This window comes from Juglans regia, chromosome 3 (assembly GCF_001411555.2).
Source record: "Juglans regia cultivar Chandler chromosome 3, Walnut 2.0, whole genome shotgun sequence".
NCBI classification, from domain to species: Eukaryota; Viridiplantae; Streptophyta; class Magnoliopsida; order Fagales; family Juglandaceae; genus Juglans; species Juglans regia.
Window position 1 is genome coordinate 26,909,935 of NC_049903.1, and position 72,089 is coordinate 26,982,023.

The 72,089-nt window shown below is 34.4% G+C and overlaps 5 protein-coding genes across 12 annotated transcripts in view; all 5 read left to right on the top strand.

Annotated features, from left to right (window-relative positions):
• The first annotated feature begins 8,285 nt into the window (after positions 1-8,285).
• Positions 8,286-14,748, top strand: LOC108999311 (synaptotagmin-3-like). Of its 4 annotated transcripts, none has more exons than XM_018976198.2 (12): positions 8,286-8,597; positions 9,806-9,904; positions 10,028-10,078; positions 10,191-10,314; positions 10,654-10,772; positions 11,153-11,254; positions 11,363-11,437; positions 12,406-12,482; positions 12,726-12,975; positions 13,437-13,808; positions 14,030-14,158; positions 14,245-14,748. In XM_018976198.2, exons 1-12 carry the CDS (start codon positions 8,487-8,489, stop codon positions 14,371-14,373), a joined length of 1,638 nt encoding a protein of 545 aa, XP_018831743.1. In that variant the 5' UTR covers positions 8,286-8,486; the 3' UTR covers positions 14,374-14,748. The 4 variants fall into 4 exon arrangements, with proteins under 4 accessions (XP_018831743.1, XP_035544335.1, XP_035544336.1 ...); XM_035688442.1 differs by lacking the exon at positions 8,286-8,597 and adding an exon at positions 8,932-8,971; XM_035688443.1 differs by lacking the exons at positions 8,286-8,597; positions 9,806-9,904; positions 10,028-10,078; positions 10,654-10,772 and having other exon boundaries at positions 10,237-10,314.
• A 17,722-nt stretch (positions 14,749-32,470) lies between these two features.
• LOC109003890 (pentatricopeptide repeat-containing protein At2g37230) lies at positions 32,471-35,615 on the top strand. 5 transcript variants are annotated; one of them, XM_018982225.2, is made up of 2 exons: positions 32,471-34,975; positions 35,187-35,615. In XM_018982225.2, the coding sequence occupies exon 1, from the start codon at positions 32,642-32,644 to the stop codon at positions 34,940-34,942; it is 2,301 nt and encodes a 766-aa protein (XP_018837770.2). In that variant the 5' UTR covers positions 32,471-32,641; the 3' UTR covers positions 34,943-34,975; positions 35,187-35,615. The 5 variants fall into 5 exon arrangements, with proteins under 5 accessions (XP_018837770.2, XP_018837769.2, XP_018837771.2 ...); XM_018982224.2 differs by having other exon boundaries at positions 32,489-34,975; positions 35,131-35,615; XM_018982226.2 differs by having other exon boundaries at positions 32,489-34,975; positions 35,191-35,615.
• A 16,508-nt stretch (positions 35,616-52,123) lies between these two features.
• Positions 52,124-53,295, top strand: LOC109003892. The gene is made up of 2 exons (XM_018982231.2): positions 52,124-52,569; positions 52,660-53,295. Exons 1-2 carry the CDS (start codon positions 52,124-52,126, stop codon positions 52,733-52,735), a joined length of 522 nt encoding a protein of 173 aa, XP_018837776.2. The 3' UTR covers positions 52,736-53,295.
• A 10,021-nt stretch (positions 53,296-63,316) lies between these two features.
• Positions 63,317-66,258, top strand: LOC109008641 (RNA-binding protein CP29B, chloroplastic-like). The gene is made up of 5 exons (XM_018988818.2): positions 63,317-63,780; positions 64,041-64,142; positions 64,356-64,682; positions 65,538-65,642; positions 65,981-66,258. The coding sequence occupies exons 1-4, from the start codon at positions 63,421-63,423 to the stop codon at positions 65,598-65,600; spliced, it is 852 nt and encodes a 283-aa protein (XP_018844363.1). The 5' UTR covers positions 63,317-63,420; the 3' UTR covers positions 65,601-65,642; positions 65,981-66,258.
• Positions 66,259-71,007: 4,749 nt separating this feature from the next.
• LOC109008642 (protein CNGC15a-like) overlaps positions 71,008-72,089 on the top strand; it is a 5,270-nt gene continuing 4,188 nt past the window's right edge. Inside the window, exons 1-3 of the mRNA XM_018988819.2 lie at positions 71,008-71,156; positions 71,768-71,860; positions 71,995-72,089. The exon at positions 71,995-72,089 is cut by the window's right edge and continues 453 nt beyond it. Of these exons, the coding sequence (XP_018844364.1) occupies positions 72,054-72,089 (36 nt within the window). The 5' untranslated portion in view covers positions 71,008-71,156; positions 71,768-71,860; positions 71,995-72,053. The remainder of the gene's footprint in view (positions 71,157-71,767; positions 71,861-71,994) is intronic.

Genomic DNA, 72,089 nt, shown 5'->3' on the forward strand with positions numbered 1-72,089 from the left:
ATTAATGCATCTCAACTATATATATAATATATATATTATATATATTACATATATATAATATATATGAGCATATATATGTATGTATATATATATGTGAGTTATATTTTATGTGTGTGTAAAAAATATACCGTGTAACTGTGTTTGTGTATAAAAAATTAAACTATCGATTCTCAATACATACAAGTCTAAACATCAGAAAATATCTCTTAATTTTGGGTGAGTGGCAGAGTGCTTAGATAAACCAATTGAAATGAAGATTTTGTCAGATTCATTCCAAGAAAGCCTAAAATCCAAGAGTGCCAAAACAAAGCTAGGTTTTGACAAATGAAGCTTCACGAAATAAAACAAATGAGACCTGAATGATTTCTTCAATTCCTCCCAAGCCATTACTTTTTCAGACAAAGAGACCACTACTTCCGTTGTGCTTCGACAAACAAAAAAAAATAATAATGTAGGTGACCCGTAAGTTTTCTGCAGGGATGTTGTTGGTCTTCCATTGTGCTTCTAATACTACTTCCATTGTGCTTCTAAATTTCTAATACTACTTCTGTAAATTACTTATATAAAAAAAATACTACTTCTGTAAATTTATTTTTTACCACACAAGTTCACAACAAGAGTCAAGACTCAAGATTATGCAATGTCACTGAATTACACTAGGCCACATCCCAATTCCAAAATACATCAGAAACCAGTAAGTAACTAAGTTAGTAACCACAAACTAAGTCACTGACAAATTGACAATCGGCGATAAAAACCAAAATCAACACTCAACGAATCAACACCATCAAAATTGAAAAGATTAAATACTAGAAAGAGAGAGAGTACCAAAATATGCAACAGAGGGACGCATCCGAGGGGCTGGAGGATGGGGGGATGCAACGAAGAGGGGCTAGGGTTTTCTGTTTTGCAAAATCACTTTTCGAGGGAGGGGCGGCGAATTGGGGAAGTGAGGAGGGGTTGGGGGGAACTAATGTTGAAACGACGCCGTTTGGATTGAAATTGGACCCAAACGGCGCCGTTTCAATAGACGGTTTATTAAAACAAAAACTGAGTTGTGTGAAACGATGTCGTAGTAGTAGGATTCTTTAAATCATGCCCTTGAATTATTTTAATAACCCACATAAAAATAAAAGCACACACATCTTAAAACAAAATAATAAGATAATAAAATAATAAAAATCTTTATCTCAAAATATTTAACTTAAAGAATTAATAAATAATGTAAAGACCTATGTAGTAGGATTCAGGTATTACACAAATGATAATAGAAATAAACCATCTTAATCACATTTAATAATATTATATAGAGTAGTTGTTATTAAATTACTTTCATGTGATTTGGTTTGTAATTTTATTTTTCTATTACATCAATAATGACCCATTATATTGTATTTATTATTAATTTATGTATTATATTTTTTATTGTGGTATATCTCATTATTGATGTGTCATTAAACGTTGATATAAAATAAACTACTATGGGTTTCCATCTAGATTTGTTGGCGTTTCAAAAATGCCAAAAACTTAAATATTTTCATATTTATTTAATGTTCAACATATGCTCGCAAACGTCAATGACTATTATTTGGTGACGTTTATGAAACGCCAAGAAAATATAGCTAGTGACATTTATATAATGTGTTGACAAATACTAGTGGTGGCATTTAGATAAACGTTGTTAATTTATACCAAAACGTTGTCAATGGATTTTTCATGTCTCAACATTTGTACAAACGCCAACAACGTATTATTAGTAATGTTTAGATAAACATTGTTAATTTATAAAATGTGGTGGCAACATACTAATAGTGGTGTTTATATAAACACCGTAAATTTGTAAAAAAATACCGGAAATTGGTTTTTAATGTTTCGGCATTTGTACAAATACCAACAATGTACTATTAGTGATCTTTAGATAAATGCTGTTAATTTATACAAAAAAGCCGGTAATGCGTTTTCAAGTCCTAGCATTTGGGGAGAGAAGGCAAGGCTTCTGTCGCAAGGGGGACGTTTCGTTTTGCTAAAACATATACTTTCTAGTATGGCTTCCCACTGTTTGGCTGTGATGAACGTCCCTCAAGTTGTGCTTAAAAAAATTAATTCAATTCTAGCCACCTTTTTTTGGGGAGAGAAGAATGGGAAAGCAAAAATGAAGTGGTGTGCGTGGTCTCGGATCAGTAAGCCAACAAAAGAGGGTGGGTTGGGTTTGAGGAATTTTCTGGAAATTCAAAAAGCGATGCATATGAAATTGGCTTGGCGTATTTTGTCGGTGGACTCATTGTGGACTCGGTTCATGGCATCGAAGTACGGAAGAGGACAGCATGCTTCATTGATGGTAGCTCGCAACAACAGTTCGAGAATTTGGAGCTCTATAGTCTCAGTTATGCATGATGTTTGTGAGGCTTCCAAAGTTAGAGTGAGAGAGGGGAATTCGTCTTTCTGGTTTGATAGGTGGTTTTCGAATGGCCCTTTATGCAATTTGGTAGGGGTAGTTGGTACACCTTCATTAAAAATTAAAGATGTGTGGGTTGGGAATTCATGGGACGGTGACATGCTCCAACAGCTAATTGGTGAGGAGTTGGCAGAGGAGGTGATGAGGGAAATTGGTACAGGGCGCACTGGTCAAGATATTTTGATCTGGAAACCTACTTTGGGGGGAGATTTTACAATAGCCAGCGCATGGGAGTTAATCCGAGTGAAAGGAGTTTATCATGGTTGGATGGATTGGATATGGAGTAAATATTTGGCGAAGAAAATATCAGTTTGCATGTGGAGGGCACGTTTTAATTTATTAGCGACGGACACTAAGGTGCAGTCCCGTGGAGTTGTTATGGCTTCAAAGTGTAACTGATGTCATCTATCACAGACTGAAACATTAGACCATGTGCTTGCTACTGGGAGATTGTAGAGCAGGTTTGGCATTGTGCTTTACTGGCGCTGGGCATTGGTGTACAAACCAGGACCTGGGGGCATTGGGTGGAGGCTTGGATGGCGTGTGCAAAAAGAGGAACGCAGAAGGGCATTTTAGTGGGCCTGTTACCAAGCGTTATTACTTGGAAATTATGGCGTCGACGTTGTCAAGCCAGGATGGAGGGAGTTCATACTAGTGCTATGGAAATTTGGAGAGCTGTTCAAATATGGCTGGGTATTCTGGTAAATGGTTTGCATGCCAAGAAGGTCTCCAAAGTTGATGCACAGGTCTTGAAGGCTTTGGATATGAATATTCCGGAACAGGTAGCACGTAATCCACTGCAAGTTGTATGGTTAAAACCACCTATGGGATGGTGGAAATTAAATGTGGATGGAAGTTGTCGTGGCAATCCAGGGAATTGTGGTGGGGGTGGTGTGTTGCGGGACCATAGGGGGCGGATGAATGCAGGATTTTCTGCTCACTATGGGTTTGGAACAAACAATGAGGCTGAGTTAAGAGCCTTACTTCAAGGGGTCCGGCTATGTAAAGAGATGGATTGTCTAAATGTTATTTTGGAGTGTGATTCTAAGGTAGTGGTTGATTAGGTGAAGAAGCAAGGTTGTAATTTATGGTATCTTGGGGATTATTGGGACTCTCTCCTTCAAGAATTAGATGGATTTCAATTATTAGTGGTGCATCAATTTAGAGAAGGTAACAAAGCATCGGATTTTTTGGCAAGGAAAGGTGAGGAGGGCCTCAATAGGATTTTTTTACCTGGTGAGTGCATACCGAGGCTATTAAGGGGCATTATTAGGTTAGATGCTTTGGGATGTCCTTCCATAAGGAAGTAATGGTTTCAAAGTTATCTTTAGTTTTTCATGATTGTTGGGGGTTGGGTTTGTTGATTTTTTGGTTTTGGATATATTTTTGTTTGTTCTACGGTATTTCTTCTCCATAAGTGAGGTTTTCTTCAATAAAATTGGGATGGGGCTGCGTGTTGAGAGGCTTCCGGCTCTTTAAAAAAAAAAAAAGTCCTAGCATTTGGGCAAACGTCGTTTGGAACGCGTAATAGCGACCACCCACTACTGCGTTTGGTCGCATCGGTAAATAAATGCAGTTAATCGATTACCAATGTTTATTTTAAAGTTGCCGACGTGTTACAAACGCTGACAAATCACAATTTTTTTGTAGCGATATACTAAATTAAAGATACAAATCTCAGTCACAAAATTGAAATATTCTTTTGCAACTTGAAATGTTTTAGGATTGCCTTGTTTAAACCTTGCAAAATAAAATCCAAAGGGAAGAACTCTAGCAAAGGAAAAATTGTACAATCTATATGATCATTTTCCCCCTCACAAAAGTATATAAAGCTTCAATAGTTTATGATAAAAGGTCCTCGAGTTGACATATTATAATATTGTATACCAATTTCTTAAATGTTCCAGTTGGTAATGCTTTAGTGAAGAGATATGCCAAATTATTACATGATTGTATGTGCTTGACTTCAATATCACCGCCCTTCTGGAGCTCATATGTATAAAAGAACTTTAGAAAAATATGTTTAGTTCTATCATTTTTCATAGGACCTTTCGTGATCTATGGGATATAGGCAACATTATTCTAATTACGTTTACTTATAAATATCCATTTATATCTTAAAAATGTCACACTTTTAGGTGTTTGGACTATAGGTTCAAATACTTCACACTTCGTTAGTGACATCATTTATGTTTGAATTGCTTCTTTCTATTTTAGTCGATTAGTTCTATGTCGCTTCCATGACTTTTGGTTCATTTTCATAATCACTTCTAGTGATATCTAGAGCAACTTTAAATGATGATATATTGTCGATAACAATTTTATTTTTATTGAAAAAATCTCTCGTACCTACATAATGTATCGATATCTCATTATATTTAGGTATATTTTCCTCTTTAGGGAATAACTCTTCAAGATATTTTGCTTCAGATGATTCTATTATGGGAGAATTTTGTACAAAAACTTTGGATTGATCAATTAATAAAATTTTCTGTTTGTGGATATGGCCTCTGTAAGAGCTCTAATTTCTTTTATTTTTACTTTTCTCTTTCGGCGAGTTTTATCTTTTACACCAATAGGTTTTCCATGCTTCATTTGTGTCTTAAACTCATTAGTTGATGTATTACTCGATCTGATCTTTGATGGAATATTAGTAACTAGAATGCGAGACTTTACTATTTTTTTTGTCAATAAAGACATCTGATAATCGATTTGTAATGCCTTGCAAATAAATGATCATTCTGAGGATCAAGAAGAAATAGCGTCAAAGTATTCAGTTTTATTTATTTTTGTTCTTCTGACAACTTTTTTTCCCTAATTATGGGAAGACTTTCAACAAAATGATAATTTTCCAATTAAAGACTTGAGGTATTTAATGATGGAGGGAGAATCAAAACCAATATAAATTATACATCTACATTGAGAACCATCTAAGTGCATTGAGGGGGTGCAATCAAAACATACACAACACAACCAAAAGTGTAAGGTGAAAAAGAATTGGTGGTTGACCAAATGCAAGCTCAATAAGAAATATTTATTATATGCAGTTGATCTTATTCGAACCAATTATGCAACGTGTAGAATTGCATGTCTCTAAGTAGAGACAGGTAGTTTTATTTTTAAAAGTGATGGTTGAGCAAGTACTTGCAGAGATTTAATAAATGATTAAACTGAACCATTTTGAGTATGTGTATGTATAGGCAACATGATGTTCAACATTACTCTCGATTAACATACAATAATTATCGAAAGTTTAGTATGTGAATTCTTCTACATTGTCGAATTGAATAGACTAAATTACATAATCAGGAAATTGAACTCGTAATCTAATTACTTGTGCAAGAAGTCTAGAGAATGAAACATTTTGAGGAGAGAGTATATAAACATGTGACCATCTAGTTGATGCATTTATCAAAACTATAAAATATCTAAATGACACAAATAGTGGATGTATAGGACAAATATTTCCATAGATTTTTTGTAGAAATGAAAGAAATTCAATTAATACTTTAGAATGAGTGGTCTGATAATTAGCTTTCTTCTAGAATATACTACACATGGATAATCACTTGGTAAAAGAATATTCTGATTCTTTAAAGAATGCTCATATGAATTCTCTATCGTTCGATGCATCATGATTGATCCCAGATGACCAATATGATCACGCCAAAACATAAAGAGTTTTGGATCAGAACACTTTTAGTACACTACAACATGTGATTTAATTGTTTTCATTGTTGTATAATATAACGTAGAAAAGAAAGCTATCAGTTTTTGTAATATGAGATTCTGATCCAAATTTATTATTGTAATATAAAAATATTTATCACTACCTTCACTGGTAGTTTCAATATGATTATAATTAGGACGAATATCCTTAAAACTGAATAATTTTTTTTTCAAGATTTTGAATAATACAAAGTATCATCAATACAAAATTTTGGTCATTTTGGTAACATGATCTTAGCTCTTCAGGACCCTCCAATCAGGTTCGATGAATTGAATGTTGTATTGATATTGACACTATTTAATGTTAAATATTGAAAAATTTTGTTATCCTTAAGAATTTCCTTGCTTCACTAATCATCTTAGAATTGGTTAATGCATTAATATAACTCATATCTCCTATAAACAAAAATATGTGTAAAATTTTATTAATGCATAAGAAAGTTTAATAAGATGCATTTAAAGATAACAACTTAAACATAATGTGATTACATAATAAAAAAAGAAAATTAATTCTTGTGGTAATATGCATCACTAATCAAAAGATCATTGTCCTCATTAGGATCCACAAAGAAATCAGAAACATTGAGATGAGTTTGGTACATCCACTTGGATTATCAAATTAAGTTAGATGATTTTATGGATCCTTGTGGTTGGCAAAATTCATTTCGACCCCCCCCCCTCCCCCCCTTTTTTTTTCCTTCATATATAGATGCTTAATATAGGTCTACAAAATATTTAGAGGTACGATAGGTACGTGACTAATGTCTTTCATATCACACATATGACATTTATTTTCATATTTTTTTATAGGCTTATTTAACAAGCCTTTATTTTCATTTTGCTTTGTTAGGTTGTGGTTCAACTTCTGGTGATACGTAGCATTTCTCTTTGAAGAATTTTAAGTATATTCACTTTGATGTCGATAGTTTTTGTTTCTACCATGTCCATGACCACTTTCTTTTGTTATAAAGAAATAAGATTTTATTTGCTTTAAGGAATAGAGTAGAAGCAGTTAGACGAGATTAGTGATTTTTCATTAACAACTCGTTTTGTTCAGCTATTAGTAAACAAAATATTATATCAAAATATGTAGCAAACTTTCGCTCTCGATATTGATGTTGCAGGAGCACATTTGAGGCATGAAATTTAGTATATGTTTTTTTCAATATATATTTCCTTTAAACTATTTCATAAAATCAATCTATCTTTTATTGTGTGGTAGAATCAAAATATTCATTAACGAAGGTAAGAAAAATCCACAGGTTTAGATATGAAACACTAATCTAGGAGAAAAGGACAATTTTGAACAGCTGACAGGACATATGCCACTCACTCAACCCCTCTTTTTTCCATTGTGTATTAATGTGATAATTAGTCACTCTTAGAGAAAATCTTATCTTTTTCTAAACACTCGAGAGTTGATTGAGAACACCACGTAAGCATAATAGGATAAAAATAAAATGAGAATGTATTATACAGTAATATTTGATTTTCTTAAGACTTTACACATGTCCATAACTCACAAGTCCAATACACGAGTCTTGAGATTTTTTTATTTTTTTTTTAAATATTTAAAAGTGTTTAAAAATACTTATATAAAAAAAAATATTCATATAACTAACGATAGCTCTCAGCAGTAGCGGTGACTGTGGCATGATCCAAAATATAAACACCTAATTTACATGTTATCATAAAAGAAAACATACAAGTCTTAAATATACAAATCTTACCTAACTTTTTTATAAAAAAAATAAATTTTATCACGAAAATGTGTAAAAATTTTATTTTTTTTATGAAATTTATATTTTTATAAAAGATTTATACAAGACTGGAGTTTATACCTAATATTATTATTTTATATATCCGATACATGGCTGTGCGTTAACACAAAAAAATTGAAGACTCATGTAATAAATTGCTTGTTAATATACCGCTTAACAAAACTCTGTCGTTTGACACGTACTGGATTGAGAAAAATGAAAAATTTACGAGACATGATGGCAGTCTGGCAGATATGGCTAATATTAGAAGAAACAGATCTGAATTTAAAAATCTTATCATGGCCTTATTTTAAACTATTAATTCCAGGAAGTTAAACCGTACGCACGTAGGACGTATGACGCGTGGGTTTTCTAAGGAGAAGACCATCATGGCAGTTTCTGACGAGGCTCCTCCCGTTACGTTTCCGATGTCAATTTCTTGCTTTCGTTTTCTGTTACCTGTTCTTTTATTTTTTCACTTTGGTTCATAAATCTCTTCCTGCAAACTTAATTTTTTCACTAATGTTTTGGGTTCGGAGAGAATGGGATTCGTGGGGACTTTACTGGGTATCATTGGTTTTGCCATCGGAATCCCAGCAGGTCTTTTACTGGGTTTTTTCCTATTTATATACGCCGAGCCTGCTGATGTGAAGGTAATACCTGTGTACCTCCTCCTTGTTTCCTGATTATTTTCCTTTTTTTTTTTCTCAATTATAAATTACTTTTCCATGATGAAGTTGATGCATGGATGCTTTATTCTTACCCAATATCCGGTAAATATGGTGCGTTAATTTATCATTCTATGATCAATGACCGGCATGAAGAAGGTGCCACTATTGTTAAATGCATTGTAACATCTGAACCGCAAGTCGATGATTGTGTCACTGTTATTTTCTTATTATTTTTGGCTTCACGTACAGTTATAAGCTGGCTGGAGGAAATGATTGGGTCCTTGCCATCATGCCCTATATAAGGGGGCCTCGAAGCTGAACCTTCAATGCATTGGAGGAACTATATACGCTAATTTGTAAATTTTTTCAGCTACAAGCTTGTTTATTGATATTAAAGAAATTCATAGGCTTAACTCATCTCATAAAACTGGTTGGATTGTTCATTCCTTAAAAACATGTCCAAGACATTGTTTACAGGCAATGTGAGATTTTTCCTCAACACCCTTCTTCATGTGCAAGCCAGTATTTTTCCTGGTCCTTGTCACGGGATAAGCAGTGTGGGCCCCCATTCGTCTTGTGGCAGGCTCTGATACCATGAAGAAATTTATAAGCCTAACTCATATCATAAAACCGGTTCTATACGAGATGATTGCTCATTTATTATAAACATGCTTAAAACCTTGTCCACAGGCAATGTGAGATTATTCATCAACAGATATAATAACAAACATACTTCTGATACGGAATTTCAGATTCCACGTCAGCTAACATAAAAAAGTTATTGGCATTTTAATTTTTTATAATTGTAGTAAGTCCCACCATAAATGGTGTGTATAGGCACTGGCTTGAAATAACATAGCTCTTTCAATTATAATTTAAGAGTCTTTTGTGATGGAAAAGGAGCAACAAAAGGAAGAGAAATGTTTTCTAATTATGGATGAGATTGGATGAACGATATCTTAGAATTTAACTTTAGTATCTCTAACTACATTACTAGGATATTTATAGTTGTAATTCTACTGATAAAAAAAAAACTTACAGTTGTAATATGAAATTGTGTGATTTGCTCCTCTTTTGGGAAAATCTCTTCCAAACTTCAATGGTGTGAATGAATAGCCATTTTTTGTCCGTTGAAAATCCTAATGCTGTCATTTGTCAGAGAAGTAAGTCTTCTGAACCTCAATTTGCAGGATCCGATTGTTAGACCACTTGATGAGTTTGACACAAGCTCTTTGCTTGATATTTTGCCTGAGATTCCCCTATGGGTAAAGCATCCTGATTATGATCGAGTGGGTTTTAAGCTCTTTTTCCTTTTCCTTTTTAAATTTAATAGGTTACAGTTATGTTATATTCTTCACCCTTTTGATCTAACCTTCTTCATTTCTAATTTCTAAATTTGTATAATCGTGCAGACTGACTGGTTGAACAGGATGATATCTTATATGTGGCCTTACCTCAATAAGGTGATAAAAGTTTTTAGGATTACCATCAATTTTGCAAAGTGCAAGCATATTGATCCAAATAATGAGAATTTAACTAATCATTTTTTAGCAAATCCGTTCGTTGTGTCTGCAGGCAATATCTGGGATTATAAGAAGTACAACAGAGCCAATGTTTGCAAAGTACACTGATACATTTCAGATAAAGTCAGTAGAGTTCAAGAGTCTAAGTCTTGGAACACTTCCCCCTACATTTCATGGTAGGTATCTCCAATGAATTGATCATTTAACTAACAGAATTCACAATGTTTTAGTCTTTGATTTCCTCATGCCATTTAACTTTATATTTCGAAATTCCAATGCCAAGTAATCTTGAAGAAGGTAACTTCTATGGAAATCTGACCTGAATATGGGCACAATATATAAATTAAGTAGCACTAGGAAGTGAAATAAAGTACTTGTCTGCTAGGCTACAACTGCAAGAAAGCGTGCCTATTGCATTACAACAGATAAGCAAGTATCTCTGATTGCAAGACGTACCAGCATCATCTAGCTTACAAATTTATTTTATTTTGGAATCTTATTCATCAAACTGGCAGGTATCAAAGTGCACGAAACTAATGAAAATGAACTGGTATTTGAACCTGCGGTTAGATGGGCTGGAAATCCAAATGTAACTCTGGTATTTCAATTATTGTCACTTGAAATTACGTTACAGGTGAGAAGATTTTTCAGACCATATCCTAACAATGATAGTTCGGCGGGTGTTTGGGAACTGATGAAAATACGACGTACTTCCCCTTGATTTTCAAACAGAATTTGACACGTCTCCTTTCTGTTCATGAACTTGCATAATTCAACTTTCTATTTGAAAATTAAAAAACGATGAGGTCTGTACAATATGTTTCTCACTGACCTTTGATTATTTTATTTCATCATTCTCTTGATGACACTAGTTTATTGTTTATTTCAAAAAGCATTTAAATGGGATTGAAAATGGTACTAAATAATACCACTCTGTTGTGGGTTAAGATTGACTAAGTATTGTTTATGATTATTAAAGAAAACTTTCAAAATTTGTTGATGGTTTTTCCTCAGCTGGTGGACATACAAATATTTGCAGCACCTCGCGTTGTTTTGAAACCTCTAGTGCCAACATTCCCATGTTTTGGGAGCATAGTAGTGTCTTTGATGGAGAAGGTTAAGTGCTTAGCAAATTTAACAGAGTCGAGTCTATATGATGTCATGAACGGAAGATCTATTAATTTTGAGTCTCATGTCCTTACGATGAAAATCTTATATTTACAGCCGCATGTAGACTTTGGACTAAATTTTCTGGGAGGGGATATTATGGCAATACCTAGTTTATATCAATATATTCAGGTTGGCTCTCTTTTTGGTTTGCAATAATCTGTTTAAAGTTCTTATGTATAAACAACATGATCATTAAGTGAGCTCATTTTCAACTGCACAATCGGTTTGGACATGATGCTGTAGCAATTATAAGATTGGCTTCATTTTTTCAATCCCTTTATATAAACTATTCCAAGTCATATTTATTAAAATTATCATTTATTATGCTCAATTTTTTAGGGAAAACAGCTAACATGACTATAACCTTAGCATAGATAAAGTACATCATTTTAAACTAATAATTTAAACTTACCCATAAAAGGTACAGGAATCCTTACTACCAGTCTATTCCTCTGTGTATTCAGTTGACTTTCGTATGGTTTCTAACACACTACAAGGAAGTAAGGATGTATTAAATAATTTTCTTTTGTCAGTATTCTTCCAAAAGAAAGCCGTGTTAAGTACTTGCTTAGGCACAATTGGTTCGCCGGGGGGGGGGTGGTGGGTGGATTATTCAATTAGAAATTGATTCTTGACAGCAGATGCCGATTTATCTTCATTTTGGTAACCTAGTGAACCAAAGTGTAGATGAATGTGGCAAAACATAGCTACTCGTCAGCTCATATCCACATATGGGATCTTTTAATTTTTAACTTATAGACAAGTATCACAGAGATTAACTTTATTATGATTAAGTAAAAATATAGAAATATGAGGTAAGATGAGGGCTCAAGATTTGAGTTGAACATGAGAATGTGAGTTCTAATTATACTTAGAGGACATATAATTTATGCATGCTTCTAATTAGGATCAGCAGTCTTAAATATGAAAGGAAGGATACACATTCAAATATAGTTTTTCAATATGAAGGATTGAAGTGTATGTACTTCCAGAGTCTTGGGTAATATTGAGTTTCAGAATCGATATATTGCAACTATGATTTCCATAAAACGTAAGCTCATCATACTAGAATGTAATTATTTCCCTGTTGCTAGCAGGATACCATAAGAAGACGAGTTGCAAGCCTCTACCTCTGGCCCCAAAATTTTGAAATACAGATTCTTTCTGGTTCAGTGTAAGTTCACATATAGCACTGTAATGTTAAGGATGTATGACATCAGTGATCCATTTAAACACAGTCATAGGAAATTCAGTGATGTGTGGGTACTTTTAAGAGTGCAAGGGTAAAATTGCTGCCATGTGATTCCATATAGGTTCTTGATTACCTTGCAGATTAGACTTGGTTGTGTAAATTTTAGGTGTGGTGGTTACATTTGGCATTAATGGATCATTTATATATTACTGTCTATCTCAATAGAGGGACTATGAAGAAGCCTGTCGGCATACTACAGGTGAAGGTTGTACGAGCACTCAATCTCTTGAAGATGGACTTGTTGGGAACGTCTGATCCTTATGTCAAACTCAGCCTAAGTGGAGATAGGCTTCCATCAAAAAAAACTTCTATAAAGATGAAGAACCTGAATCCGGAGTGGAATGAGGACTTCAAACTCACAGTAAAGGAGCCGCAGTGTCAAGTTCTCCAGTTACATGTCTATGACTGGGAGAAGGTTTTGTATTTTGTTCTGCTACTTATATTTTAGTGCCTCAATATCTAAACTTGTAGTGTCTTATAATGCCATCAACATAAGCAATAAACATATAAGTAATGCTAAATACAGTCCTAAGATATGCAAGCCTTGCGCACTCATTTTGAAAAAAAAATGAGAACCACCATTAAAAAGTAGATTTTTTCAAAGGGGGTGTATGAGGCTTGCACACTCTATGACCATATAAGTCATTTCTCTTTCCCTAAACATATACTTGCGTTGATTTAAATTTGGCTATAATGGAATGACTGAACTAGAAATAAATCTTTGCAGCATTATTCATTATTATATTGAAAAACTATATTGAAAAACCTGCAAGGACTAACACTTAATTTGGTCAAGAACCTGAACCCTGGTAAAGCTTGTCATTCTGAAAGGTAAAACTTATTGGTCCCCAGTGAAGACATCTGTTGGTTTTTCAGGTTGGGGCACATGACAAGTTGGGAATGCAAGTAGTTCCACTGAGGTTGCTTAGCCCACATCAGACTAAAGGTCTAACACTGAATTTGGTCAAGAACATGAACCCTAATGATCCCCAAAACAAGAAATCGAGAGGGAAACTTGAGGTGGAGTTGACATTTAAACCTTTTAGAGAAGATAATGAACGATTTAGTGGACCTTTGAACAGAAATGGAATAAAAATAAATACGGTTGGAAAGGCATCAGAAGATGTTCCTATACACAGAGCTGGTTTACTTCTTGTTTTGCTCCAAGGCGCTGAAGATGTTGAAGGGAAGCATCACAGCAACCCTTACGCTCTTGTCACTTTTGGAGGAGAACAGAAGAAAACCAAGGTGAATATTATTTAAGCCCTCTTCAACTACTAATCCCTTCAAGTAATTTTTTTTGTCAGCAGACATTTATATGTTGCACTCTCATATCTAAGACTAGAAGTATGTTTTGGGTGATTTATGAAACCCTCTCTGCTTAAATTATAGTATAGATGCACCTTGAGGTGACCTTCTGACTGTGGAATAATATATTTCATCTTATATGGTAATGTTGATTTGTCTAGCTGATCAAGAAAACCCGGGATCCATGCTGGAACGAAGAGTTCCAATTTGTGCTGGAACAGGCTCCTTTAAAGGAAAAGATACATATAGAGGTTATGAGCAAACGAACAGGCTTCTGTTTGCATCGGAAGGTTGGATCTTTATCTTTTCTTGGTCCTTGTTTATTACCTCCATATATCTAACAACTTGCATTTTCTGCATTCTATAATTGATCTAGGAGTTATTGGGGCACGTGGATATCAATCTAGACGACGTAGTATACAATGGACGCATCAATGAGAAGTATAATCTGATCAACTCAAGAAACGGAGTCATACATGTTGAAATTCGTTGGAGGGTGATTTGAGATGTGCCAACAATATAGATATTTAATTCTTTTGATTATATTATATACATGGCAAAGGCCTTGCCTTTGAATCACAATATCAGGAAATGGCGTGCACAAAGTCAACCAAAAAGAATACAAAATCTGCAGTTTGGTTGGAACGTCATTGTTTTCTTGTTAATCTTTTTACTCTCGTACACCAATAGAAAGTCATTGATATCTGCAATTCAGAACTTATATTATTATTCCATGTTATGTTCTGTCATGTGCGACAGTGATCATGATTTTAGCTGAAGTAGGATTTTTCTGTATCTTGTTGGCCTAGCCGGACAGAGTTGAGTTGAGTTGTTTGTGATTTTTATAATATTTCTATGCACTCTGCCTTGGCTGTTTAAGGCTTACACCCCACGAGCTTGTAGCAGATATGGCATACTTCCAGGAGTTGCCTTAGCTGGAGATGTAACCCGGTTTTGGGGTTAAATATACTGTGGGGTTAAATATACTAGGCCCAGTCCAAGACTCACTAAGCCCAAATCACCATCAGGAAGCCGAAGGGGAGAAGAGAAAATGTATAAAGTCAGAAAAAAGTAATAGAAAGAGAGAGAAGAAGAAAAGATAAGGTAAAACAAGTGTTAGAGGAAAAATGAGGTGACAGGAAAGAGAAAAAAATGAAAAATAAGAGAAAAGTAGGTGAGACATACGAGAGAAGGGTGGCATACAGCTGATTTCTTCGTCAATCACTAATAGGGTCACAATAAAAAGGGATTTGAGATATGAGGGAAGGGGAGACTTGGGGGCCACTATTATAAGCAGACAAAGGTCATCTTCAACCAGATAACAAGAGCTCTAATATATTATCTTCTCTAGAAAAATAGATCTCCGACCTCCATTATATAAAGAGAAATGAGAGACCATAAGATATTACGAAGTACTCATATTATAGTAGATTTGTCTTCCAAATAACTTTTGGATGTAAGTCATATGTCGAATTATGTAAATTTATGTCTCCATCTCTATTTATATTTTCTGTATTTATTTTTAATTCATTACTATAGATGTACGTAGGACACTATACCATCGCTCTGAACTACCATCACCGCGGGTTTCAAACGACAACAATCGCGGCTTGATACTACCGCAGGTTGGAAATACTTTTTCTTCTATTCCGACTCGTTATGTGATTTTTAACATTTCCATTTTTTTATTTTTTTTAAATTGATCTCCAAGTTTAATAACCGGAATAATGTTACGAGGCCCCTGAGACAAACATGGACAGTTTTGTAGATGCCCATGTGGTTGCCACGCGTCACCATGTGGTTGCCACATCAGCATGAAGAGCACCTGCAATTATTATTATTCTTTTATAATAATAACGAGCACTCTTAACCAACGTTTTTTTTTAGAGAGATGATGATATCCTCACTAGTCAGATACAGTTTTATTACAACTTTCTAATAAAATAATTTTTTTTAAATATTTATTTTAGTTTTGATTTCAATTTGATGTGTTTAAAATTTTAAAAAATATTATTTTATTAAAAAGTTGTAGAAAAATTATAAATGAGTGGTATGACTATCATTGCTTTTTTTTAAAAGGGAGTTGCTATACTCAACGACAATTCTCATCCAACGTAGTAAATATTTTTTTTGTTCATTTCCTCTTTTTAAATGTACATGTTGCTCATTGGTGGTTTCATAACATTGCTTTTGTAAATAAAATAAAAGAGTAATATTACATACAATTATAAAATATGTAAGTCTTGTAAAATCAATTTTAAATTAAAGTACGATCCACAATTGAAAAGTAAATTTTTTCATCCAGATCTTAACTTTATTCATTTTTTATAAATGATGTGCATAAGATTTGGACACGTGGGTACATTTAGATCATCAATCTATTTTAACTTATCTCAATTCATTATTATAATTTTTTCAAATTTCAACACAAAATATAATAAATAATTCAATTTTTTTAAATATTAAAATAATAATAATATGAAAAAATAATATTTTAACAATATTTTATTATCTTAACTCAACTCAACTCAACTCAACTCAACATCCAAACGAAGACTATACAAATCATCTCTTAAAAAAACATTATTATTCATGGCACTACTATGAGGTAACGCGTGGAAAATGCAACGTTAGCATGTGCAAAAGTTTTCAAGTTTGTCCCATGCCCCTAATATTATAGGGTTGAGTAGTGATAGTTTTGGAGTCGAAGTGTTTCCACCTTTGACTACGACTTCGACTTTGTTGGAGGTCGAATTTGACCTCCAACTCTGACTCCGACTCTGACTCCGATTCTTATAGCCTCTAATCAGACTCTGACTCTAACTTGTAAGAGCGAAGTCAGAGCGAAGTCGGATTTAGACTTTTTTATTAAGCTTTTTTTCTTAACCATTTAAAATTTTAATTCGACAATTTTAAACTCTCACTAATCAGATTTTGGCTTCTATATTTCAATTTTTTTAAAACAATATTATTTCCAATTTCAATTTTATTAAAACATAACTAAAATTGTAAAAATAAATCATTCTTACAAATTAAACTCTGAAATAGGGATCGTGCAAATACATGTTCGTACGTACTGACTTGTGCATGCACATGCTAGGTGGACAAGCCCACTAGCCAATGTCTGTCTCACATGAAAAACAATCAGTCCGAATGTAATCCTGGGAACTATAATTTGGTATCAATAGGTAGTTGACAACAATAATCCTGGACACTATAATCTTGGACACTATAAATAGATAAGTATTACATATCATCATTCTAGATATCATGACAACAATATCACGAAGATTTAATACAACTCAATTCAAACCAGCAACAAGAAAAGACATCTACGTGCGCGCGCGCACACAGTGATAAATACTATCAAATAATTCATTATACCAAAACTCAGGATATAAACAATAATACAACTTGAGATATAAAACTGATATATGCAATTGGGGAAATAAACAATAATACATTCACCAAACCTCCACAATCAACCAGAGATAAGATCTAAAAAATGAAAAAACAAGTTCACATAATGGAAGAGGCACTTACAGTTATCGACGACGTCAATAGGCCTCACACTGACAAATACTATCAAATAATTCATTATACCAAAACTCGGGATATAAACAATAATACAACTTGGGATGTAAAACTGATATATGCAATTGGGGAAATAAACAATAATACATTCACCAAACATCCACAATCAACTATAGATAAGATCTAAAAAACGAAAAACAAGTTCACATAATGGAAGAGGCACCTATAGTTACCGATGTCAATAGGCAGTGGTTGAGGATGCGACTGAGTCAGAGAGTGGGTCTGAGAGTGTGTGAATGAGTGGTTTAGAAGGGTCGGATGGCGAGGGGTATTCGAAGGATGCCGTCTGCACGGTTGGGGAAGAGTTTGAGAGGCGAGCGATGGCTGGAGGCTAGGGTTTTTTCAAGGAAAGTTATGAGGGTGAGGTACTGAGGTTAGGGGTGGGCAGCAAGGGCCCGCCCAGCTACCTCACCCCCGTCTGCCCAGCCCCGCATGGAGGAACCCTAGCGGGGGCGGGGGCAGGCTAACCCCAACAGTGCCCCGCCCCGCACCTCGCTCCACACCCTCCCATATTTATAATAAAAAATATTATTTTTTATATTTATATAAATATATTGTATATAAATATATACAATTTGTTAAAAACTTGAAATTGAATTTAAGTTAATGGATTAATGTATTCTCACATTGCTTAAGTATAACTATTGTATTGTCTTGGCCTCCTATATAAAGGTTGGCCTAGGAGGCCAACGCAATCCAAAATATAACTCTAATAAGTTATTTATATTTAAATTATATTATAATTTTGGTTCCAAAAAAATTTTATAGACCCAATGGATCACTGGGTTGAGCAGGGTGTAGTTTCAACCCCACCCTCGGTACCTAGACGGGGGGGCCCAGCCCTCGCCTCCCAGGTCCGAGGGGCGGGGTTGGAAACCCTCCCCCCAGCATGGTGCGGGGAGGGGGGATAGGTCAGATGATATTTAGTCAAAACGTTGTCGTTTTCCAAAATGGCATGGAAAAACAATGCCATTTTGGCTGAAGTTGGATGGGGTTTCACCTTTTGGGTTGGTCTGCTTCTATTTTTGGCCCTTTTGAGCTTCTAAACCCAATTGTTTCCTTGTGTTTTGAGCTTTTTTTTCCTAAATCCGAAACTAAACCCTATTTTATAAAACGCTAAATTTAATTTTAATTTTAATTTTAATCTTTATTTTAGGCTTTTAACCCTAAGTTTTCTTATTTATGGTTTTTATAATTGTTAGTATTAATTATTATTAGATATTAATTATATGTTATCATATTATACGTTTAACATTTTATCATATTATAGTGTGTAATGATATGTTATCACCTTATCATTCTATTTATGATTTTTATAATCTTCTCCACCACTCAATTTAATTGTTAGTATTGATTAATGAAATTTATTAATTAAATTGACTTGTACTATATTGTCTAAAATTTAAATTTAGTTATTATACTAGTGTTATTATAAATTGGTATTACATGTAGACTATAAGTCTATAATTTTATTAAGTTAATATGTACTATAAGTCTATAATGTTATTATACATTATTATAAATACACTTGTACCCTACAGTTGTTAGTATTTATACTTCTATTATAGTATTGATTATTGACAATTATATATTATTATACTATAGTATTACATGTTAGTAACTCATTATACTTGTATTATAATAGACAGTGTCTACCTTATTCTTATTATAGTCTATAGACTTGTACTATAGTGATTAATTACATATTATTATATTAGTTTCTAACTTAATGATATACTAGACTTAGTATTATATGTTATTATACTAGTGTTATTATACGAAGGGGTGTCAAATAGTGTTAACGGGTCATATTCGTGTCGTGTCAAGACATGTATATTATACTTAATGGGTCAATCCGAACAAGACCCGTTAAGGATTTCGTGTCAAAATCTCAAACCCTATCACAACCCATTAAGATAACTGGTTGACACGACACAACCCTTTTTGGCCCGTTACTGAATACGAAATAGATTGACTTGACCCGACTGTTTCAACCCGTTTAACTGGATTGATTTTATATAAATATTAGAATATAAACAATACCTATAAATAATAAAAAACTAATTAAAAGTGCAAAATTACCGTCCAAAGAATAAAAATACCGATATTAGAATCCCAACAGTACCAAATCTGATAAACACACATTGTAAAATATTAATGTTACAATTTTAGGTCTAAGGGTATAAATATAAATTCAACTTTCGTCATACGGGTTGACCCGTTAGTGACCTGTTAAGTAATCGTGTCTTAACGGGTAAACTCATTTTACCCGAACCCGTTAAGGCCAAACTCAAATCCGCTTTTATCGTGTCGTATTCGTGTTTGGTTAACGGGTCGTGTCGCTTATTGTCACCCCTAATTTATACATTAGTATACATTTTAATTTGTTATTATACATTAGTATTACATGTTATCATGCATTGGTTATTATACATTACTATTACATGTTATTATACCATAGTTATTTTTTTTTTAGATAGACTTCATTTCATTCAATGAAATCGAAATTATAACTGTGACTGATAAATACAAGAAAAAACTCAGATTACAAGCTAAACTACTCATCTATTTGAAGCTTTCCCGCACACAAATTTTTTTGTGACGGACATTGTCTTAACTTCTACAAGCTCTCTAATGACACAACCTTCTGAGATATGAGATTTTGTAAGAACAGAGATTTCAATCCAGGTTTTTTTGAGAATAAGATAACCAACCCTCATCCTCCAAAGGAGAAGAGGGAAAACCATCCACTATCCTCCAAAAAATGAGCAGGAAAACCATCGTCCATCCTCCAAAATAGGATAGGGCTCTCCTGCTATGGACAACAAGTCTAATAGCCTATTTCTTTTTACTTTTACCTAACATAAACAACAGAACAGAAAATCATAGGAAATACCAAAAATAGAAATAAACCGAAACAGAAACTTGAAAAACATTGAAAATTGAAAAAACACTAAGTAAAGAGGCTGTAATGGCACATGAAGAACAATCGCCACGCAGGGAGTGTGCCAGACCGTCGATCCTGAAGCTACCAAGATCGTTGACCCCAGAAACGCCTCGCGTGGCGACAATAGAGCCCTATGTGAGGTGGCACATGTTAGACTCAGCACAAATGGAGTAGAGTACACACAATGCAATTTGGAATTTTCTCTCTGTTGTATATATGTGATATTGTACAGAGATATATATATATATATATACATTGTAAAGGAATCAAATAAGGAATAAAGTTTGTTATGGACAACCGTAGACAATAACAAACCTATTGTCTACGGTAGTTACACAGAGTGCACATCATGTGCTTGAGGTAATGCTCAGCTCATATATTATCTAAGGAGCATCAAAACCATCTATTCTAATATGCCCCCTCGAGTTAGAGGGTGTGTCAACAACATTGAGACTTGATTTGAAATGAAGAAACTTATCAACTACAAAGGGCTTGGTAAGCACATCTGTAATTTGATCTTGAGAATTGATGAAGGAAACCTTTAATGTATTGGCAACAACTCTATCCCTCACAAAGTGATAATTAATATCCATATGTTTAGTTCGGGAATAATAAACTAGATTTTCTGAAAGATAGGTGGCCCCAAGATTATCACACCATAAAATTGGGGCTTAAGATAAGGGAATACCAAGTTCATGAAAGACAATTTGGAGCCATATCAATTTGGTTGCAGATGAGGCAACAAATTTGTATTCTGCCTTTGTTAAAGATCTGGCCACGGTGGACTGTTTTTTGGAGCTCCAAGATATCAAGTGTTGACCCAAGAAAATACAATAAGCTCCAGTGGAGCGACGATCATCCGGACAGCCACCCCAATCGGCATCGGAGTAGGTTTGGAGGGTGAGACTTGACTTTGAAGCAAAAAAGAGTCCATGATTAATTGTGGATTTCAAGTACCTCAGAATTCTTTTTATTGCACTCCAGTGAGGAAGTTTTGGTGCATGTAAAAATTGGCAAACATTGTTCACTGCAAAGGCAATGTTTGGTCTTGTGATGGACAAGTACTGTAAGCCTCCCACAATACTCCTATATAATGTGATATCTTCAAAATCAGGGGGGTCATATTTGGACAGTTTTAAGAAGGCAGACATAGGGGAAGACATGGTTTTTGCTTGAAGCATATTGCTACGGGTGAGAAGGCTTTTGAGGTATTTACGTTGGGACAACAGAATACCATCTTGAGTGTAGTCCACTTCAATACCAAGGAAATAGGCAAGTCGGCCAAGGTCCTTTACAGGGAAAGCAGTACCCAAATCATGTATTAAACCATCTATTGCAGAGGATTTGGAAGACATGATGACAATGTCATCTATGTAGACCAGCAAATAAATTTGAATATCAACATGATTTAGTATGAATAATGATGGATCTGCTCTAGAAGCAACACAACCATAATCAAGCAACCAAGTACTTAGTTGGGCAAACCAAGCTCGTGGAGCTTGTTTGAGACCGTAAATTGCCTTATGAAGTTTGCAGACATGGTGTGGTCGAGTTGTATCTACAAAGCCTTGGGGCTGCTACATATAGACATCATCTATTAAGACCCCGTGCAGAAAGGCATTTTGTATATCAATTTGATACATGAGCCACCCTCTGGAAACAGCGATGGATAACACAAGCCAAATTGTCGATGGCTTCACAACTGGACTAAAAGTGTCCTAGAAATCAATTCCAGGTTGGTGATGATATCCCTTTGCAACCAAACGGGCCTTTCTTCGTTCAAAGGAACCATCCGCATGAGTTTTGGTGCAGAAGACCCATCAGCACCCCAGAACATTTTGGTGAGGAGTAGGCGGAACCAACGTCCAAGTGGAATTTCAGAGAAGGGCTGTATATTCCTCCTTCTTGGCTTGTTTCCACTCATCAAATTTTGAGGCTTGAGAGAAGCTTGAAGGATCATCTGGAACCTATGCAGAGATAGTGAGACAATGTTGAGTGGGATATGTAACCGTACCATCAGTAACTCGGCATGGATGAGATGAGTTGGTTTTTTCTCTACTAATGATTGGAGAGCGTGGCTGAACTAAAATGCTTGAGGATTGTAGTGGATTTGTTGGGGGGAAAGGTATATTTGCAGGTGGCACAGTCGAAGAAGGAGAAAAAGGGCGTGAATTTGGTAAAGATGAAGATGATGGATTAATTGGAAGAGACGAGGGCTGATTTGGGCTGGAACCAAGGATAGATGGGCTTGGGCTTGGGTTAATAGATGGAGAGGTCGGTATCGGGCCAAAAAGAGAGGAAGAAAATAAGGGTAAATGGGTTGGAAAGGAAACCGATTTTTGAGAGGATTTCTTGGGCCTTGTATGGGAGAAGGGGAATGAATTTTCATTGAAGAGAACATCATGTGAAACATATAATTTTTGAGTTTTGAGATCCATACATTTGTATCCTTTATGGGCTGGACTGTACCCAAGAAAAATACAAGAGATGGATATAAAATTTAGCTTATGGGAATTGTAGGGCCTTAAGTTGGGCCAGCACTCACAACCAAAGATTTTGAGAAATTTGTAATCCGGTTCACAGTTGTAAACCTTAGAGTAAGGGGATTTATTTTTAAGAGTAGGAGTGAGAAGTAAATTTATGAGATAAACTGCAGTTTCAAAGGCTTCAACCCAATAATTAAAGGGAAGAGAAGCTTGGGCTAAGAGTGCAAGCCCAGTCTCAACTATATGACGGTGTTTACGATTGGCTAATCCATTTTGTTGATGGGTGTGAGTGCATGAAAAATGATGCGTAATGCCAAGTTGTTTGCATATAGAGGTGAGAGGTTTGAATTCACCACCTCCATCAGTTTGTAATGTAATTAACTTGGAATTAAACAAGTGTTCAACAAATGGCAAAAAAGTGGAGAAAATGTGATGCACGTCAAATTTTAATTTCATGGTAAAGAACCAAGTGAAGCGTGTATAATAGTCAACAAACAAAACATAGTATTTATAGCCATTTTTTGAAACATAGTGGGCCGGAGCCCATACATCATCACATATTAATTCTAAGGGCCTTGTATAATGCTCTGATGTAGGAGAAAATGACAATTGATGACATTTTGCAAGAGGACAAACTAAACAATGGAAAACGGAATCTATGGGAAAATAAGGCAAACATTTTGAGTGCAATACGCGAGAGACCAAGGCTAGAGATGGATGCCCAAGCCGTCTATGCCAGTGAGCAACTGAATTTCGTTCTCCAACATGGACAGATGGGGAAGGCAGTGAAGACTTGGTGGTGGGGAAGGTATAAAGACCATCACGAGTGACTCTTGTGAGGAGGATTTTCTGTGTTGCCTTGTCCTTCACAAGAAAATGTGTGGCATGAAATTCAAAGTAACAATTGTCATCAATGCAAAATTGAAGAACAGAGACAAAATTATTTGTTATAGAAGGAACATAAAGCAGATTTTGAAGACGAAAGGAAGAGGAATTGAAGGTGAGAAATGAATCACCGAAATGATCTATTTGAAGGTCGGCACCATCACCCACTCTAATGGTCTCTCACTACCTGCATAAGGCTCAGAAGACATATTCAAGTTAGAGAAATCATGAGTAAGATGATGAGTAGCAGTAGAAGCGGGGTACCAAACCGATTCGAAGGAGGGATGTTGAGCAGTATAGTTTGTTGAGAAAACTTTGGGAGCTTCATACTGATAAGAATGATTAAATCGTTGCTTGCACTGAAGAGCAACATGGCCAGTCTTTTGACATACTTGACAGACTGGGCACTGAGAGTTATACTGTTGATATTAGGGCTGTGGTGCAAAGTATTGAGGAGACTGAGTGCGACCCCCACGATTTGTTGAATAGCCACGACCTCGACTACATCCTTGACATCCCCCTTGGAAAGAACCTCTTCCACGTTGGTCACGGGAAGCAAAGGTAAAATGGACTGATGGTTCAACAAAAACAAGTGTGGATCGATTGTTGTGCGCAAGACGAGTTTCATGTATGAGAAGTAGTTGGTAAAGTTCATGAGAGGAAATGGGGTCAAACCGAGTAGTGATGGAGGTTACAAAAGACTCATAAGAGGAACCAAGACCATTAAGAATGTAAGTGATGAGTTATTTATCTGATAGAGCAGTCCCTGTTGCAGCGAGAGAGTCTGCTAGTTGGCGCACCTTGCCAAAATAATCTGAAATGGTCTGTTCACCCCTGGAGAGATTTGTGAGCTGAAAACGTACTTGAAACTCTTCGGCTTGGGATTGAAGATAGAACATATAAGAAAGAGAGGTCCAAAGTTGATAGGATGTAGTTGAAGAGAGAACATGATTGAGTATAGATTCAGAGAGAGAGAGGAGAAAAGAATGCTAAGCACAAGTTGGTCCATCTTGCACTAGGAGAGAAAAGCGGGATTAATTTTGGGAGGTGCATTGGAGGGAACCATCGACGAAGGAGAAGAGGTCCTGACCTCTTAGATAAGCCGAGGTTTGAACTTTCCAGAGAATGTAATTTTTAGAGGATATTTTTGTGGTAACAATATGAGAAAAGGAGGAGGTAATGTGGGGATGAGATGGAGACGAAGGTGGAGAAGGAGGTGGCGGAGGTGGGGCATTGGAAATTTTTGCAGTCATGGATCAAGGACGATTAGTCTGTTGCTCGTGATACCATGTCAGACTCAGCACAAATGGAGCAGAGTACACACAATGCAATTTGGAATTTTCTCTCTGCTGTATATATGTGATATTGTACAGGTATATATATACACTGTAAATTAATCAAATAAGGAATAAAGTTTGTTATGGACAACCGTAGACAATAACAAACCTATTGTCCACGAAATTTGCACAGAATGCACATCATGTGCTTGAGGTAATGCTCAGCTCATATATTATCTAAGGAACATCAAAACCATCTATTCTAATAGCACGTGGAGGCCACACTGTGAACTTTGACCCGTGTGTGTGGATCACGCACCACTCCTTTTGACAAAACCTTCAGTAGTCTGAAAGATTGGTGACTTAGGAATCCCGCGGTGGTCGCTGGCCACCAAAAAACTTCAAATGCCGCTTCTCCATGCTTTGACCAGAAAAAAACAAAAACAAAATCCAAAACACTGGAGAAAAACTGCATCTGGGAGGAGGGAGGGAGGGAGGAGCCGAGAGGTGGTTTTCGGTTTGGGTTCCTAAAGTAAAGGTAGAGTTTCTCTCTAGAAATATTTAGAGCCGGCACCATACCATAGTTATTATACTTTAGTATAATAGTATTACATATTATTGTACTCTAGTTATTATCATTACTATTACATGCTATTATACCCTAGTTATTGTACTTTAGTTATTATACATTAGTATTATATGTTATTATAAATTTATACATTTATCTCTATAATAGTATTACATGTTATTTTTATAGATTAGTGTTTATACATTCTTATTAAATGTTATTATACATTAGTATTACAATTAGTCTTTATACATTAGTATTACAAGTTAATACATTAGTAAATGTTTACATATGTCATATACTAAACTATTATTAGTCAATTTAGTCAAATTATATTATAGTATAAATATATTATTTTATAATAATAAACATTTCATTCATACTATTATTGAATTTAACTAACTATATAAGTTATATAAGTTATAGTTACATAATATATATAGATATATAATATATATATTTATAACATATGCAAAATATCGGAGGCGGAGTCGGAGGTAGAGCGAGAGGGTAAATTTGGAGGTGAAATCAGAGTCAGATGTCGGAGGCAGAGTCTAAGGGCAAAGTCGGAATCAGATCTCACGTGATGATTTAATTTTGTATTTTAACTCATTTTGAATTAAATCATCCAAATCAAAGGAGCAATATCTTTTTATTTTATGTTCCATGTTAATGACAAAGCTCGATTGCATAATATCTTCCGTTGATATCAAATTAAGCAAAAGGGAAAAAAAAAAAGAAAGAAAGAAAGAAAAAGAAGTTAGAACACCTCGAAACCATTTTCTTCATTGGGGTGAAAAGATATCACTGATATAGGAAGCTAACTCTTTAGACCTCTAAAAAAGATAAGCTAAGGAAAATTATTATTATTATAACTCCTAAAAAAAGGGAAAATTATTATAAAGGAAAATAAGAGTGAAAAAAAAGACCAAGTACAAAAAACTTTAATTTTATACAGTTTTCTTTCCCTTTTAAATTTCAATTTATCATTTCACTTCATAGTTCGATAATTAAATTGGACTCTCCATTCATATTCCGTCAACGTAATTAAAGACGGTTTTACCACATGATACCCAAAGCCATGTTACACCAATTAACGAGCGACCTATATTATAATATAATAAAACTTAAAGAATATCTTAATACCTAAAAACCATTTAAATTATAAAAATTAGAATCTAAACAAAAGGAATGTGCTACTCGAATAGATGATTTAACCAAAGAAATGAACCATCTGACTTCATTACAGGAGGTGTCCAGCCTATATTCCTTAGGAAATTCAATTTACAATCAGATCTTGAAAAGCTTTGATATTTTAAATGGGCCCATCTTCGAAAACCAACCTTACTCAGCCAACAGACCAACCACTCTAAGCCCATCTCCTCAAATAGAACCCTTTGAAACTTAGATGAAAATCAATGACTTCCAAAAAACCCAAATGTCTAACCTAAGCATAACCCATGGCCTAAACCTGAATCCACCCTTGGAAGTAAATATCCATTCCCCAATTTCGGACTCAAAGAAATCCAATCATACCCCTTCCCTCACCAATCCTACCCCTTCCCTCACCACAACCTGCAAACCCAATCCTATCCCAACTCCAAAATCAACCTCCACTCCAAAACCATTTTTGATTCAAGGTAAAGCCAAGAGAGCTCTGGAACGCACAGATGACGAGATACCCCCAAAGAAGAGAGCTATAGTACAGCATCCCATAGTCACTTGCCCTAAAGCAAAGGAAGACATTGGTGATATTGAAGATGCGGGTGAGACGCTGGCAGCAATTTTGAAAGAGACATGACTAAAAAAGAGATCAAAAAAGAAAAGCTGGATCTGAAACTAAAAGGAAAAGCTCCACAACAGAACCCTGAGGCGATGGGTAATGCATCATTTCCTAATCAAAAAGAAAATTTTGAGAATGAAGTGGCTGAGGTGGCGAGCCCTAACCTACCACCAACTCTGAAATGAAGCTTTTAGCCTGGAATTGCAGAGGCATTGCTTGGCCTCTTGCAATGCGTAGTTTGAGGGCACAAATCAGGACTCATCTCCCTGATTTAATTCTCCTTTTAAAAACTCTACTTTCGGATAATAAGACTGTTGGTGTTGTGAATAGATTGGGGTTTAATTTGTATTTGTATAGCCCTCCCCCGGGGAAATGCGGAGGATTAATATGTATGTGGCGTCTTGGCGTGGATGTTGAACCTATTTTTGTTAATAGTAATGTTATGGCTATGTTAGTGTACTCAGATCCTGTGAATATGTCGTGGTTGCTCTTATTAGCATATTGTCCTGCTCATTTAAAAAAAAAATATATATATATATATGGACTCTAGTTAGTTCCATAGCAGCTGTATTTCCAGGACCAATTTTAGGTTTAGGAGATTTCAATACTGTTGTTAGTCAGTCAAAAAAGTTTGGTGGCAGGCCCTTTACTTCCTCCTCTATTCCCACAAGCTTAGAATAGTTCATGAATCAACAAGGTTTAGGGGATCTAGGCTTTGAAGGTTCTAAATATACTTGGACTACTAGAAGGTCTGGTAGAGGCAACATTAGAGAGAGGTTAGATAGAGGCATTGCAAATCCAAACTGGACTCTTCTTTTCCCGGACATTAAAGTTAAGCATTTGCCTATCTATTCTTTAGATCATGCCCCTCTTCTCCTAGACACTTTTGCTTCCAAAAAAAAGTCATTTCTTTAAATCTGAGGAGTTTTGGGCTCGTGACCCAAGAGCAGCTGGGAGAGCACTCTCATAGGCTCACCATCTTTCATCTTTTCACAAAAGCTTAAAGCTGTTAGGAAAGCCTTAAAGTCTTGGAACAAGTTAAGCTTTGGACATATTCAAACCTCCATCAAGCAACTTAACCTTCATCTGTCTCAAGTCCAATCTGAGGAACCCTCATATTACAATCTGCACTTAGAGGATCATTTGAAAGTGTGTTTGTCAGAGCAATTGAAACGTGAGAAAATTCTTTGGAAACAGAAATCTAGACTTTAATGGTTGACCACCACTGATCTTGATACGAAAATTTTCCACACGACTTCCACAATGCGTAGGAGAAGAAATGATATTTCTTGCTTAAAGGATTCTTCAAAACAGTGGATAAATTATCCTTGTGCTATCAAGAATATGTTCTTAGAACATTTCAATCACATTTATCAATCCACATCTCCAGTCTTCCCACAAGACCTTGAGAATCTATTCCCTGAAAAAATTTATGTTGATAACAATGCTTTTCTTTGTGAAATTCCCTTTGATGAAGAAATCTTGGATACAAGAAAGCAAACTCTCTCTTCTAAATCCCCGGGTCTTGATGGGTTCACGGGTTTTTTCTATAAACATTACTAGGAAATTATAAAGGAGGATCTAATTAGAGCAATAAAGTTCTTCTTTGAAAATGCTCAATTTTCGCAGGAGTTAAATCACACACATCTCACTTTAATTCCCAAAACCAACTCTCCTACAAACGTTCAACATTTTAGGCCTATCAGCCTTTCAAATGTGTGTTACAAAATTATTGCAAAAATCCTTGCAAATAGACTAAAAAAGGTCCTTAATCTTTTTATCTCCCCCTATCAATCTGCTTTTATTCTTGAAGAAATCATCCAAGAAAATACAATTGTGGCCAAGAAATTTTTCATTAGATGAAAAAAAAAAAAGAAGGAAAAAAGCGAGGTTGATGGTTATAAAAATTGACATGGAAAAAGATTGTGATTTTATGGAGTGAGAGTTTTTTTTAAACATTCTCAACTGTCTAGGATTTCATCCTAAGTGGATTAACTGGATTAGAACTTGTATCACTACGGTCTCCTTCTCTGTGCTAAAAAACGGTGTGCCTTGTGGCCACGTTGAACCTTTTAGAGGACTCAGACAAGGAGACCCTCTCTCTCTATTCCTTTTCATCATTGATAGTGAAGTTCCCTCTAGGTTAATTAATAGGGAAGAAAACTTGGGTTATATTAGGGGGATTAAAATGGGAAGGGGAGGTCCTCTCTTAACTCATCTTCTAAGATGATCTCATTTTATTTGGATAAACTTCTATTAGTAATGCTCAATCCTTCCTTAAGTGCCTTGAAAAATACTCTGCTTGGTCTGGCCAACGGGTTAACAAAAACAAATCGTCCATACATTTCAGCAAATCAACCTCCCTCAGTTCTGTCAGAAGTATTAGAATGGTCTTAGATTTTAAGCTTACTCCAAACAAGCTCAAATATTTTAGCCTTCAATTAAATCTGACCAGGACCAACAAGAATCTTTACGATGACATCAAGGAAAAAATTCAAGACAAACTTGCTGGTTGGAAAGCAAAACTGTTGTCTCAGGCTAGTAGAACAACCCTGATAATATTAGTAGCTAGTTTCATTCCAGCATATATGATGTCTAGTATCCTCATCCCAAAGAGTGTTGCGAGGAACATTGAAAAGTCTTTCATGAGGTTTTGGTGGGTCTTTCATACCAAAAGACTCATAATTTCACTCCAAAATCTTGGAGCTCCATATGTAAACCGAAATCCATGGGAGGACTTGGTCTTAAACTCATCTCAAAATTTAATAAGGCCCTCTTATTAAGTTAGGATGGTCTCTTCTCAGCAATCATTCTACCTCTGGAAAAATGTCCTCTCTAAAAAATATTTGAAAATGTCATCTTGGCTAGAAGTTTCTATAAAGCAAAGTGACTCTAAGATTTGGAAAAGTTTGGCTAAGCAAAGAGAGTTTCTTGCTATCAGTATCTATCATCAAATCAATAATGGAGCAACCACTCATGTCTAGAATGACCCATGGATTCCCACCCTTTCACCGGCTCTTCCAATCCCTTCTTCAAATGATGTTTTCAAAGATCCTGGTTTAAAAGTCTCAGAATTAATCTTAGAGAAACCTAAGAGGTGGAATACCATACTGCTTCAAGCTCTCTTTTCGAGTCAAACAAAAAGAGAAATCTCCAAAATTCCTCTTATTCAATACAATTACCAAAATCTGAGAGATAATATTAAATGGATCCACCACTCAAGTGAAAAATTCTCTGTAAAATCAGTCTATGCTGCTATTGTCTCTTCTTCACAAAATTATGAGATAGGTCACACTCCTCACACATGGAAAAACCTTTCGTCTCTTCGAGTTCAAGACCGCTTTAAGCTTTTTACTTGGAAAGTGTTGAACAATGTTCTGCCAACTAGATCCCTTCAAAAGCAATGTTTATCACTTGATAATGATTAGACTCTTTGTCCTATATGTCAGTTCATGGAGGAAACTACCTCCCATTTATTTCTAGAATGTCCCTTTTCCAAAATTCTTTGGAGACAGTCTCCCTGGCCTTTAAACATTGGGTTTGCTGGACAGGATATAAAAAATTGGATAAATGTCATTCTAAACTTGTTGTTCATCTTAATATTCACTCTTAGGATATTAATCACTTCCAATTGTTTGCAATAATAGCCATGGACTGCTTGTGGTTTTATAGAAATCAAATCACTCATGGATCTCAACCTTCCCCTATTGATCAGTTTGTAGCTAACACCATGAAGATATATCAAGATCATAGGAATGCTTGGGGTTTGTAAGTCCACTCAGGAAAACCTCACTTGGGAACTTCCAAAAATAGGACAAATTTTGATTTCCTTCGATGTAGCGGTTAGGATTTCTAGCAGTGTAGCAGCTGCAGTAGGTAGGGATCATTTAGGAAAGATAGTGGGCTATATTACATTATTTACTTCTATATGTAACCCAAATGGTGGGGAAGCTTTGGCAATATTCATTGGCATCAAAATGGCAATAGAAAGAAAATGGAAAAACATCAAAATTAAAGGAGATTCGCAGGTGGTAATCTCAGCTCTACAAGGCACTCAACCCCTATTAGACTAGTCCATTGAAGGCAGGACAAGAGATACCCGTCTTTTACTCAGCGGCTTTGAAAAGTGGAAAGCTATTAAAATACACCGGGCTCAGAATCGATGCGCGCACACATTGGCGCAATGGGCATTTTCAAATAATTTATTTGGAAATATATCCCTCATCAAGCTTCGAGAATGCTGAATTTTCATAGTGGAAAAGATCCTCTAGTGGTCTCTTTGTAATAATTGCTTTAAACTCTACTATGTTGCTTTCTCTCATATGTATTACTTTTTTAATTTTATCTATGAAAGGTATCATCTTTCTGAGAAAAAAAAATGAAAGAAGTGAACCGATAAGTGTAAATACATTTGTTTTCCTCTTTTATTTTAATAATTTCTTACACAGTTTTAAATATTTTTTAAAAATAAAAAAAAATACCAATTCACTAATATTCATTTCCTTAACCATTAAGTAAAAAAAATAAATTAAATCAATCGTTTTTATCGGTTCAATTAGCATTTTCTCTAAACAAAATTAGCCATAAAAATTATTAAATTAAAACAGAAAAAGTTTGTAAGAAAAATAAGTGGCCATGTATGGGGTGACCCACAGTGAACCATTCCATATAGTAGTGATTGAGATCAGGCCAGCCCTAACTTTGATTTATTTTTTATTTTTAAGTTATTTTTGTTGTCTTCATTCTCTTTTGTTATATGTCGTGGTTTAGATAATAATCGGTTCTAAAATTTCTATTAATTTTAGGAAAATTATAAGTATTAAAAGTGAAAAAAATATTACATTTTAAAAAATAATTAATTGATAAAATAGTTAAAAAAATTCTAATATCGTTTTTGGATCTGATAATAGAAAAAAGGAATGGGCAAAGGTGCGGTATATGAAATCACTATGAGCCTAAAAGCAGCCCAAGATGAGCCCAGGCTGTGTTCTATATGGATCGGCCCAATTTAAACATCGAGTCCAGTAGTCCACCCCTTTCTCCATCCAAAAAACCAAAATACATGAAAACTGTCTTAAACCCTAGCCTCTCTGTTTCTCTGTTTCTCTGATCTCTCTTTTTTAATTTTTTTAATGTAGATTCGTATAGCGACGAACACCAAAGTTTCAAACCCGACACAGACTCACTCCACAAACCCATTTCAGTGATTCGAAATTTCGAAGCATTCCACTCAATGGCATTCATTACTGTATCTAAACCCCACCAATGGACGCTTAGGGTTTTTCCCAACATTCCCAGAACCTCAAATACTTCCACCCTTAATCTACTCCGCTTCTTCTCCTCCACTGATGACACAATCTCCTCCGTTGATCAGAATCCAAACCCAGATCCCGAACCGGGTGCGCCTTCCGACCCAAAATTCGAAGTCGAAAACCCAAAGACGGCAGATGGAGAGCCGAAGGTCTACCAGAGAACTCCACGAGGTAAGCGTCGGAATCCAGAAAAGATAGAGGATGTTATATGTAAGATGATGGCAAGCCGGGCTTGGACAACCCGGTTGCAGAACTCAATCCGGGCATTGGTGCCCGAATTCGACAACTCCCTCGTCTGGAATGTATTGCACAGTTCCACTAACTCGGAGCACGCTTTACAGTTCTTCCGGTGGGTCGAGCGGGCCGGGCTGGTCCATCACGACCGCGAGACCCATCTGAAAATGATTGAGATTTTAGGCCGCGCTTCGAAGATCAATCACGCCAGGTGCATACTATTGGATATGCCGAAGAAGGGCGTCGAGTGGGACGAGGACTTGTTTGTTGTGCTCATCGAGAGCTATGGTAAAGCCGGGATTGTTCAGGAGGCTGTTAAGATTTTTCAGAAAATGAAGGAATTGGGTGTGGAGAGGAGTGTCAAGTCCTACGATGCTTTGTTTAAGGTGATTTTGAGGCGGGGGCGGTATATGATGGCGAAGAGGTATTTTAATGCGATGCTGAATGAAGGGATTGAGCCTACTCGTCATACATTCAATGTTATGCTTTGGGGATTCTTTTTGTCGTTGAGGTTGGAGACGGCGAAAAGATTTTACGAGGATATGAAGAGTAGAGGGGTTTCTCCGGATGTGGTCACGTATAACACTATGATTAATGGGTATTATCGGTTTAAGATGATGGATGAGGCAGAGAAGTTGTTTGACGAGTTGAAGGGGAGGAACATAGCTCCTACAGTTATAAGTTATACTACCATGATAAAAGGGTATGTTTCAGTTGGTCGAATCGATGACGGGTTGAGATTGTTGGATGAGATGAAGTCTTTTGGTGTTAAGCCCAATGCTGTCACATACTCGACCTTGTTGCCGGGGCTTTGTGATGCTGAGAAAATGTCTGAAGCTCGAATGATGTTGAAGGAGATGGTTGAGAGACATTTTGCTCCTAAGGATAGTTCCATCTTCGTTAGACTGTTAACATGTCAGTGCAACTCTGGTGACTTGGATGCTGCTGCAGATGTGCTCAAGTCAATGATTCGGCTGAGCATACCTACCGAGGCTGGTCACTATGGGGTCTTAATTGAGAACTTTTGCAAGGCTGGTGTGTATGATCGGGCAATTAAGTTGTTGGATAAGCTGATTGAGAAGGAAATCATCTTGAGGCCACAGACTTCTTTGGAGATGGAGTCTACTGCTTATAACCCAATGATTCAGTATCTGTGCGAGCATGGGCAGACGGGGAAAGCAGAAATATTTTTCCGTCAACTGATGAAAAAGGGTATTCTGGATTCATTTGCTTTTAATAATTTGATCTGTGGGCATTCCAGAGAAGGGAATCCTGATTCTGCTTTTGAGATTCTAAGGATCATGGGTAGGAGAGGGGTTTCTAGAGATGCAGATTCCTTTAAATTGCTTATCAAGAGCTACTTGAACAGAGGTGAACCAGCTGATGCTAAAACAGCTTTGGATAGTATGATCGAAGTTGGGCATCTCCCAGATTCCTCACTCTTCAGGTCAGTGATGGAGAGCCTATTTGAAGATGGGAGGATTCAAACTTCAAGTCGAGTGATGAAGAGCATGGTGGAGAAGGGGGTGAAGGAGAACATGGACTTGGTTGCTAAGATCTTGGAAGCCCTTCTCTTGAGAGGTCACGTTGAGGAAGCCCTGGGACGAATTGATCTACTCATGCACAGCGGGTGCTCGCCTGATTTTGATTCTCTTTTAACCGTTCTTTGTGAGAAGGGGAAGACCATTGCTGCTCTTAAGGTGTTAGATTTTGCATTGGAGAGAGACTATACTGTAGACTTTTCAAGCTATGATAAAGTGTTGGATGCTCTCTTGGCAGCAGGGAAAACACTCAATGCATATTCAATTTTGTGTAAAATTATGGAGAAAGGAGGGGCCACGGATTGGAGTAGTCGTGAGGCTCTGATCAAGAGCCTTAATCAGGAGGGCAACACAAAGCAGGCTGATATTCTTTCTAGAATGATTAAGGATGGGGAGAAATCCCATGCCGGCAAAAAAGGGAAAAAGCATGCTACTGTTGCTGCCTAATTTGCTGCCCTTCATTTTCCTTGTCACTTCGAGGTGAGAATTCAGGCTTGAATTTTACTTTTAGAACGAGGAGAAAAATCTCATCCTCATTGGAATAAGTTTTAAACATTGAAATGTTATCTGTTTGTATCTTTGTTACAATTTCAGGGTTGTAATTCGTCTTGACAAATTTCCTGTTTTTCCTTCAGTTTACTTTTGAGGTGGTAGTGGTAATAGGAAGAGTAACTGACCATTTTGGTGACAGATAGGGTATTAGCTACATCATGCTTGTTATGGTTTACATATATAACTTCATTTGGTTGGTCTGGTGCCACCACATTGGATCCCCCTTGGTCCTTGCAGTCAATAAGTTTGCTGCTTTCACAGCCTTTTCGAGCTCGCAGAATATCAGCGGAAAGAGTGCCTTGCTTCCGGTTTGTACTTTGGCGCCGTGCTGTGCTGTGCTTGGGAAACTTACTGTGAAGAAGACATACCAAAGCATTTAGCCCATTACTTGAGCCGTGATTACCTTTTCCTGCGGGTCATTGGATGATGCAAATGCTAATGTAATTTTACTTTTTCAGAAGAAATTTTTGTTTATTGTTATTGTTCTGATTGTCAGCAATCTTTAAATTGAGTTTATATTAAACAAAGCTCAATGCAGCCTTTATATCCCAACTTCTTCTGCTCGTGTATATGGATCTGAGTACCTGCCCATTGCAAAGGTTGAAATTTTGCTTAAAGATATCATTTCTTTATATCAGGCTTGCCCTTTCCTTTTGCCAGCCAAGGCTAGACCCAATGCTGTTACTCCAACCTATGGAAATGCAAGTTTATAATTAGTTGCATGTGTTCTGGATGTAGCTCAATTTTGGTCTCCAACCCGAGCAACCCATTCAGGATTTGAGACCCGACCCGACCTTATGAGAGTTTCAAATAGAATTGACCCGATACGCACATTCCAGATCGGGTCAACCCCTTCCTTTTTTTCTTTTTTTTCCTTTTAAAGATTCAAATACTAGCGATATACAATTACGAGCAATTTGTAATTCCTTTGCACACTTTGCATTTATAAAACCATTTTTCTGCAAACGCAACCAGGCAATGCGACCTTTCTCTGCACCAAAACCCACCAAAATAGGACACAACAAAAGCCAAACCAAAGAGCCACAAGTTAAAAAGAATAAAATTTCGAAGCAAGGGAGCTTCGTTTTTGAGTTTACCAGTATGTTCACAGTGGCTTTGGTATCATTTTTTTTCTTTTCGTTTTTGAGGCACTTATTCAAATGGTTGAAGTCCCAGATTTTTCATGAGTAATTTTTTTTTTTTATCAATAAGTTTTCATGAGTAGTTTGATGAGATAAATTCACCTAACCCAGATTTTTCCTTCAAATATTGGAAAAAATTAGTACCTTTAACCTATTTGCAAGGCATCTTTAACCTTTGCGCTTGGTTAACCTTTTGTCCCTTCCATTGCCACCCTCTGTATAATCCCCCCTTTCTCTTTCCCTCTCATCACCTCTCTTCCCCCCATACCCAAAGTGGCAGGTTATTCCCCCCACCCAATTCGTTTATGGATTATTGGTAAAATCTATATTGACGATCAAATAAATAAAACAACATCTCAAGAAGCCTACAATCTTCCTTGGTGGGATGTTTCATTGAGCTGGAAGAACCTAACAGCCTATAGCTGACGTTGTTCCAAATGTGTTCTTCCACGTGTAGAAGTGTCAAGTTGTATCAATGATGAATCCAAAATCGTATTCCACATGGACAAATGGCATATGTCAAGTGTTGGTGAGATGAAGTTCTGGTATATGAACAAATAAGAATTTGCATGAACATTGATTTTGTGTTTTAACACTTTTGAAAAGAAAATGTAAGATGAATTATGTACAAAGGAAGAAAGGGGTTAGTGATTTGTAGATGAGAGATGTCATTCTGAGATGGCGTTTGCTAATATGAAATGTAAAACTGAAATTTTGCAGCAAAAGAAAAGAAACAAAGTTGGTAGAAGAAAATTATGATTTGATAAAAAAGACAAACACCTAAACTTCAGGTTTAGCTTTAGTTGGTTGTGATTCTTGCAATCTCAATCTCTTTTAGTTTTCTCGATTATTAATCTAGCCAAGGTATTTATAATCGAAGGATTTGATTTTGGAAGTTCATTTGCAAAGTTCTTCAACATATTTTCTAAAATTCATAAATGAAAATAGAAATTCAAGTTAGCATTGAATCATTGCATTCTTTCAAGCATCTGATGCGCCTTTTGTCAACAACAGATCTTGAGCAAGAGGTTCAAGCCATTTATGAGATAAATACATCCACAATATAGTAAATGAAAATGAATAAGAGCAGAGGTGATTGCCATTACAAGAAACCACAACCAATTTAAGCTATTCCATCAGCTTAGGCTATAAAACTAGCCTTCCATATTCAATGTAAAATCAAACGGAAACACTAGGGAAATTAACATTGATATTCAAAGATAATTGAAAAGATAAAAAAGAAAAATCCCCCTTGTTCGTCTCCTAGAACAGAGCCAAAACGAAAGAGAAAAACAAAAGAAAAAATCTCCAAAGAAAGTCCGTAATAATTATGTCCCCAAGCCGCGATTCTCCTTCTTCTGAAAACACGCCCCGTGCAACAAAGCTCTCCCCCTTGGACGTGATTTTTTTCTTTTCTTTCCCATTGACCTCACGTGCCTTCCAGCCAACCGTAATGCCCTCTTCTGTATCACTCCAACGCACGTCCCGTACCACTCCCAACACTTTCACTTCCAACCGCACTTTCTGTATCACTCTAGGGACCACTCTCTTACTCTTTGCTGCAATTTCCCCTTTCTTTTATTCTCCCAGGAACCACCTTATGTGTATATGCCCCAATTATTTTTTCGTTTCTATTCCTGGGACCAATTCACGTCCATCCAGCCTCAAATCGTGAGTCTCTCCATGCCGCATGACTCTCTTTATTTTCTTTTCAAAAGTGTCTTGCCGCCTATAAGCATAATATAAGTGTTTATCATTTGAAGGGCAAATATGAAACTTTTGTGTACAAAATATTGGCATCAATTAATTAGGCATCCAGTATTAGAATTTGATGCATAATTAAGTGCTCAACTCTTTTGATAAGATAAATAACTCACTTAAACTACTTAATTGTGCATTTATAACGCTTTATCACACCCCCCAACTAACTTTTTGTTAGTCTCTAGCAAATAATGCGATCAAAGAGTGGAAGGTTAAATTGCTCTCCAAAATCTCTGAACTCAAAAATCTCAAATAAAGATCAAATCATGTTGAAGTCTTGGGTATTAGAATGAAGTTAGGTCAGGTTATAGTTCAACATGAAGGCTTATAAAATTCTCAAGAACTAAAATAAGAGAAATGTATTACAGCTACATATCTTTGAGTGCATCAAGTGTGTGATCAGGTTGCCATTTGTTAGTTTCAAGATTTCTTATAATAATTTCAAACCAGCAGCTCTTCAAGAAAAACCAAAAAAGATTTACTCCAATTCAAAACCATTATACTGGTGACTTTCACGCTATTACATTTTAAATGACTTTTTCTTCCTGGAAAAAAAAAAAAATTCAATGATAGACAACCTTTTCCAATTGTTTTTCTTTGATCTCTGGCCTGGGACCAATTCACGTCCATCCAACCGCAAATTGTGAGTCTCTCCATGCCGCATGACTCTCTTTATTTTCTTTTCAAAAATGCCCTACAACCTATAAGTATAATATAATTGTTTATAATTTGAAGGGCAAATATGAAATTTTTGTGTAAAATATTGGCATTAATTAATTTAGCATCCAGTACTAAAATTTAATACATAATTAAGCACCAAACTCTTTTGATAAGATAAATCACTCATTTAAATTACTTAATTATGCATTTCTAACGCTTTATCAATAGCCATATACGCCACCATCAATGCAGCATTGAACTTTGCAGGTGAATTTCATATTAAAGACTTGAGCAAAAACAACTATCTGTATTTGTTTACCAACCAAAGAATGAAGGAGCGAATGCTCAATGGAATATCAGAGGTGGGGGGAGTAAATAACAGAGGCTCTCGTGAATAGACTTGGGCAGGAGGTCTGTAACACAAGCACGTCCTTACGGTAATTAAGTAAATAAATTACCGTAAACATGCGTCTGCCCGCCCAGGAAATACCATCTATTATATAAAAATAATTTTATAAATTAATATAATTTAATCTATTTTATTAAATTATAAAATTATTTTTATTGTAAAATAAATATAAAAAACGACCATATTATTTTTTATAATTCACACTACTTAAGTCTCATTTATTTTTATAAATGAGATAAGAAGAGATGAGTTAAGATTAAAATTAAAAATTGAATAAAATATTATTAGAATATATTTTTTTAATATTATTTTTATTTTAAAATTTAAAAAAATTAAATTATTTATTTTATTTTATGTACAAATTTAATAAAATTATAATAATTATATCAGATGAGATGAGTTATGAAAACAAACGAAAACTTAAAATGCTACCGTTAATACTTGGGCTTCGTTTGTTTTCAAGAAACACTTCATTTTATTTTATTATTATAATTTTTTTAAATTCTCATATAAAATAAAATAAATAATTTAATTTTTATAAATTTTAAAATAAAACTAATATTAAAAAAATAAAATATTTATTCATCTTTCAAATTTAACTCAATTCCTTTATCTCAAAATAAAACCTATTGAGAATTTTTTTCTCCTCAATTTTCAGAAATCACCCATAGGGCATAGAGGGAGCTCGCTTGCTTGCTCATGTTTTGATTTCTTCAGATTCTCCCTCGCCATCGCGTCGTTGTAGCCAGACCACCACCACTCCACCACGCAGCCATCAGGTTAGTGTCTCTCTCTCTCTGCCCCTTTTTTCTTCAATTTTTTGGTTCATCATCACATTCCGTTGTTGCTCTGCTATGTATTTCTCTTTCAAATGTTGCCCCGTTATGGAGTCATTGTGAGCCTGTGAGTTCTTTTCCCTCTCTTGCTTTCTATCTCGTACATTCTTAAGGTTTCTAAGTTTTTATTTGCTTTTCTTTAATTATTTGAGGATTTGGGCTTCGTTCTAGTTTTTATATATTTCTCTACCAGGAAAAACTCGTTGGCCCACCCTTCTTCCTGTAGGGCTGATTGGTGTGAACTTAGCTGGGGTCACGCCGTGTGCAAGGCAGAGGGATAGGGCTAGGCAAAATATGCCGAGCAGTGGCGGGTAGCACCCCTAGGTTTTGGCTCGATTGGAATATGATCTTTAGTAAATTAGATAAACTGGAATGCTAAAACAGATTTGATTATTAAACAACTCAAACTTGCCAAATCTTGATTCGGCTCCTGAACATAGTTTGGAAAAGCAAAACTCAACTCGTTTAGCTCATTTATATGTATTAGTGTATATGTGAATACAGACATACATATATATATATGTAATTAAAAAACTTTATATGAATATAAAGTTTCTCGAAATTTCCTACTCTCAACCGAAACATCTTCACGCCAAAACAATTTCAATTGTCAAAACGTCTTACCTATTTCCGTAACAAACAAAAACTAAAATAACTTCTACAAATTGAAAACAAAAGCCTCTCACAAAAATTTTCTTCCCTTCATATTTTCAAGTCCACTTCTCAAATCCCAATAAACATATCTCTAAAACATTTTCTCAATCCAAACATATTTTTATGGGTCCCACCGCTTTTACAAAACCCCATAAAACCCATCTTTAAAGTTTTCTATAAAATTGCATAAATTGTTAAGAGAATATCTTACATCTAAACATCCCCATCAATAATTCACTGGCAAAATGGGAGAAGACTCCCGCTAAAGAATTCACTGGCAACTTCTAGCAAATCATCTATCACAATATCCCATTAATCTAAGGCCTCATTTGTTTTCATAGTTCATCTCAACTCATCTCATCTCATTTCATCATTACAACTTTTTCAAATTTTCAAACAAAATAAAATAAACAATTCAACTATTTCAAATCTTAAAAAAATAATAATATTAAAAAAATATATTCTAACAATATTTTATTTAACTTTTTAACTTTAATCTCATCTCATCCCATCCCATCTCATCTCATCTGCGAAAACAAACGAAACCTAAATAAAAACTTGACCCAAAACTATCTGATGCAGGGCTACTATCCATGAATGTCTTTCATAGCTTTCTTTAGTTAATTGTTGGAGTTTTGCATAGACAATCATTTTTGTCTTCAGAGATCAACGGGGAAATGATTGACTCAAAACTAAAATCAGACGTGTTTCCTCTAGAGGAAAGCATATCTTCAAAGAAAAAAACTGCAGCGTCATGAATTTTTTCAAAGAGTTCAATACTGTCCCATCCTCCGGTGTCATTTTTTTGACAATAGAACTTTTCCTTTATTGTTGGAGTGTAGCATGGCATCTCCTTCATTGAGCCACCTTACTTGAGCTTTTTGTTTCATAATGATTTGGCCTTGTTTGGTTACACAAATAAGATGAGATGAGATGAAAAATCTGTGAATAGTAGTGAGATAGTTTGTGAATAGTAATGAAATAGTTTGAGTTAAGATGTTTTATGAGATTTTGGGTAAGGAGAAAGAAAAAGTTGAATATAAATATTATAAAGTTAAAATATTATTAGAACATAATTTTTTAATATTGTTTTTGATATGAGATGAGATGGGTTGTGACCATCTATGAACCCAAACAAGGCCTTAGGGTCCACACATGACAATTCCACCAAACTTTTTTTATAAGTAAAATTTTATTGAATCAATTAAATAGGCATAGCCCAAGTTCACAGGAAGTGTACAAGATTGAACACCTAGTTACAAGCTAGGAGTTAGAAATAGATATAAGAAAATCATGAAAACTAGTTCCATTAAAGACAATAGCGGATGCCAATAGAATTCAGGTATGGATCTTCCAAAAATCTTTTTTGGTCCTCAAAACTCTGTCCATTCCTTTTAAGCCAAATGCACCACATGGGACATAAAGAAGTCATTTTCCACATGGCGGCGATACCCTAAATCTCAAACTAGCAAGGAGATCGACCACCCTCCTTGGCATGACCCATGAAATTCCAACCTATTAAAAATTTCCTTCCTAAAAACCTCGCCACCTCACAATGAAGTAATAAATGATCCACATACTCACCACCTTTCTTACGCATGTACCACCAGTCCCATGGTCAAGATCTTTCCATGGGAAGCAGTCCAGCTAAAGAAAACCACTTTGGGAGGCACCTTAGTCCTCCAAATACACTTTAAAAAAATGATCAAGGTTCTGACCTGCATTAACCTTGTACATGGATCGGACTGTCAACTTCTTGTTCCTAGGATGAATCCAGAGCATCCTATCCACCTCACCACAACCAATACTCAACACATACAACAAGATGAACAGTGCAGAAATATCACCATATTCCCTATCATGGGCAACTCAAAGAAAGTGAACGTCCCACTGTAGGGAGCCACTACAGCTATCCAAAGGTCTGCCACCAAAGTCTCCTGGACACGAGCAATCTGAAAAGGGAAGGAAATGCATCTTAAGGGACATATCACCACACCAAATGTCTTGCCAAAATCTGACCCTGGATCCCTAGCCCAACCCAAATCTAAAGTGACAAACAAAATACCCCATCCATTCCTAATATTTTTTCACAACTCTACACCATGCGCACCTCTCACTTCGTTTAAGCACCCCAACCCAAAAAAAAAAAAAAATCACTTCCATATTTGGAGTCAATAATAACCCTCTGACTCCCCTTCATGATTATAACGTCATAACCATTTCACAAGGGAAGCCTTATTAAAATTATTCAAATTTCGAACTGTCACCCTCCGCTTGAGATCAGGGAGCAAACCTTATCCCGATTAAATCTTTTTTTGGTTTAGGAATCCCCACTTACAATTCTAGTTCTGTCAAGAATCTAAAGATGTTATAGGTCCTGCCACAACATTCTCCTTTCTTTATAAGTACAGCTTGCATAAATAATTGATGGTACAAATACAAAGTCATGATAGTTAAAATACTAGAAACGTATTGTGAGGTGATGTATAATGGAATAAAAGTCACTTAGTTATCCCATAATAATCATATCTTCCTGTTTTCTACTTCATTTGAGTTGTAATTATCAAATGAAGCTTTTTGGCAATGTGCTTTCCTAAATGATATAAAAGGTTCAAATAATTAAAGGACACTTAGTTATCCATAATAATCATATCTTCCCGTTTTCTACTTCATTTGAGTTGTAATTATCAAATGACGTTTTTGGCAATGGGCTTTCATAAATGATATAAATGGTTCTAATAATGTAATAATGAAAGGTTGATGTTTCTCATTATTTCCTTAACTTTCCAACTGGTGCTAAGTTTCCCACCCCTTTTATATTCCAAACAAGTGGTGTGGGAATCATGAGTGTACCATTTTGATTGGGGAATGATTATTTCCAAGTGGTTTTAGACTTTTCTTTTTGAGCTCTGTTCTCAACAAAATTATAAGTTTATCCGAATTAGATTCGTAATTCTTTTGTTTTCTGATAAAGGCTTGAAATAGATCTTGCTTGTCGTATAGTCTTTAAAGAAGAGAAGGAATTTGATAAAGATAAGCCTTGTCACCTGTCTCTTGTGAAGCTTTCACCCCCATTACAGCCCCCTTTATCAAGTCGAACTTCTCATCCTCATCAGATATTTCTTCCACTGGATGTATTTTAAACTGAATGGAGCCCGAATTACAACCTATGACATTTTCCAACGAAAAAAAAAACACCCTCCTCTTTTCCCTTTCTTGCATGACACGGGATGCTTTAGTATCATTTCCTCAACCTTTAACCCCTCCCACAACATTCCCTTTCCACTTGATCAGGGTTCTCCTGGACAATTACTTTTTTTTTTTTTTTTATATATAAGTAATAAAAAATTTTATTAAGGCAAGTAAATAAGTATAGCCCAAGTACACATGGAGTATACAAGCGGAAACACCTAAATACAAGCTAGGGACTAGGAGCTAGGAAATGCTAAAAGAAAATCATGTAGATTATCCCCATTTGATACAAGAACATTTGCCCAAAGATAGAGTTCAAAAGAAAAACTCTCTAAATTCTCCGGACGAGCGTTCTCTATCACCAAAACACCGCCCCATTCCTTTCTAGCCATAGGCACCACATCAAATATGAATCATCTTCTAAATAGCAGCAATGCGGTGGCTATGCATAAATCCTTTCCAACAAGCCAAGTGATCCACCACCCTCTTGGGCATCACCCAAGCAATACCTGACATGATGAAACGCTCGTCCCAAAAAGTCTTCGCCACCTCACAATGCAGAAACAAATCATCAACTGATTCACCATCTTTCTTACACAAATAACACCAGTCTAAGCAGATTATACTCTCTTCCATGATAGGTTCATGAACTCGTACCACATTCACCATTTTAGCACCCATCTTAACAGAAGTAAGAATTCGTTTTCGTTTTTGAATTAGCCTGCACCGTCTACTTCCTTTCTCCAAACACTTTCGCCCCATTGTGTTTTAACCCCTTTGAGGCCAATTACAAACACTTGGGAGCTGCTGTTAGTGCTTGTTGACTTGCAAAAAAAGGGAACCCTTTCGCATGCCACCCTTTGCCTAAATCCTTTGCTTTTCAAAATGCCAATCCAAAGTTTGTCAATTAAGGTTTATATATATAAACTTTGACACATCCTAGCACAACTAGTTTAGGTAACATTAATGGTCACTTTATCCGCTTTGAGGAAACTACCCATGGAACTTGCAAAAGCCTTCAAAGATAATCTTAATTTATATAGATCATGCAAAATAATTGTAGGTTTTGTAGGTGAATTAGCAATTGATCTTTTTGTTAGTTGTGTCTCGTCGGATCAATCCAGTTTAAATGAACTTTAAGAACAATATGTCATAACCCTTATCTCTAATATTTTCAGATATAGTTCTGTTAAATTTTTTTTACTTATAAAAAAAAAAAAAAAAGACTCTTTAACTTTGTGTCAACTCCGTGCCAAATTCTTTTCTTTTTTTTATATAAGTAAACAAATTGTATTACTCCAAGAATAGGCCAAGCCTAGTATATACATAGACAACCCTGACTAGGAGGTCGCAAGAGATATAAGGAAATCATGAAGGGTCATGCCGTTGAAATCAACATCATTGGACCATGTACATAACATGCTATAAAAGAAAGCTATAAATTCCTCTATCGATGTCTCCTTGTCCTCAAACATCCCCGCATTACGTTCTTGTCAAAGACACTACATGATGCACATCGGAATCATCTTCCAAACCGCTGAGATTTGGTGTACCCCTCCAATGATTGGCCAGCTGGCCAAAGCTACTACCACGGTCTCTGGTATAACTCAACCTAACTCTACGCTACCCAACACCTCATCCCATAAAACTCGCACTATCTCGCAGTGTAACAAGAAGTGATCTACCGACTCGCCCCCTACCCTACACATACAACACTAATCTGCTATGATAATTCTCTGCTTCCTCAAGTCATCTGTTGTGAGGATCTTGCCCAAAGATGTTGTCCACACAAAAAAAGCTATTTTGGGAGGCGCCTTGTGTCCCCATACCCTTCTCCAGGGGAACCTCATATTGGGGTCTTGGGTGAGAGCCTTATAGAATGAGCGAATTGAAAAGGCACCTTTCCCGACAGGTACCCACCATAAAGCATCTTCTTGAAACTGACTTGGCTTCACTGAATAAAGGATGCTATAAAAGTCAACAAAATCATTCACCTCCCAATCTTGCGCAGCCCTACTAAAACTGATGTTCCAATGAAGTTGCTCACTTGATATTCCCATGACTTCCGCTATTGAAGCCTCTTTAACACTGGCAATTTGGAATAATGAGGGAAATACATTTTGTAGGGCAATATCTCCGCACCAAATTTCTTTCCAGAATTTAATCTCGGATCCATTGCCCAACTGAAAACAAGTGTGACGAAAAAAGACCGCTCATCCTCTTCTAATATGTTTCCACATCCCCACTCCATTAGCTCCTCTTAACTTCTTTCTTGCACCCCCCCGCATAGCGCCATATTTGCACCCAATCACCCCTCTCCACAAGGCTTCCAATTCCTTGTTTATCTTTATAACCATTTGCCGAATAACGCCCGATTGAAAGTCCTCACATTTCTGATACCCAGACCACCGTTGGATATTGGGCAACTAACATTAATAACATGTGGAGGTGTTTGGGCTTCTAGTTTGAAGCCGAAGAGGCCTAAGAGCTAGGGGTGGGTAGCGGCGCCCCTCTCCCCGTTGCACCACCTCGTTCGCCCCGGCACCACCCAGGTAGGGTGGGGGATCCGTGCCGCAGATGATGGGGGCAAGTGGCCCCACCCACATCTGCAGCCCCCAGTGGAGGCAGGGGAAGGAGGGGGCCTAGCCCCGCTATATTAAACCCCCCCCCCCCCAGTCGTTTTGTCTATGGGTTTTTTTTTTTTAAACACCCCCAAACAAATCGGCGTCGTGATTCCCTTCCCCAGCCCCTCCCCTTCTCGAAAATTCTCTCACGACTCTCAGTCTCTCTCCACTCATCTCTGTGGCCGTCGTCGTCACTCTCTGTGTTCGTCGCATCATCGTCGCCAAAGATAAGCCCCAAATCCTAATCTCTTAGTTTTAGTATTTTATGTTTTTTTTTTTTTTTGAGTTATGGAGATTGGAGGAAGGTTGGGATTAAATGGGGATGGAGGATGAGATTTGTGAACTGTGCTGTGGAGAATCTTGATTGTGCATGTGATTTGTGAATGTGACTCTTTTTGATTCATGAATGGTGAATCTGTGATTGTGATTTTAAATTTCGGATTGTTGTGATTCGTGAATGGTGAATCCAAAACCCTAAATTAATTTAGGATTCCAATCCTTTAGGGTTTCGGATTGGAATCTTAAATTAGTTTAAGGTTCTAATTTGAAATCCTAAATTAATTTAGGGGTTTTAATTTTGGATTTTAATTAAATTCTAAATTAATTTAGGGGTTTTATTTTAGGGTTTTAATTAAGGAAAGTTTTATACACAATATTACCATCCCACTTTCGTCCTACTAAGTATGATGTGGCACATTTATCACCATTAAATGATTATTTATTGCATACTTCTTTATCATCTAATGGTGATAAATGTGTCACATACTATTTAGTATGATCAAAATAGGATGAGAGTATGGTGTATATCATTATTCTTTAATTAAATTCTCTAGGGTTCGATTCAATTATATATATTATATTATATATAAGAAGCTAGCGCGTCGGATACATATTCTTAAGGGTCAATCTACGTAAAAATATTCTTTTTTAAATAATATTTGTACAATAAAATAATTCACATACTCATATTGGAGGAACTTTAGTGAATATAATTATATTACATCAGATAATTAAGACTTAAGAAAAAAAAAATCCCACGTATATTCATTTCCTTTTCCCAAAATTTTTAGGGATAAAGATCTTGTAGAATTAACAACCTGGTTAGTGGTACCCATGAATAAAAGTAAGTAATTATAATTTAGACAAGTGGACCTTCTTTTTTTTTTTTAATGTTCTATGTATTTTTAAATAATTTATTGGATGACATTTTTTCGTTGATTCATATAATATTTTTTTCGTTGACATTATTAAAAGTTTTGTTGCATCAACTTTTTAAAAATTAATAGACAAAAGATGATAAATCTGTAAAGTGATAAATATTAAAGTGTCGTACCATTAAATTTAAAATGTGTTTGGGATTTAGATAAAAACTCATTTGGTAGTGTTCCTATTACCCCTGAGAGATGGATGGGTAACACACACACACACATATATATATATATATATATGTTTTTTCCTCTTTCTAGTGCTAATAGATAATATAATAAAATAAAGACATTAATGAAATAATTTATTCATAGTTACAAAACTAGCAAAATCTTTTGGTGCTATTCATAATTCCTCTCATTTTTATTTTTGGTGCATATTCTTGCAAAAAATGCAATTCAATTAAATAAGCATTGTGCATTATGCGTTAGTGATGAAAGATCTCAGGTAGGAACCCTACATGCTCAGGAGAAAAAAAAAAATTAATTACAATAAAATGCATCTTTATATATTAGATGAGCATTTTTGTACCTACATGAATTTGTTATAACAAAACAAATCAGTTTATGGCTCTATGTTGATCTTTTTTTCTGAAAATTAAGAATTTATTAATGAACTTGAGTGATTGTTGCATGGTTTTAATTGTTTGAATTTGGTGTGATGTTGCTTCATTCCAGATTTTTGTCAGTTTTGAGGAATGGAAAATCCATCAGATTGTAGTGCTAGCTCTCATACTCCTACCCCAATACCTATCCCTACAGACCCTTGCCTTGCCGGGCTTGCCTCCTTACCCCCACAAAGCAAAAAACCTGTTTCTATAGTATGGACCTACTTTACTAAATTAGAGGGTGGTGACCATAATAACTCTCAAACTAAAAAAATGGTGGATGAGAGTAATGAGGGTGTAACGTTGAAGAGATATACTAAGTATGATCCTGATGAGTGTAGGAGACACTTAGCTCGTATGGTCATCATGGACGAGCTACCTTTTCAGTTTGTGGAGGGGAAATGATTCCAAGCATATTCTAAGTACTTGGAACCTAGGTTTAATCTTTTTTCTCGCCACACGGTGGCAAAAGATATAAAGAAACAGTATATGTCAGAGAAAGAGTTGTTGAGGGGCCAATTGGTGGGTCAAATGATTTGCCTCACCACCGATACTTGGACATCGATTCAAAATTTTAATTATATATCTTTGACTGCACATTTTGTTGATTGTGATTGGACATTACATAAAAAAATTTTAAAGTTTTGTCAAATTTCCGATCACAAGGGTGAAACGATTGGGAGGGCCTTAAAGGCCGCAATAAAGGAGTGGGGGTTGGCACGAGTGGTGACTGTTACAGTTGATAATGCCTCATCTAACAATGTCGCATTGGGACATCTTAAGACCTATCTTAGAGAGGTAAATAAGACAATCATGGGTGGTGAGTTTTTGCATGTTAGATGTGTTGCACAGATTCTGAATCTAATTGTGACTGATGGTTTGAAAGATTTTGATGACTCGATTGCTCGAGTTAGAACTGCTGTGAGATTTGTGAAATCTTCTCCTACTAGATTGGATAAATTCAAGGTTGCTGTGAGGTCTGCGGGCATAACATCCAAGAAGGGTCTCTATACTGATGTTCCTACAAGATGGAACACAACATTCTTGATGTTGGAGGCGGCCCAAGAATATCAGTTGGCCTTTACATTATTGGGTGATGAAGACATTCAATATGTCAGATATTTTGATGAGCACGGGGGATTGGGGAAGCCTATTGATGATGATTGGGAGGTAGTTGCTATTTTTGTAAAATTCTTGAGGCTTTTCTATGAGGTCACAACGAAGCTATCTAGTTCTTTATACCCTACATCCCTTCATTTCTGTCAGCAAATATGTAGGGTAAAAGAAGAATTGGATGACATGTGCACGAGTGACCATATTAGGATGCGGGAGATGGCATTGATGATGAGGGTGAAGTATAACAAATATTGGGGAGATTTCAGTAAGTCTAATATTTTGTCATATGTAGCTGTTGTTCTTGACCCCCAATTTAAGATTGTTGGCATGGTATACGGATTGGGAATTTCGCACGGGAATGCATGGGCGGAGTTTATTGCGGCAAGGGTTAAGGAAACTCTTGTTAGATTGTTTGATGAGTTTACCGTCTTCAGGAGTAGTAATATTCCAACACGTACACCTACCCCCACACCTCCTCCAAAAGTCGGGGTTGAGAAAAAACGTAGGTTGGACTGGGGTGAGAGGTTGGAGTACAACTCCATAGTTCGTCATTCTACAGAGACTCAATCAGAGGTAGACAGATACTTGGCAGCGGATCTTCAACCATTTGCACGAGACTTTGATATATTAGCTTGGTGGAAGAGTCATGCCGTGAAGTATCCCGTTCTTGGAGAGATAGCCCGCAATATTTTGGCCATCCCTATGAGCACTGTAGCCTCAGAGTTAGCATTTAGCACCGGAGGACGTATATTGGATCCATTCCGAAGTTCATTATCTGCTACCACTGTGGAGGCATTAATTTGCACGCAAAATTGGATCAAGGGGACCCCAATTTATATTCCAGATGTTCTTGACTTTCAGGAGGTTGACGAGGAGGAGGGTGCTGATTAGCTTGGATCTAGACTATCTGGTAATCATGAATTTCATTTTATTATTTTAATTTATTTATATTCATTTTATCGGTATTAATTTCAAATTTAATTTTTGTAGCGATACATGAGACGACATCTACGACTAGCTCCGCTGGAGTATGACTTCGTGTATATTGAACCCACCATTGACATCTGTCATTGGTTTGCACAATTTGTCCCTTAATTGTTTTTTTTAATTATATTTTATATAATTTTTTGTATCTAATTATTTTGCTTGTATTTTTTTTTTTGCTTTTATAATCTCAATGTCATATGTCAAATCCTAATACTAACTTCCTAAGGACCTAATAATTACTCATCTTGATCTCAATCTAATTTTGGTTTGTACTTTTAATGTTTGTAATTTTTACATTTATAATATATGTTTTTATTTTTAATTTTTGTTTCATGTTTAAGAATTTGATTTGTTTTCCTTTTGAATTATTAATGTGTTAGGTTTTATGATCTCGATTCTCATAGTCTCACAGTAGTCAACACAACTCACTTTTCTATCATGACCATCCCAAGTTCCATTGAAGAATGAAATGTTATTCTTTTGTTGATTTAGTTAATTGTAATGTTGCTATAATAGTACAATTTGAAATATTTTAGATGAATTTATAATTTTGTAGTAGTTTTCTCTTAATTATCATTGTAATATACTAGTAGTTTAGTTATGATTATTAGTTAATAGTTGCAACTTAGTAGTATATAATTAAAAATTTCTATTATTGTAAATTATTTTTTGTTATTTTTATTATTAAATTTTGTATTTTTTAAAATTTTTTTTACTTAAAATTTTTATTATTAGTTAATAGTTGTTCCTGTGTGTTCTGTTAGAAGGGCTCATGATACACTGCCGCCACTACCTGAGGATTATGATATCTTGCTCCTAGAGCCGTTGGGCGGTTATGAGTTTCAGATTTACTTATTTTCCTTTTCTGCTCTTTTTGTGAGGTAGATAAATTGTTTGATGTATGGTCTGAAATTAGTGACACTGCCTAGGCTAAGAAGAGTTTTGAACTTGTAGACGAATCTTACTAGCCTAATTGGTTTTTGTGTTATTGTTAATTTAGCAATGTAGAAAATTTATTGATTTTGTACACACATAGTTTTTATTGTTTAAGGCATTCCCACCCTTTTCTAAGGCCAGTGTTTCCACTAACAAAACTACTTTATTACACCTACCGAATGTCATTTTTTTTTATGTTAATCATTCTTAAGCTCCTTTTGTCAAAAGGTATATGAGTGCAGTTCAGTGCTCTGAAACTATTGGCTACCCAATCAATCTTAAGTTTCTTTTGTGACTATTGTGCTATTTTATGACTTCTTCTTTTGAGTTAAGTTTTAGGAAGACCTATGCATCAATACTCAAGAAAACCTTATTTTAAATGAGTTATTTTAGAACCTTTTTTCAAAAAAAAAAAAAAAGTAGCACAGTGCTACTGTGAATTACTACCTCATTTTGTACAAGAGTCAACAGGATTATGCATGATGAACTCCCAGCGTTTGATATTATAGTGCAAGTCTATTTTCTTAAATTTTCAGGCTGAAATGCTCCCATTTAAAGAGTGGGGAGACTTTCTAATAATGGTGGGTGTTTTAACTTTTGGCTTAGAGTAAGCAAGCTTGAGACAAATTAGCATGGCATTCTCATAAATACATAAAAGAGAAATTATCCAAGATTGCACATATTGAACCCATGATTTTTATTTTATCATGTAGTCTTTTAAGATATTTGGACAATTCAGTAAGAACCATAGAAAACTAATATTTGCAAAATGGATTGTGTTTGTGTACTAGTGTGGTATCAGTGAAGTGGTATCAGATATTTAGTGTAATACTGTGGTATTAAATTCTTGACCCAACTATTATTGTCTTTGTTATACCCTCTTTTATGATCTTTTTTTTTTTTTTTGGTCTTTTCGATTATAACTTGTATTTTTATTTATTTAATGATGGATTCCCAAACGGGTGAAGATCTCTTCTCTACCACTACTCTCTTGCAAGAGGGTGAACATGGAATTAACAATGGAACTATCGGGACCTCTACAAATCACAACGTATATGCCCAAGATACTCAAACCCAAGCACATATAGGATCCACTAGAAAGAGATCTCATAGGGGTGGAAACTTCACAGTGGAAGAAGACAATCAACTTGTATCGGCTTGGCTCAATGTTAGCTTAGATGTAATTCAAGGAAATGACCAAAGAGCCACACAATTGTGGAATAGAATTTATGAGTACTTCCACAAGTACAAGAAGCCATGTAGTCTTGAACGCTTTGTGGTCTCTTTAATGAGTCGGTGGTCAACAATTCAAAAAAGTACCAACAAGTTTTGTAGGTTCTTATTTCAGATTGAATCAATGCATCCACAAGTGGTGTTAACGAGCAAGATAAGGTATAAATGAGTTGCTATTGATAGTGTTGAATTATTTAATTATTAGATACTTTAAGGATTCTAATTATCATTATTTTTGTCTGTTTTTAGATTCAAAAGGCGTAGAATATGTGTCGTGAAAACCAAAAGGCAACATTTCTATTTGAACATTGTTGGTGTCTACTAAGACATCAACCAAAATGGCAGACACATGGATCAATTGAGATCGAGGAGGAAATCAAAAAAATTCACATTCTCCTGATACTCTAGAGTCAATACATCTTGGGGAAGATCATTGCTCAGAGGATGTGTTTGTGGACTTGGAGAGACCACATGGTAAGAAGGCTGGGAAGAAGGAGAAAAAAAGAAAGGCTCATGAAACTTCACTTGTAGAAATGTTGAGTTGAATTGAAGGAATAGAGGAAGAAATTGAATGAGGAGAGGCGGGAAGTGCTTAGAATTGTAGAGGAAGATCAGCAAGAGTTACTTCGCATTAAGAAAAGAAAGCTTGAGTTAGAGATCATGGTGATAGATACAAGCAAACTATCTCCTATGCAACAACAATATATTCATAAACGCCAATTGGAAATCCTTGCAAAGTATAGGACTACGTTGTCATAACCATTGAAAAACCGTTATGTTTTGGAGCATTTGCCATGGATGTTGCTGCTTTCAAACAATTAAATTTTTCATGGATGCTAATGTTTTGAAACATCTTTATTTTCAATGGAGGCTATTGCTAACCAATTGTTCAAATATCATTTATCAATGTCAAGAAGTGAGTACATCACACCCAAACTACATAATGGAATGACAAAATTTAAAGTCTAAATTCTAACGACCTCCTATGCATTTGGCTTAAATACTTGAAAAGGTTTGATTGGAGTTGAGTTTGAGTTTCCAGATCTCTAATACAATGATGTCCTGAAGTTCAAAAATTCAAGTTTGTACTCGTGTGACGTACATTGGTTTAGGTGGATTCTCTATGATTTGTTCGAAAATGGAATTATATGGTCTAATGTATGAATGGTTCATGAATAATTGCAAACCATGCTTGGAACACTCAAAATGTGTGAGGAGCCGCCTACGCAAAAGGGGATAGACCATTCTTAGAGTTGAGTGGAAGACAAAGATAAGAAATACTCAACTGGTTTAAGACTTTAAGGAATTAGAGCAAGCGATGTAAAGTGCAGCCAATCTAGCACATGGGTCAGCAAGCACCTTGCAAGCGCTTTGCTGACGTATCCCAGAGTGAGGTGGAGATAAGTGTACTATTTCACTAAAGGTGAGCACGAGAAGGTCACTTACCAAGAAGGCGATAATGATGAACTGCAAAAGCCAATAACTCTAACAAGATGAAGAGTTACCCGCCAAGGCGAGTAGCAGCCTGGAAGAGACTGGGTAAGTAATGGAGCTTTTCGGAAGTGCTTAGAAAAGTGGTGGTACTACACTCAAAACCACTACTCCATCTAGAGTGGTTCTGCGATGAAAGGTGAAGTCTTGACGGGTCACATCATCTTAATATAGCAATACAACTCAAGCCACAATCGAGACCCTCTTTCGAGGAAAGTCAAAGGACCAAGCATGTGGATCGTACTTGGCAATCTTGCCTCTGTCATCCTGCAATATGACATGGAAGAATTAATGAAAATCCTTAACGCAAATCCAAAGTTAGAGAGGAGTAAAAAATGACATATGACAATCCTACCTTATTTAAAGAATCATGACGTGGGATGGTATCTCACTTTTGAGACCTTATTCACCAAAGAGCTTGTGAAGTCAACTGCTTCAGAAAGTGAGGAGTAGAGCGGTGCCGAGAGGATTTTCGACGTAGGAAGGTAGGTTAGCTTTTAAGATAGTATTGGTAGGGTGAATATTGTGAGTACAAGATATTGCATTATTTCTGTAACTTCTCTCCCCCATTCTATAAGCATGAAGATATATTTCAATCATTATATTTATGCCTATATTTATGCATTGATTTCTAATATTTAAAATGTTTAAATGTGTTAATTGTTTTTAATACATGACTATGAATACTTATGTAGGAATCCAATATCTCTATGTAAGAATATCAATTTTTGTGTGTGAATGTCTATCTCTATGTGAGAAGTCAGTAGCGTGAATCTATAATCATGGGACGGGATGGAGAATTCCCTAAACCATTCATACGAAACATTGTGACGTGCTTCACACTAGAAGAAGAATGCCTCATAGGGATTGGGATGGAACGATGTTGTATTTGGCCTCACCTAATAGTCGGGATTTAGGATCCTAGCGTATCACGTGTTGGTGTCTTCAAGTTGGTTGGCCGGGTAGAAGCATCCCTGATGCAACAAGTATCTCTGTGTGAGAAGTCTGTGTGACGAATATCTATAAGATGAGCACCTATATAGTAGAACAATGTTATTGGGGCTGACATAGGCTGAATACTGATTTTTATGAGGTTTTATATTTATATTGGAGACAGATTATTCCTTACCATATTAATACTAAGGTGTTTATGTATTTTGTATAAGAGAAAATGGCAACATCCCAGAGAGTGATTTCTTGTCATGTCTATGTATGTACATGTGTTATCTGAGAGGGTGATTCCTTATCATGTTTGAGGATGCACGTAGCTATAAAAGTGAGGGTGATTCATCACCACACACATATGTGTCCATCCAATCTTTTCATGAAAATGTTCATAGCATATTCGGTAGCATTATCTCTTATTAATAGTCTTATCATAGCCTCCTAACCTACCTATGGTTTCATTCTTGGAACTGTAGATTTTGATGCAGATCCAAATCCCAGCGTGACACTCGAGGAAGAATAGTCAAACCCGCTCGAGTCTTGAGTGTGGAGAGTTATACCCGTTGTAATTATCCTGCACCTTCCGTTAGAATATAAAATGCTAAGTCAGGTGACTACTTGTAATCAGTCCACCACTTTGAGACAACTAACTTTATGTACATTTGGACAATGTAATATCTCTGGATTTAATGAAGGGCAAGAGACCCCTTTTGTTGTAAAGATTAGTATTCTGATACTTAATAACTAGCATTGTCACCACAATGTATTCTACTTAAATTTCTGCAACATAAGTACATATCTTTCACGTGTATTTTCCTTAGGAAAATTACATGCCTATTTCAATTCTTTCTTGGGTATTGACCGTTAGCCAACATCATTGACACCACAATCCTCACCCAGACCTTCATGAGAAAATGGGTGCCACAAAATGCATACTTTAAATTTTTTCATTCTGACTCTTGAACTATAACATAATATTTTCACTTATTTCTTTGTGTTACATAAATTGTTTTTATGAATGTTTCCTTGTTGATGTTATTATGAAACCTTGATAAACAAAAAAATGCATGTCATATGTAAAAATCATCCGACGCCATAACTTCTAAATAATTTTTGGTTCATGCACTTGGATTGGACAATTCTTCCATTTTCTAGGGCATTAAATCAATATTTTCCAACATCTCTAGAAATCCATGATTTCAGCTAGCAATCTCACCATTATTCAGTGACCTTAGTTGTGTAGTGCTTTCAACAATCCTCAAGTGTTTGTCAATAAGATTAGTTGTCACACTCTATAGGCAAGCATCTTAATTCTTGTGGTCATCTTTTGAAAGAAAGACAACCTAAACCTTTCAATTACATTTTTTTGGACATTTTTTTTTAGTACTCAACCATGCAGTGCTTTCACATATCCTTAATTATTTGTCCATAAGATCAGTTGTCACTCGCAAGCATCCTAATTGTTGTAGTTATCTTTTGAAGGAAAAACATCTTGAAGCTTTCACTAACATATATTTTTGGGACAAAGTATGGTTCGTAGACTTCTATTGTCGAATGAATATGGAGAAATAGTTCATGACTCAGAAGCAACCTTCTCTAATATATATTGGGAGGATATACATGCAGTTCAACAAAATAATAAAGCAAGACTTTGGTTTCCTTGAATAGAATTACACATGATGAATTGACAAGGTTGAACAGCACTATGACGTGATGATAGTCCTCTTTCATTGTTTAATTGTTCTTCTTTCACAATGAAAGATGAATTTTATTTCCAATTCATCATTGGATGAGGAGTCAAATAGAAAACCATCAAGTTAAAGAAAATGATCCATAGAGATAAAACTAGAAGGTGGATGTAAAAATAAGATAAGCAATGAATGAACAATAGACAAACTTGGATTTAGGTAAATGAAACTAGAACAAAAATGGCAATATTGTTGAAAGAATTAGATCATTAAATAAAGAAACGATAAAAAACAATATTTTTATGCTTTAGAGAAAGAAACAAAAGGTAAAAGAGTACTGGCATTGGCTTAATCAAAAGCCCAGCCAAATGCAAATTTTGCATATATATTGTTGAAAGCGTCTGCATTGGAGTGGCTATAACTCCTCAACTCAAGATTTGAGATACAGTGAATCCAATTCATTCTTCAAATTTGAAGTGATATTGTTCATAGACCAAATGAAATTTTTATTCCAAAATGCAGAAGAACAACTAAAGCTAACATATGTGGTAGAGCTAAAATGGATTAGGTAAAATAGCTAAAACATTGATTTTAGCTAGAACTTTCCTACTTATTATCTCCACACACCAAACTGATTTTTATTTATTTTTATTTGGTAACTAGAGTTTTGTTATCAAATAAAAAAATGTGTAGTGTGAGGATGATGAATATAATTTTTCTTTTAACTAAACCAATATCATTAATTGAAAGCGGGAATGATGATGGAGTTATCTTTGAACAAGTGTCAAATAGGTCCTTACGCTTAGGAGTACAGTCGGTCTAGTCCGAAGAGAAATTTTTGTTAAAGACCCAACCTACCAAAATTAAATAAAAATAAATTGGGTTGTGTTTATTTCAGCCCAAGTAAAAGATGTGCCAAAAAAATTTCCAATTTTGAAAATGGCATATAATATATCAACTATTTAACTTTATTTGCCAATTTTGTTCTTAAAAATAGCGCAAAGAAAAATTAGGAAAAAGTAGTAATTAGCATATTAGGAACTTATTCATAAAAAAGGTTTTGAAAATACATTTAAACCACATTTTTGTTCTATTAAAAAATGTGCACCATCACCATTTATCCATTCATAACAGTTAGCAATCATCATAATAAAATTAAAAACAAAGAAAAAGAGAAAAATAAATAAATAAATAAATGAAATATCCTAACTTCAAACTCCAAATAAATAAATAAATAAAAATAAAAATAAATATAATTTAATAAAAATTGTTACAATACAAGCATCTACCCATAAATCACCTACTTATAAAATAATAGTACAAAGTAATTCACAACTAAAATAAGACGAAATAAAATGAAAGAATGTCTTGCCCTTGTGTAGCATCTTTAATATTTCTCTTCGTAGAGTTGGGAACCAAACAAACTATATATAAAATGAATCCAGCTATTACAATAATTAAGCATTACAATAATAAAATGAAGGAATGTCTTGCAACATAGGTACATATCTTTCACGTATATTTTCTTTAGGAAAATTACACGCCTATTTCAATTCTTTCTTAGGTATTGACCATTAGCCAACATCATTGACACCACGATCCTCACTCAGACCTTCGTGAGAAAATGGGTGCCACAAAATGCATACTTTAAATCTTTTCATGCTGACTCTTGAACTATATCATAATATTTTCACTTATTTCTTTGTGTTACATAAATTGTTTTTATGAATGTTTCCTTGTTGATGTTATTATGAAACCTTGATAAACAAAAAAATGCATGTCATATGTAAAAATCATCCGACACCATAACTTCTAAATAATTTTTGGTTCATGCACTTGGATTTTTCTAGGGCATTAAATCAATATTTTCCAACATCTCTAGAAATCCATGATTTCAGCTAGCAATCTCACCACTATTCAGTGACCTTAGTTGTGTAGTGCTTTCAACAATCCTCAAGTGTTTGTCAATAAGATTAGTTGTCACACTCTATAGGCAAGCATCTTAATTCTTGTGGTCATCTTTTGAAAGAAAGACAACCTAAACCTTTCAATTACATTTTTTTGGACATTTTTTTTAGTACTCAACCATGCAGTGCTTTCACATATCCTTAATTATTTGTCCATAAGATCAGTTGTCACTCGCAAGTATCCTAATTGTTGTAGTTATCTTTTGAAGGAAAGACATCTTGAGGCTTTCACTAACATATATTTTTGGGACAAAGTATGGTTCGTAGACTTCTATTGTCGAATGAATATGGAGAAATAGTTCATGACTCAGAAGCAACCTTCTCTAATATATATTGGGAGGATATACATGCAGTTCAACAAAATAATAAAGCAAGACTTTGGTTTCCTTGAATAGAATTACACATGATGAATTGACAAGGTTGAACAGCACTATGACGTGATGATAGTCCTCTTTCATTGTTTAATTGTTCTTCTTTCACAATGAAAGATGAATTTTATTTCCAATTCATCATTGGATGAGGAGTCAAATAGAAAACCGTCAAGTTAAAGAAAATGATCCATAGAGATAAAACTAGAAGGTGGATGTAAAAATAAAATAAGCAATGAACGAACAATAGACAAACTTGGATTTAGGTAAATGAAACTAGAACAAAAATGGTAATATTGTTGAAAGAATTAGATCATTAAATAAAGAAACGATAAAAAAACAATGTTTTTATGCTTTAGAGAAAGAAACAAAAGGTAAAAGAGTACTAGCATTGGTTTAATCAAAAGCTCAGCTAAATGCAAATTTTGCATATATATTGTTGAAAGCGTCTGCATTGGAGTGGCTATAACTCCTCAACTCAAGATTTGAGACACATTGAATCCAATTCATTCTTCAAATTTGAAGTGATATTGCTCATAGGCCAAATGAAATTTTTATTCCAAAATGCAGAAGAACAGCTAAAGCTAACATATGTGGTAGAGCTAAACTGGATTAGGTAAAATAGCTAAAACATTGATTTTAGCTAGAATTTTCCTACTCATCATCTCCACACACCACATAAATTTTTATTTATTTTTATTTGGTAACTAGAGTTTTATTACCAAATAAAAAAATGTGTGGTGTGAGGATGATGAATATAATTTTTCTTTTAACTAAACCAATATCATTAATTGAAAGCGGGAATGATGATGGAGTTATCTTTGAACAAGTGTCAAATAGGTCGTTACGCTTAGGAGTATAGTCGGTCTAGTCCGAAGAGAAATTTTTGTTAAAGACCCAACCTACCAAAATCAAATAAAAATAAATTGGGATGTGTTTATTTCAGCCCAAGTAAAAAATGTGCCAAAACAATTTCCAATTTTGAAAATGGCATATAATATATCAACTATTTAACTTTATTTGCCAATTTTGTTCATAAAAATAGCGCAAAGAAAAATTAGGAAAAAGTAGTAATTAGCATATTAGGAACTTATTCATAAAAAAAGTTTTGAAAATACATTTAAACCACAGTTTTGTTCTATTAAAAAATGTGCACCATCACCATTTATCCATTCATAAAAGTTAGCAATCATCATAATAAAATTAAAAACAAAGAAAAAGAGAAAAATAAATAAATAAATAAATGAAATATCCTAACTTCAAACTCCAAATAAATAAATAAATAAATAAATAATAAATATAAATATAAAAATAATTTAATAAAAATTGTTACAATACAAGCATCTACCCATAAATCACCTACTTATAAAATAATAGTACAAAGTAATTCACAACTAAAATAAGACGAAATAAAATGAAGGAATGTTTTGCCCTTGTGTAGCATCTTTAGTATTTCTCTTCGTACAGTTGGGAACCAAACAAACTATATATAAAATGAATCCAGCTATTACAATAATTAAGCATTACATTCAAACAAACTATGATTTACCATCTATATAAGCATATATTTTTTTAAGCATCTCTTTTCTTTTTAAGCATCTGTTTTTCTTAAGCAAATTTTTTCCTTCTTTTTTTTTAACATCTGAATTGGAACAAACAAATTCGAATTCACCATTTATAATTTGATCAAATAAAATTAATCAACTAAAACATAAAATTAATTCGACCATCTATAATTGGACCAAGTAAAATTAATCACTACCCTATTGTACATAACCTTATTTATAAAAGTTTTCATTTCTTTTTTCTTGTAATCTATTTCATTTTATAGATAATTAATGAACTAACATATAAAATTAATGAAATTAAAATGAAATAATTATTTGCAGTCTAATAAGTGCATTCAATCTCAAGCACATCAACCATAATCTCAAACACATCAATTGATCAATTACAATAGAATATAAAAAAAAAAAAAAAGATTATGCAAATATAAAGAATATTAGCTCGAGATCGATCAGTACCTTAGAGTGAAAAGCCAAGAGATGGCAGCGTGGGGCGTAGACAAGTGGGGATATAGTTTTCCAGCAGAGACCAACAATGGATGCGGTAGCGTGGGGAGGAGGGGCTCAGAGTTAGAAGATCGAGGGCATCGAGTGAGGAGTTAGAGATTGGAATTAGGATTCGATTTTGGACAGAGGAAGAAATGAAGGGGAGAAGAGAGGAGGCGCCTAGTTTTTACAAATCCTTATATTGAAACGAAAGTTGTTTATATTATTTTTCAATCTAAAGGGTGCCATTTCAACATAAAAAATAAACTCGGTTGTTTCACGCAACTCGGTTTATTTGTGTAACTAAACATACCGTTTAGATTCATATTCACTCTAAATTGAGCCATTTTCATATTAACTAGCACAAATTTATTATTTTATTTTCTTGAAAAATAAATTAATAGATAAAAATTATATAAATTGGTAAAAATCAAAATTAAGTGAACTCTTTAATGTGGATTATCTAACTGATTCATTAATAAAATTATTTCACAATTATATTAACGATGTTAATAGCTAGTAACTTAGTACTCAATAGTATGCATATAAACTATGATAGTTAATGCATAATGATCTATTTTAACATTTTAATATTTTATATATGATTAATGAATAAATGTAATGGTCTATGGATACTTAGGCCTTGGGTATTTTACAAAAAATATACCTAACTATTTTAATTAATTATAGAGTATATATCATCATATATAATATTATGATTTATTATATAATATATTAGTTAATTGTTAATAGCATATTAGTCAATAGTATATTTAATATCCTGAGACCAGACCAAAATCGGACCAAAAGTAGAAATTTTTGAATTTTTTAAAATAAGACCTACCGAAAAAGTTATTAGTCTGGGCTGGATTGACCGAAATCGTCTAGTTTGATCGAGTTTTTCAATCCAGACCGATAACCTCACAACCTTTCTTACGCCTAACGACATATAATCCTCCTATTTTATTTTAAGAGCATCTCACCCCTGAGTAATAATAAATATAGTTATGAGTTATGTAAGCGTCGCATATTTATTTTAAAAAAATAGAGTCTATATTAAAAATTAATTTTATCATATACATCACATATTATTCATCTTTTTTAAAATATTACATAATATTTATACACTTTATAACTATAAATATTATTTCTCTTGAATGGAGATAAACAAATGGCATTTGAGTTGTTTTTTGTTTTGATTAATGCTATATACTATATTCAAACCATGTTTTTATCCCATTTAACAAGCATGTCACTTTCTATCATCCTTAAATTATTTCTTATTTTTTAAAAAAAAAATTCAAAAAATTAATAAACAATAACATCTCATCGTATTGTCATAAGAGCGAGTTGAATGTAAAATATGTAATATCCTTTTTTACAAATTATGGGGCGAGATTCTATTCAATCTTAGAGCAACTTTATTGACTTGACTAAAGTTTAATGATAGCTAAATTTTAGTAAATATGTGCTAAAAAACCACCACATTGGATTGTGCATCTCTATAAAATTTTAAATTTTTTCTATAGTGATTCTCAAAATTTATAGGTGAACAATAATAGGTTAGTCAAATATTAAAATATTCAATTTTAACTTCTCTTACAAAATATGTAGGTATATTTTGTAATTAAGAAATTTGGTTCGATTTATTATTATTAAATATAAAATTTGATAAAAATAAATAAATTAGTTAATATTAATTAGAATATTAATTATTAAGTTAATTATAATGATAAGTTAATGATAATATAATTATTATTAATATTAAATTAGTAGAATTATAAAATGTGATACAAATAAATTAAATAAAAAAAATTATTAAATTAATAATATTTTATTATTATATAGAGAGTAAATGATTAATTCAATGTGAAGATTGAATTTAAATAGAATAGATAAATATAAAAAAGTGTGATATTAATTAAATTTTAAAAATAAATTTAACTAAACTAATGAGAATTCTCTTACAATAAAAAATACTTCGTCCACAAAAATTTTTCAAAAATATAGGCTCACAAAATGTGATTTGTTTAATTATAATTTTTTTTTATTATAAAATACGTGTTGTATATCAAGTGAGTTCAAATTTAGGAATTTATTTTGATAAGATATTTACGTGAATTCAAACCTATTTATTTTCTGAAGATTTGCAGAGACGACGATGATGTGCCAAAAACCGAATCCTATTGAGGAAAGGAAAAGTGGTGTTATCCTTTTGTCAGGGAAATATCTCCATCCCTTTGTCCTTTAAGGTGGAGGAGGTGAAGTAAACTACGTGCCTCCTCCATCGCCCTTTCAAATTCGACGGTCATGATCGAACAGCTCATCTGTAATTTTATCACAATGCGAGGGGTCATTGTTATCAAAACCTAATTGGATATTTCGAGTCTCATACTTCTCGCTCTCCCATAAATATCTTTAGGTTATAATCGAGAGAGCCTCCATCTCCTCCTTTGAACCTTATCTGTTGGAAGTTGGAGCTAGAGCAAGGAGACCAGCCATGTCTGCTACCGCCTCTTCCCTTGCACTCCCATCTCTCACACACAAGACCCTTTTCCTCTGCAATTCCAAACCCACTTCCCTCTCTCTGTTCTCTCTTTCCCCTTCTCCTCTCACCCTTCGTTGTAAGCCCATTTCCGTTTCCGCTTCCTTTCTTCGCTCTGCGCCTGTCTTCCACACCCCCTCATCCCGGTTCGTCCGGAATGTCACCCTTTCGTCTGAGTTTGACCAAGAAGAGGAGGTCGAGGAAAGAGGCTTCTCCCCTGACCTCAAACTCTTCGTGGGTAATCTTCCTTTTAATGTTGACAGTGCTCAGCTCGCCGGGTTGTTCGAAAGCGCTGGAAATGTTGAAATGGTCGAGGTATTATTTTTTTTCTGAACTTTATTTTTCCCCTCCAAGTATGTGTATGCTATAAAGGTTGGTTTTTTACTTAAAAATAAAAGGTTGGTTTTAATTTTTGATTTCTTGTGTGTGTGTGTGAGATTCAGTGGTCTGCCTTTCTTTTCTTTTGGATTAAATTGTTTCTCTAAATATTGGCTGTGGGAAAAGCAAAATATATCTTGGGATTCTAACATAAGAAACCTGCTTAGTTAGATGTGCTGAAGTCTTTGTTATTATAGGTGATTTACGACAAGACTACTGGAAGAAGCAGAGGATTTGGGTTTGTGACCATGTCTACGGTTGAGGAAACTGAAGCTGCTGCTCAACAGTTCAATGGCTATGTAAGCACATGTTCCATGTACTTGGTTTTATTAGGCGTTCTATTTCTTTGGTTTTGAATCTTATTTGGTGTGAAGGGGGCTCTTTCAGAAGTTTCATTGTAGTAATTGCTGTGTATCCAATTTCCGGTTTACTTGTCTTGTTTTATATTTCTTGAGCACTGGGTGGGTGTATGGGTTTATTGCATCTGAGCAACACTTCCTGACATTTGACAGGAACTCGATGGAAGAGCATTGAGGGTGAATGCTGGACCTCCTCCACCTAGGAGGGAGGAATCCTCCTTTAGAGGTCCCAGAGGTGGGTCAAGTTTTGGTGGTGGCCAAGGTGGGCCCAGTTCTGGTGGTGGCCACCGTGTTCATGTTGGTAACCTTGCATGGGGTGTTGATGATTTGGCGCTTCAGAGTTTGTTTAGTGAGCAAGGAAAGGTCGTTGAAGCGAGGGTGATTTACGACAGGGAGAGTGGCAGATCAAGAGGTTTTGGTTTTGTAACCTTCAGCTCTTCCGCAGAGGTCAACAATGCTATTGAATCCTTGGATGGCGTTGTAAGTATAGTAGCACCTTTTCTATTGTTATATTTCATATGATGGGTGAATCTGTTGTTTGATGTATGTGCGCGTTTCTTTTATTTTTGAGTTACATTGAAGTAGTTGGTTGATCATTAACATTAATTATCAATCTTGCTCTGTTCTTTTCAGTCCCTTTTTATCCATTGTTAATCAACATTTACCAAATCATATCGTAGTGTATAATTGAAATAAGTAGTTGGTCAGGATACGCTGATAATTTACAGTTGTCGTAACTTATCACCTGAAGTTTGGTTATATCGGGTGCACGATTGATTAAAGTTCCTTGTAAGTAGTAGTTCTGTAAACAAGTCCTGTTTTTTATTATTATGTGAATTTATATTATGTGAAAAGAAAGTTTTATGGGAGCTCCAATATAGATAACCACTAATGTTGTTTGGCATATTAATCTGGGTATGAAAACTTGTTTGTTTTTTGACATGTGCATTGCTCATTGATCATCATTTATGTGTTGAACTGATTATGATATGCTTTCCCAAAGTAATATGTATGTGTGTATGCACGTGTGTATGAATGCTTCTATTTATATCTTTATCTCTGGATTACCTATTCTCAGAATCACGAGTGTCACTCATTCCTTGAGAGTGAAGCTCTCAGAGTTTTGAGCCATTTTTGACGTATCTTTAATATTTTAAAGATAGTGAATAAATCCAAAAGTCTTGGATCCGGATCTCATTTTCTTGCCAAGTCAAATCACCAATCTTGACTTGATTTTGATTTGGTGCTTTCAGCTATATGGTATCGCAATAAATTGTTTACATTTTCTATCCAACAATATTTACAATTTTTCATTGTGAAAATTTGCTGGTGTAGGACTTAAATGGCAGAGCACTACGTGTGAGCGCAGCGGAAGCAAGGCCAAGACGTCAATTTTGAGTTTTGAATCTTTTATAAGTCCTCGACCAACAGAAAAACGGGGTATACTCTTTTAGCTTATTGGAATATAATTTGGATCTTTAAGAGTTCTGCTACATACAATCACTTTTGCATATTCATTACACTCCATTGATGTGATTGGCCAAAATAATTATTTTATATTAAAAAAAAGTGACTTAGCCAATCACATTAGTGAAGTGCTCAAGGAGTACGCAAAAGTGACTGTACATACAGGTTTTCTTTGTTTTATGCTGGTTCCTTCTTTAGCTGCCCAGTTCCTCAGATACTCTCAGCTTGCCTGTCCAAATGAATACGAAGTTTACCCAGTTATCTCGTTTATTTATTTACTTTTAACGCAAATCTGCATATCTTTGTCTCAGGGACTTGGGAGTTGTGCAAGCTGGAGCCTACTGCTGTTCATCAAGAATTTACAGAAAACTAATTAGTTTTTGGGCCTACAGATGGACAAGAGCTGATAAACGTGCTCTGATCTGAAGGATTGTTAATTTTGTATGTTCTGAATGCCATAATCCAGACAGGAAACTGATGTGTTGAGACATCTTTTTGTCACATATGGTAGATCCAGTACAAGGGTATATGTTATTTGGCTTTCCCAAATTCGTTTTGAGTTGTGGATTTTAATAGGTTATTTACTCAATCCTGGAAATTCGTAAACTATTTGCAGGCAAGCATAAAACTTTGTGAGAATAACATTTCGAGGTAGGTAAGCCGTAAGCCCACCTGAACTCTTTATTGGTTCACCACTTCCTTTCAGGCTTTTCGGCTTGAAGAAATGACCATTATAACTAGTTCTCCAATGGCGGACGGAGGAAAATGAATATCGTGAGGGATGAAATTTGTTTGTTTTTAGTTCATTCACCATTATCTAGCACAAAATCTTTTCATATGCTGGGTTACGATACTTGGAGAAATAACCCAAATGTGTATTTGCAAGAGGGTCTTGGAACGCGAAGGTTTTAAATATAATTATACGAAAGGAATCTTATAAATTAATGTAATTTTATTTGATATATTAGATTTATTTTATAATAAAAATAATCTTATAATTTGATGATTTATATTATTTCATATTAATTTATGAGATTATTTTTATATAATTTTATTGAGTTATAATATATTTTTCTTTAAAAATTCATCGAGGAGTTTGGATATACCAACTTTGGTTCGAGAGTAGAGCCAATCGGACTTCACGGAGGGAGATTTTGGGTGTGTTGGGATGTTGAAGTGAGTTGAGTTGAGTTGAGATGATAAAATATTGTTAGAATATTATTTTTTAATATTATTATTATTTTAGGATTTGAAAAAGTTGAATTATTTATTATATTTTGTATTGAGATTTGAAAAAATTGTAATGATGAATTAAGATGAGTTGAGATGAGTTTGAGATCCAAACTCACCCTCTGACTGTGATATATTGACTTCATTTGTTCATTAGGATTAGAGTAATGTTACGTACAGTTATAGAACGTACAAATGTTGTACAGTCATTTAAAAAAATATATATATTATTAAAAAATTAATTTTTTTTATATATATTTTATATTTATTTATTTTTTTCAAAACGATTACACGGTTCTTATTATATTCACAATTATAAATATTATTTCTTCTAGGATCAATATATTTGATCGGCTGCAGTTTCTAGGGATGGCCTTTGCGACAACGGACACTTCAAATTCAGGTCAAAAAAGATGGGAGAGATTTTTTGGAGAAAAATTATAATTATATTTTTATATCACACATTTATTTTTATTTTTTATTTTTTAATGTGTACAGTATAAAAATAATGAATAAAAAAACTCTTTTTAAGATGTAATTGAGATTTTCATTTAATAGAGTATTGATACAGTTTTATGAAGTATTCTTTTTTAAAAAAGTGAAATTTATTATTAAAAAATATATTTTTTTATTTATATACTAGATTTAATTATTTAAAAAAAATATGCGAAATTTATATATTTTTTAAATTATAAATATAATTTCTCGGATGAATAATGTGGCCTCTTCCCTAACCTCCCGGCCCAAGTAAAGGCCCGAACCAAATGACTGGTCCAAATCCCCACCGCACATTCTCTACCTGAACTTATCCCTTCCTCTTTTTTTTTTTTATAATTCAATTGTGTGTTGACTGTTGACTCTTTAAACAGTTCAATTAGTGTCTTGTTTGGATTTGAAAATCATCTCATCTCATCTTTTTATCATATAAGATGAGTTTAATATTTTTTATAAAAAATTGAAAAAGTAATGGTTTCACATATAAACGATGTATTAAGTTAAAAAAAATTGTGGGTCTCACGTGTAAGAAAGTTTTGAGTTGAGATGAGTTTAGTAATTTGAGAGTTGAGTATTTGAATGACTGAAATTTTAAAATAGTATAATTTTAGTGTAAAATATAGAAATTTTAGTAACTTTACATCATATTGAATAATGAAATAAATTAAAATATTAATGAAATTAGTTAAAATATTTTATATTTTACAGTAATTAGATATTATATCCATTTCACTTGAAATAAAAATTCGTTTGTAGATAAAAATATAATAAATGAGCATCTGTTTTTAAAGCAATTTCCATTTTAACAAAGTCTAATTCTTTTCTTGATTAGTTTCCAACCATCTAATCATTTTCATTTTATAGATTAATGCACAAAATTATATCTCGCAATTCTCATTTCACTTAATCTCATTGCCAAACATGTAAACATAAAATTCATCTTATTCAAAATTTTAAAACACCAAAAATTAATGCAATGGCGGGATTCCATTGCTATGGTGGTTAGGGTTTTTCGGCTCCCAAAATGGGCCGCCTCGTCGCGGCTAGGATGGCCCCTCATGGTGGCTGCTAGTTTTTCCATAAATTTATTTTTTATTTTACTTGTTATATTATACATAAATATTTTTTCACTATTAATCAAATCCATTAAAACTATCTTAAAAAGATTTTACAACCATTCACAAACACGACTCTACAATCTCTACTATTCATAATCATATCTTACACATCTAGACACCATGCCCTAAGTACTCACCACGTATTAAATGTAACAAATGATTAGAAGGGACTTTTTTTTTTTTTTTCCTTCTATTCTCAAGTAGGAGGAAACATCTTGTACATGAGACCAATTATTCAAGTGTCCCACATGAGTATTAACGTGTTAATGTACGAGGAAATCAATACTTGATGACATTATTGTGCACATATCCACTTCTTAATCTTATTGTCCTCAGGAAATTATCAACATTTAAATTGCATGCATTTTTTAGGATCATGATATTGGGCATAGAGTGGTGCTACACCTGCTGAGGGTGTGGATCTCGATAAGACTAATGTTTTATTTATTTATTTATTTTTCTATACCCTTAAATATTTAAAATAAAAAATTCATAATATCGTTAAAAAATATTTTCTTAATCAATAAATAAAAAAAAAAAAAGTTGTGGAGCCCATAATCGGGACCCAACTCTCTCGGTGGCTTTAGTTTTTTCCCTTGGCATAATACTTGACAACTTTTTAATAGAATTTGTCGATTTTATTTTATTTGTACTTTCATCAAATGGGGACTGCATTGTAAGTTTAGTTAATTTTATTTTTAAATTTTTTTTAAAATTATAATAATATTTTTATCAAAATTATATATATTTTTTCATTTAGTGAAATGTTTGCACATGCAGTTCATATTTAGAAACTGTAAATATAATTTCTCTTATTGGATAATATTTCTATTTCTCAAATTGTAAAAAATATAATTTAAAAATTAAAAATTCGGTCAAAAAGTTTTCAATTGGTATGCTTATAACTCGTATTGTCAATTATTATACCAACTTTCATTTTCCATTTTTCTTAAATATCCAAGTAACACTATCTTAAATCATCGATCGAGTTATAAGCCAATTAGTATATTATAATTAAAATATTTTATAATCTGAGCTAACATATCAAGTCACGTAAGATTGTAAATTTATTTTTATAAAATTTATATATAAACCAAACATTTGTCTCGAAAGAAAATTATTATGAGAGCTTTTAAATACCCATGAAAAATAAAGATATTCTAAAAAACTCATTCAAATTTAGTGCATTAATGGAGTGAAGTCGTCGTCTTGAAGCGACGAGGAGTCGCAATACATCAAGTTACGATTCAACTGAGCCCAGTAACCAATATTTGGAAGCACCCTTGCATGGTTTGAAATTCGGATATGAGATAGAAGTCAACGAGCCGTGACACGTCTTCTTTTCTTTTCGAAGCACGATTCCTTCGTCTGTCTGTAAAGTGCAAATGGTGAAAAAAAAGATGTCCTCAATTCGACAGCTCTGCTCTCTTGATTCTCAGTTTTGTCAAATTTTATCGTGAAAAATGCTAGGTCTACCCCGATGGGTGCATTTTTATTTTTATTTTTATTTCTTTTTATTTTCATGATCATTAAGATCCATTTGTGTTTCATATCTTCTGATTTAATTTCATCATTATAATTTTTTTAAATTTTTATAAAAAAATATAATAAATAATTCAACTTTTTTAAAATTTAAAATAATAATAATAATAATAATATTAAATAAATAATATTTTAATAATATTTTATCAATTTTTAATTTTTATTTTAATTCATCTCATCTCAATTTACTATCCAAACGAACTTAAGAAACTGATTGAATTAGTTTTTTTAATGCTCTAATCGTTAGGTTTCATCGGTGTAAAACCACCCTTTTATCATCCTCTAACCTGTAGTCCGGCAAGAAGTTTAAAATTGTACAGATGAGATGAGATGAGAAATTTGAAATTAAATTATTTTTTATATCTTATTTAGAGATTTAAAAAAATTATAGTGATTAAGTAATGATTAAATGAAAAATTAAAAAGTTAAAAATTAGATATTTAAAAATATTTATATTTAAATAATGTTTGACTATTAAGATGAGGGAAAATAAAATAAATATAAAATGAGATTAGTTTGAAAAGTTTGAAAAGTTTCGGGAAAAATTAAAGTTAAATTAGTACATCCTGACTACTGCTTCTTTCATTTTTCTTCCGGGTGCGGTTACTATACAGTTCCATTTTGACCGTTGGGCAATATAGCGTAATTTTTTTTTTTTACATTTTTTTATATACTTAAATATATTTAAAAAATAAAAAAAATATATCAATATATTTAAAATCACTTTCTTAATTATTAAGTAAAAAATAAATTTTTTTTTTTTACTAACGATAAAATAGAGATGTCACTTTAAAGAGACAAAGTAGTGTTTCTCTTTTCTTAAACAAGTGTTGTACAGTCAGCAGTTTGTCTTTTTCTCATGAATGATGCTAAAATATGGAAACTCTTCAAACACAGGAACGGTTTATAATATTAGAAGAAGACCTATACTTTTATGAAGTGTGCCTTCCAATCCAATATGCCTTAACCTGTTTTTCTTTTTCTTTTGGTTCGTCATACACAACTATAAAGTTCCATGAGCTTTACATTCTCTAACTTAAGCTACAGGTTAAGTCTTTGGCTGAGCAGGAGATACAGAGGGAATTTTCTTCATACCGTGATCGTAAGTTTTCACTTCTTTCTTCTTGAATTGCTCTGTGGATATTGTGTTTTGTGGCATTGTGCCCTTCATTCTTGTCCTTTCTGTTTTCTGTAATTGGTCACCACCCTTCTGCAGCTCTAGTTTGTTTTTGCAGATAGAATAAGTTGAGATTAAGTTAAAAGTTGAATAAAATATTATTAGAATATATTTTTTAATATTATTTTTATTTTGGAATTTGAAAAAGTTGAATTGTTTATATTATTTTCTATGAAAATTTAGAAAAATTATAATAATTAGATGAGATAAGATGAGTTGAAAGGAGTTGTGAAAACAAACGAGGCCTAAATGAGTTTTTCTTAACTTTTGTTTGACTGAATTCAACACTGTAAAGGTCACTTGAGTTTCTATTTGGTTATTTTAGTGGCACTAAATGATGTAATGAAACTCACGTGTTCACAAGCAATTTCTAAATGAAACAAGGCAATCCTTTTAGCTTTTGCAAAAATTTGTTACACTTTTCCTTTCGAATGATTATTAAGAAGACTATGTATGAAAGAAGTTGAGTTCTTTATGTTTTTGACTTTTATTGCGATTAACTACTTGATAAATGCGGTGCTTTGGTATGTATTCAGGGCAGACGAATCCCACCGATTGAAAGCACATTTCTGATATGTTTCCCAAATGCCATGGCTTTGCTGGGTAGATCAAGATATGCATGCTGTAAGGTTTGTCTACCAAAATCCTCTAGCACGAGTCATGACATTCAATGCATTTACTGTTCATCAATATGTGGATAATTCTCCTAATAATTCTTTAACAATTTTGTACTGAAAACTTTCTTACTTCCCTGAATTTTCAGAGTACATGATCTTCTCAAAACTGCAAATCTCCACATGACCGCCCAAAAATAGTCTTTTGATGCGAATCTACATGATCAATGGTAAACGGACACCT

What these genes read in the sequence shown, in the direction of transcription:
- LOC109008641 (XM_018988818.2), top strand. Translation starts at nt 63,421, where the DNA reads ATGTCTGCTACCGCCTCTTCCCTTGCACTCCCATCTCTCACACACAAG. An exon ending in GAAATGTTGAAATGGTCGAG is followed by an intron (nt 63,781 to 64,040) that starts GTATTATTTTTT and finishes TTGTTATTATAG; the next exon opens with GTGATTTACGACAAGACTAC. An exon ending in TTGAATCCTTGGATGGCGTT is followed by an intron (nt 64,683 to 65,537) that starts GTAAGTATAGTA and finishes TTGCTGGTGTAG; the next exon opens with GACTTAAATGGCAGAGCACT.
- LOC109003892 (XM_018982231.2), top strand. Translation starts at nt 52,124, where the DNA reads ATGGATTCCCAAACGGGTGAAGATCTCTTCTCTACCACTACTCTCTTG. An exon ending in GTGTTAACGAGCAAGATAAG is followed by an intron (nt 52,570 to 52,659) that starts GTATAAATGAGT and finishes GTCTGTTTTTAG; the next exon opens with ATTCAAAAGGCGTAGAATAT.
- LOC109003890 (XM_018982225.2), top strand. Translation starts at nt 32,642, where the DNA reads ATGGCATTCATTACTGTATCTAAACCCCACCAATGGACGCTTAGGGTT.
- LOC108999311 (XM_018976198.2), top strand. Translation starts at nt 8,487, where the DNA reads ATGGGATTCGTGGGGACTTTACTGGGTATCATTGGTTTTGCCATCGGA. An exon ending in AGCATCCTGATTATGATCGA is followed by an intron (nt 9,905 to 10,027) that starts GTGGGTTTTAAG and finishes ATAATCGTGCAG; the next exon opens with ACTGACTGGTTGAACAGGAT. An exon ending in ATGTCTATGACTGGGAGAAG is followed by an intron (nt 12,976 to 13,436) that starts GTTTTGTATTTT and finishes TTGGTTTTTCAG; the next exon opens with GTTGGGGCACATGACAAGTT.